Below are 72,089 nucleotides of genomic sequence, written 5' to 3'. Positions count from 1 at the left end.
TGATATGCTTTATATATGCCAGGGGCCTCGTTTTACCCATAATACGGGAATAAAGTCTGAACACCTTCATGGAAGTTCGGCACCCCAAACTTATAGCATTATATGCATCAGCTCTGAATCATGTCTTGGGTCAAATGTTGGGTTTGCCCGGCTCCCATGTTTTGCTGCCTTACATTCCGCTATATCGGCTAAGGCGACACAGGGAGAACTACTGCGATTGTGTCCCGGTTCTTCCGGACGAGCACCTCAGTAGAGAAAGCTGAAAACTGACTGTCATGATACGGCGAGAGCTGGTCAGCCGTTCTACAGGTTAAAAAATCTTTAAGGATTTCTCCCGCATAATGCCATAACCAATGCATCGTCCGATGGATCGGACTTTTTTCCGATCAGGTGCTTATATAGCCCCTCGTGCGGTCTTTCGAACACCAGGGGCTGCGCCTACCTTCCTTTTATAAAGCTCCTATGGCTAAGTGAGAGTGATAAAGCCCTATAGTCCGATTGCCTGGTTCGTTGTGCTGAACACCTCCTTCGAAGGACCCAAAACTGGGATAAAGAGTGATGAGGTTTATCCCGAACACCCCCGTACTTCCTACATGGGGGCAGAAGCCGACGACTGGCCAAATCTCAGGATTAATACATAAAACGGACGCGCGGGAGGATAAACTTTTATATAACAAGCAATAAATAATAGAAATGACCTTGTTCAACATTACAAAGCACAACATGATTGTATTCATGGAAATATAATGTCCTTGGTGCATTGCTCCGCCGCTAGGCATGATCCTTTCAGGACACTTTCATAATATAATTCGAGCTTGCGGTGCTCCTTCCCCTCTGGCGGTCCCTCGGTCATCAGCTTTTCAGCATCCATCTTCCCCCAGTGCACCTTCGCGTGGGCGAAGGCCATTCACACACCCTCTATATAGACCGACCGCTTGATGACGTCAAGTCGAGGGCAGGCACTTACAAGCCGCTTCACGAGCCCGAAGTAGCTACCTGGAATCGGCTCGGCTGGCCATAGACGGATAATCAAATCCTTCATGGCTAGTTTGGCCGCCCTATGCAGTTCGATCAACTGTTTCAGTTGGTCGGCGAAAGGCATCGGATAATTCGGTGCCAGATACTGCGACCAGAAGAGCCTATCCGCAGTGTTCCCTTCTTCGGCTCGGCAGAATTGGGCGGCATCCGATATACTGCGGGGTAGTTCCGCAAATACCCCTGGAGAAATCCGAACTCAAAATTAGAAACATGATTTTCTCCTCAAATACTAGCTTTACGTGGAAAAAAGCCTTACCCGCTGCGATCATCCTCGCCTCTTGGATCTCCTACAGAGTGCCTTGGGTTTCCCCCTGGGCATCGCGCGCAGCCTGATGAGCCCTGCCAAGTTCAGATTCTTTCTCCATTAAACTCTGCTCCAAGGTCTCGCATTTCTTCACGGACTCTTGAAGCTCCCGCTTAGCTTCAATAACCCTGGCCTTATGCTTCTCACGAAGAGCCTACTCTACGGCTGCCTTTTCCTCGGCCTCGCCAACAGCCTTCCTCAGAGCCTCGACTTCGGTCATCACCCCTGGCGCAAATAATGAAACATATTTTATCATGCTGAGAATTCGTTCGCACTGAACGCGAATAAGGCTGGCGCATACCTTGTTTATCTTCCAACTGCCTTTTCAACTGGCCAAGTTCTTCTTCGGCCCGCTCCAGAATTTGATTCAGTCCGGAGACCTCCGCAACATGAGAGGCAGCAGCCACTGCAGACGCCTGCTTATAAAAGAAGAGAGATAGATGTCATCAAGTGAGTCTTCCTACGAACATAAAATTGATCCTCTGTCCGGTCCTTTCTTGCACCGAACAGTGTATCAGGGGCTACTATCCATACTATGACACTCTTCGAAACCTTATAAAACATACCTCAAAGCCTCTTATAAGGCTGATACAGGCTTCATTCAGTCCACTCTCAGCAGAATGAATCTCCTTAATCACCGCACCCATTAGGGCACGGCGTTCATCGACGATAGAGGCGCTCTTCAGCGCCGCCAACAAAACATCCGGCACCTCTGGCTGGACAGAGATTGCCGGTGGAACAGGTACGCCCCCTTCAGCCGAGGGAGGCCGCCTGCTTAATTCTGGAGTCGTATTGGTCTCCAGAAATGCGTCTGGCTAGGAGCCGAATTCAAGATGGCTCCTGCCGTCGACTCCCATGGGAATCTTCTCCCCCATGGGACCCTGCGAAAGCTCTTTGGCTCCTCGCATGAAGACATCTGGAAGGTGCTTTTTAAGTCCGGAGAATCATGGCCGGACTCTGCAAGCTCGGTAAGTTTTTATGCGTTTTACCCGCATAACCCAAGGGAAATGCTTAATGTTTCTTCCTCAACTCCCCTAGAGCTGGACGAAAAAGGCAGGGAGGATCCACTGTCCGGCCTCGTTGCCCGAAGAACCGGCTGGCCCACTTCTGACGAAGATGATGGCCCTGGCGCCGTACAAGGTGCCGAAGAAGAAGACAGAGAAGGAGGCCAAAAAGACCCGGGGCGGCCTTCGTCGCCGCGGCAGTTCGTGCACAATACCCAAAGGCTCCAACATCCATTTTGCCTTCGAAGAGGACGAGGAGGAGGAGGAAGACGAATCCCCAGCAGGGGAAGAAAGAAGAGGGTGGCCTCCATACACTTGGAGGCTGAATCGCCTAAAAGTGGAAAAGCTCCTCTTTCGGAAGAGTCCACTGCCGCCACCGACAGCAGCCCAGCGTGGGATCCCAGGGCCCAGCCCCTGGTGAATACGTGAGTATAAAATCCGAACGTGTTTATGCATCCAGATGTCTAGACTCATTTCGCCGGTGTTGACAAGGCAGGATTTGGCGAACTAACATCACCTGGACTACACTGACAAGTTCGATGTTGTCTTCCATATCTTTAACTCGCGTCTGTAGCATAGACAGTTTGTCGGACGAAGACCAGTTCAGGCACTTCTTGGGCCAGGACGTAAGCCGTAGAGGGGCTCCGGATCGGAACTCTGGAGCAACAGCCCATTCTGTGTTGCGTGGCTCAGTGATGTAAAACCACTACTATTGCCATTCTTTGACGGAATCATTAAAAGTACCTGTTAGCCATGTAACGTTGGGAATCTTGCTCACCATAGTGCCCTCGCACTCAGCGTGCTCGCCACTCACCACCTTGGGCTTCACATTGAAGATCTTCAGCCACAAGCCGAAGTGTGGAGATGCGGAGAAAAGCCTCGCACACGACGATGAATGTCGAGATGTTGAAGAAGGAATTGGGGGATAGATCATGAAAATCGATCCCGTAGTAATACATGATGCCTCGAACAAATGGGTGGAGGGGAAACCCTAGCCCGCATACAAAATGAGGGAGGAATACAACCCTCTCTTGGGGTTCCGGAGTAGGAACGATCTATCCCGCCGTCAGGAGACGGTGGCCGATCTTTTTGGCCAGGTACCCGGCCTCCCAAAGCTTTTTGATATGCTTCTCCTGGATGGTAGAGGCCATCCACTTGCCTCCTGCTCCGGATCCGGACATTTTCGGAAGGCCTTTGTGGGCGGAGAAGACGAACGCTCGGGTGCTGGAGCTTGGGCGAAGGGGAATGGATCGGGAAGAAGAAGGCGTGGGTGCTAAAGGGAGTCCTTACCCCCTTATAAAGGCAGCCGAGATCATGCGCCTCCCCACTTGCCTGGTAAGCTCGCTTATTCCCCAAGCGCCGTGATTAATGGCGCGGTTGGGTTACCCACACTCGTATTGATGAGAATCACGTGATAAGGGGACACGATCTCTGCTTTGACACAAGACGTGCCAAGAAAACCGCCTCGCAATATGTGCAGTAGCTGGTTGAGAAAAACGGTTCGAATAATGACCGGGCCATGGCATGATGTCACGTTATGAAAAGTTGTCAGCAGATTAGATTTGTGGAAATATCATACTCTCTACGGTGGTATCTGGAATTTGTTTTGCAGAGCAGGACACGATCCTTGTGTTCAAAATCTTCTATGGAGTATTCGGAGAAGGAACCCGCCTTGCAATGCCGAAGACAATCTGTGTGTCAGACTCATCATCATTGAAGCCTGGTTTAGGGGCTATTGAGGGAGTCCTGGATTAGGGGGTCCTCGGACGGTCGGACTATATCCTTTGGCCGGACTGTTGGATTATGAAGATACAAGATTGAAGACTTCGTCCCGTGTCCGGGTGGGACTCTCCTTTACGTGGAAGGCAAGCTTGGCAATTCGGATATGTAGATCTCCTCCCTTGTAACCGACTCTGTGTAACCCTAGCCCCCTCCAGTGTCTATATAAACCGGAGGGTTTAGTCCGTAGGACAACAACAATCATAATCATAGGCTAGCTTCTAAGGTTTAGCCTCTACGATCTCGTGGTAGATCAACTCTTGTAATACTCATATCATCAAGATCAATCAAGCAGGACATAGGGTATTACCTCCATTTAGAGGGCCCAAACCTGGGTAAACATTGTGTCCCCTGCCTCCTGTTACCATCCGCCTTGGACGCACAGCTCGGGACCCCCTACCCGAGATCCGCCGGTTTTGACACCGACAGTGACCCCTGCCCCCGTATATAAAGGAGCAAGGGGGGAGGTCGGCCAGGCTTGGTGGCGCGCCAAGGAGGGGAGGAGTCCTACTCCTAGTAGGAGTAGGACTCCACCTTTCCTAGTCCAACTAGGAGGATGAAGGGGGGAAGGAAGGAGAGGGAGAGAGGGAGGGAAAGAGGGGGCGCCCTCCTCCCCTTGTCCAATTTGGACTCCCAAGGGGGGGTGATGGGGTCATGTACCTAGGGTAGGGTCACAGACCTGATCTAAGTACCCTGCCCAAGGACACCCTTAGAAGAGGTCACCTTCCAGTCAACCAACGAGGGATTCACTCGACTGACTTGAAGGACTCGACCACGAAGACTCACTCGACTACCAGGAGGTCAAAAGGCACTCTGCACTGCAACGGCCTGTAGTTAAGTAGACTTTATGATAGTTAAGACACTTTATGTGGGACGTTACCAGTAACGCCCCGAACTAAATACACCTTAAACCCTTCATTACGTGGGCTGGCTGGGGTCCTGGCGCACTCTATATAAGCCACCCCCCTCCACAGGCAGAAGGGTTCGGCACCCTGTAACTCATATACATATAATCCACTCGACCGCCTCTGGGCTCCGAGACGTAGGGCTTTTACTTCTTCCGAGAAGGGCCTGAACTCGTACATCCCTTGTGTTTACAACCTCTCCATAGCTAGGACCTTGCCTCTCTCTACCTACCCCCCACTCTACTGTCAGACTTAGAACCACGACAGTTGGCGCCCACCTTGGGGCAGGTGTTTTTAGCAATTTTGTGGAGAAGTTGCGATTCTTCCGAGTACTTGCATCATGGTGGCTGCTGGAGTTTTGGTCGAGGGTCGAGAGATCCGTCTCGGCGCTCTCACCTTCATCGCCGACGACTCCGCCTGGCTCCAGGAGGCTCCACTCGACGTTGATGCGCTCCCCGTCCGCGGTGCGACGCATTTTCGCGCATGTGTCCACGGTGTTCTGCTGCGGCAACCGTCGACCCCGTATCGGTCGACATCCCCATCGACCACCCTCCCGGTCTCCCGCCAGCGCAAGCGCTCGGGCCGGTCAAGGATTCAGCGGTGGGTGAGGCACGCGGTGGCTCGCCAGACGGCCACCACCCAAGTTGCGGCAATCGAGCTCGACGAATCTCTCTACGGCCTGTTCGATCTGTCGACTGGCTCCGTAGAGACCGCATCCGAGTGCGATAGCAGTGATCCAGCGGCGGAAATCATGATGGTCGATGGGCCCTGCAGTCCCCCTGGCTTCGCCCGTGATGGTGGAGCAGGCGACGGAGGCGACCCCGCACGAGACCACGAGGAGTACCAGCCCGAGCCACTCGACTCTCTGCAAAGAGAAGAACTTCGCCGCAGGAACGTGGATGTCCTGCGTACTCCCATCGCAGGAGAAACCCCCGAGGCTCACGCCTTGGAGGAGGCACGTTTGGCCAATTTGGCCGAACGCACTCGACTGGAGAATCTTCAGCGAGCACTCGACGAGCGCGCGCGGCAACGAGTTCCCGACACCAGTCGACATCAACTCTTCCCGCCGACTCAGGTATATCGAACCCCAATCCAGAATTTAGCAGCTGCGACCCGTATAGCAGAGTCCATCCAGCCCTCTCAGTCGGAAGCTGGCAGAGGCTTGATGCAGATCAGGGATCTGCTCCGGGCAGCAGGAGATCAGAATTCGGCAGTGTCGCAGTCGCACAACAGAATTCACAGTCGATCCGTCGTTGCGAATACGGTTCAGTCGGCTCACAGTCCCAGATCGCCTCCACGGCGTGAAGGGCGCGAGAATCGGCGAGACCAATATGGTGACCGACTCGACCGAGATGATAGGCGTCGAGTGCCCAATTCCCCTCCGAGGGGTGGGTCTTTCGCTCCTCGGCAGCAAGATGACAGACGTCAGCTCAGTACGGGGCGAAGAGTTCCAGTCGACCCCAGAGAACCAGGCTCCGATGCGCGATCCATTATCGTGCAAGGTTTGGTCGACCGGAACAGAGCCCATCGAGGTGGACTCGACAGAGATGCGCCCACAAGCAGTCGAGTGCATGTTTCTGGTCCTGAATGTTTCAGCAGAGCTATCAGAGCTGCAGTTATCCCTCCCAATTTCAGGTTGGCAACAGGAGTCAGCAAGTTCACTGGTGAGTCTAAGCCTGAAACTTGGCTTGAGGACTACCGAGTGGCGGTTCAGATTGGTGGTGGGAACGACGAGGTGGCCATGAAGCATTTGCCCCTCATGCTGGAAGGTTCTGCCAGGGCATGGTTGACTCAATTACCTCCTAGCAGCATTTACACTTGGGAAGATCTGTCCCGAGTGTTCATCAGAACGTTTGAAGGAACTTGCAAGCGACCGGCTGGACTGACGGAGTTGCAAGTCTGTGTGCAGAAGACCAATGAAACTCTCAGAGAGTATATTCAGAGATGGATCACTTTGCACCATACTGTGGAGAATGTGTCTGATCATCAGGCAGTCTGCGCCTTTAAAGATGGCGTCAAGAACAGAGAATTGAGTTTGAAGTTTGGTCGAACCGGTGACATGACCTTGAGTCGGATGATGGAGATTGCTACCAAGTACGCCAACGGCGAAGAAGAAGACCGACTCCGAAGCGGCAAGCACAAGCCGAGTCAGTCGGAAAAGGGAAACACCAGTCGGAAACAGAAGCGGAAGGCTGAACCGGCAGCTCCTGGAGAGGCTCTGGCCGTGACTCAGGGAAAGTTTAAAGGGAAACCAAAAGGATCCTGGAACCCTAAGAAGGTAAAGTATAAAGAAGGGAACGACGTGATGGATATGCCGTGTCACATCCACACAAAGAAAGACGGAGAGGGGAATATCATCTACCCGAAGCACACCACTCGCCAATGTCGACTCCTGATCCAACAGTTTCAAGGAAAACAGTCCAATAACAAGGAGAAGGAGTCGGACAAGGCCGAAGACAAGGAGGACAGTGAGGAAGGATATCCGCATATCAACTCTACTCTGATGATCTTTGCAGATGTGGAGAGCAAGAGTCGATTGAAAGTTATTAACCATGAGGTGAACATGGTTGCCCCAGCAAAAGCAAATTATCTGAAATGGTCCCAAACACCCATCACCTTCGACCAATCTAATCACCCGACTCATATTGCCACCCCTGGGAGACAAGCTTTGGTGGTCGATCCAGTTGTTGAAGGCACTCGACTGACGAAAGTGCTTATGGACGGTGGTAGTGGGCTGAATTTGCTGTATGCAGACACACTGAAAGGAATGGGCATTCCGATTTCCCGACTGAGCACCAGTAACATGAGCTTTCATGGAGTTATACCAGGAAAGAAAGCCGAGTCACTCGGCCAAATAGCTCTGGACGTGGTGTTTGGTGATTCGAAACATTTTCGCAAAGAGAAGTTGACGTTCGAGGTCGTGGATTTTCAGAGTGCATATCATGCCATTTTGGGGAGACCAGCTTATGCACGGTTCATGGCTCGACCATGTTATGTGTACCTCAAATTGAAGATGCCCGGCCCCAAAGGAGTGATCACTGTCACCGGTGATCGGAAAAAGGCAGAAGAGTGCTTCCAGAAAGGCTCAAAGATTGCTGATTCCCAGGTGACAGCGGTCGAGTTCGAAGAATACAAGCAAAACGCAGATCCGAGTGACTTGCTGCGATCCAAGAAACCCGCCATAGAGTCTGCATTTCAGTCGTCCGGTGAGACGAAGCCTGTTCACATTCACCCGACCGACCCCGATGCAGCTCCGACCCACATCTACACAACACTCGACCCGAAATAGGAAGAAGCGCTCATCCAGTTCCTCCGTGAGAACTGGGACATTTTTGCATGGAAGCCCGCTGACATGCCAGGTGTTCCCAGGGGACTGGCTGAGCATCGCCTAAGAGTCGACTCATCTGCAAAACCAGTTAAAGAGCATCTTCGGCGGTCCGCCGTTCAGAAGAGAAAAGCCATTGGTGAGGAAGTGGCTCGACTGTTGGCGGCAGGATTTATCCGAGAGATATACCACTCCGAGTGGCTCGCTAATGTCGTCATGGTTCCTAAGAAAGACAAATCACTCCGAATGTGCATTGATTTCAAGCACATCAACCGAGCCTGCCCGAAAGATCATTTTCCTCTCCCTCGCATAGATCAAATTGTTGACTCGACCGCGGGATGCGAGAGACTGTCTTTTCTAGACGCCTACTCCGGGTACCACCAGATCCGTCTGTACGGACCCGACGAGGTAAAAACAGCTTCACTCCATTCGGGTGCTTCTGCTATATCACCATGCCATTCGGCCTCAAGAATGCCGGAGCCACATTTATGCGAATGATTCAGAAGTGTCTACTCACTCAAATCAGTCGGAATGTGGAAGTGTACATGGATGATATCGTCGTCAAGTCACAAAAAGGTTCAGACCTGCTCGCTGACCTCGCCGAAACATTTGCCAACCTCCGAAGGTATGATATCAAGCTCAATCCATCAAAGTGCACATTTGGAGTTCCTGGTGGCAAGTTACTCGGTTTTCTCGTTTCCGAACGAGGAATCGGCGCTAATCCAGAGAAGATCGGCACTATTCTCCGAATGAAACGCCCTGTGCGAGTGCACGATGTCCAGAAGCTTACTGGATGCTTGGCCGCATTAAGTTGATTCATCTCACGACTCGATGAAAAGGCATTGCCTCTTTACCGACTGATGAAGAAGGCAGACAAGTTCGAGTGGACTCCAGAAGCTGATGCAGCGTTTGCCGAGCTAAAAGCTCTGCTCTCCACCCAGCCGGTGCTTGCTGCTCCAATCAGCAAAGAGCCTCTGTTGCTCTATATCGCAGCCACAGGACAAGTCGTCAGTACTGTGCTTACGGTCGAGCGGGAAGAAGAAGGAAAAACTCTCAAAGTTCAGCGCCCAGTGTATTATTTGTCTGAAGTCTTGACTCCATCCAAGCAGAGATATCCTCATTATCAGAAGCTTGTGTATGGAATATACATGACCACAAAGAAGGTTGCTCATTATTTCTCCGATCACTCCATCACAGTCGTCAGCGACGCTCCACTATCAGAGATTTTGCACAACAGAGATGCAACTGGTCGAGTGGCTAAATGGGCGATTGAACTTCTTCCCCTTGATATCAAGTTTGAGGCAAAGAAAGCCATTAAGTCCCAGGCAATAGCAGATTTCCTCGCCGAGTGGATTGAACAGCAGCAGCCGACTGAAGTTCACTCGGAGCATTGGACCATGTTCTTTGATGGCTCTAAGATGTTGAATGGTTCCGGTGCTGGGGTTGTCCTGGTTTCCCCCAGAGGAGATAAGCTCAGATATGTGCTCCAGATTCACTTTGATTCCTCCAACAATGAGGCAGAATATGAGGCCCTCTTATATGGGTTGCGCATGGCCATTTTACTCGGCGTCCGTCGCCTGATGGTCTATGGCAACTCGGATTTAGTGGTCAACCAAGTGATGAAGGAGTGGGATGTGAGAAGCCCAGCCATGACTGGATACTGCAGTGCAGTGAGGAAGCTGGAAAAGAAGTTCGAGGGGTTGGAGCTCCATCATATACCCCGACTGAAAAATCAAGCAGCTGATGATCTAGCAAAGATAGGTTCCAAGAGAGAAGCCATTCCGAGTGGTGTGTTCTTGGAGCATATACACACTCCGTCAGTCAAAGAAGATCCTTTCACCGAAGAAGCTCCACAGCCCAAGAGTGCCACAGATCCGACTGAGGTTGAAGTCCCAGCAGTAGTCGACTTGGTTATGGAGATCTTGGTGGTCATTCCCGATTGGACAGTTCCATTTATCGCATATATCCTGAGAAAAGAGCTCCCGGAGGATGAGGAAGAGGCTCGACAGATCGTCCGTCGATCGAAGGCCTTTACCGTAATCAAAGGACAGTTATACAGAGAAAGCGCGACTGGAGTTGGTCAGAAGTGCATAACACCAGAAGAAGGTCGAATCATCCTTAATGATATTCACTCGGGGACCTGCGGTCATCATGCGTCCTCTCGGACTATCGTGGACAAAGCATACCGAGCCGGATTTTACTGGCCAAAGGCGAATGAGATGGCAAAGGAGATAGTAGATAAGTGCGAGGGATGTCAGTTTTACTCGAATATGTCGCACAAGCCTGCATCAGCCCTGAAGACCATTCCACTCGTCTGGCCTTTCGCAGTATGGGGGTTGGACATGGTCGGTCCTTTGAGAACAGGGCGAAGTGTCTTCACGCATGTGCTGGTGGCAGTCGACAAGTTCACCAAGTGGATTGAGGCTAAACCAATCAAGAACCTTGACGCCAGTACTGCTGTTAGCTTCATCAGGGAACTAATATTCAGATATGGAGTCCCTCACAGCATCATTATGGATAATGGGTCGAACTTTGACTCGGAGGAATTCAGAGATTTCTGTAACTCTCAAGGCACACGAGTCGACTACGCTTCAGTCGCCCATCCGCAGTCGAATGGACAAGCGGAGCGAGCCAATGGCCTGATTCTCAAGGGATTGAAACCCCGACTGATGCATGATCTCAAGCATGCAGCTGGAGCTTGGGTCGACGAACTTCCCTCAGTGCTTTGGGGACTGCGGACCACACCTAATCGGTCGACCGGAAGAACTCCATTCTTCTTGGTCTACGGAGCTGAAGCAGTCTTGCCGAGCGATCTTCTCCACAACGCTCCTCGAGTTGAAATCTACAACGAAGCAGAAGCTGAACAAGCGCGGCAGGATGCAGTCGACCTTTTAGAGGAAGAAAGGGAGATGGCTCTGATCCGGTCGACCATCTACCAACAAGATTTGCGTCGTTTCCACGCCAGAAATGTGAGAGGTCGAGCCTTCCAAGAAGGAGATTTAGTTCTCCGAGTGGATCAGAAGAAACAACACAAGCTTGCTCCTTCTTGGGAAGGGCCCTTCATCGTCACCAAAGTTCTTCACAACGGGGCGTACCGTCTTTACAACGTCGAGCATAATATCGACGAGCCCCGAGCTTGGAACGCGGAACTACTCCGCCCATTTTACACTTAAGTTTTATCACTCGGATGAGTTGCAATAAAGTACTTATGTAGTTCATGGACCTCAAAATAATAGTGTTATAGTTCCTCCATAATTTTTGTCACTTTTTATTTTGTCCAATAAAATCCCCCCTTAGTGGGTGACTTAGCCGCGAATCCGTTCCGCCTAAGTTTGTAAAAAATCCTACCGAGTGGTGAGCCAGACTCCCACTCGGAGGCTTAGCTGCGAATCCGTTTCGCCTAAGTTATCAAAATCCCACCGAGTGAAGAGCAAACCTCCCACTCGTGGGCTTAGCTGCAGCCCAGTGCTCGCCTAAGATATAAAAATCCTACCGGGCGAAGAGCAAACCTCCCACTCGGAGGCTTAGCTGCAGTCCAAGTACTCGCCTAAGTTATGAAAATCCTACCGAGTGGTAAGCCAGACTTCCTCTCGGGGGCTTAGCTGCAGTCCAAGTACTCGCCTAAGTTACCGAAATCCTACCGAGTGAAGAGCAAACCTCCCACTCGGAGGCTTAGCTGCAGTCCAAGTACTCGCCTAAGTTATGAAAATCCTACCGGGTGGTAAGCCAGACTTCCACTCGGAGGCTTAGCTGCAGTCCAAGTACTCGCCTAAGTTACCGAAATCCCACCGAGTGAAGAGCAAATCTCTCACTCGGGGGCTTAGCTGCAGCCCAGTGCTCGCCTAAGTTATGAAAATCCTACCGAGTGAAGAGCAAACCTCTCACTCGGGGGCTTAGCTGCAGCCCAGTGCTCGCCTAAGTTATGAAAATCCTACCGAGTGAAGAGCAAACCTCTCACTCGGGGGCTTAGCTGCAGCCCAGTGCTCGCCTAAGTTATGAAAATCCTACCGAGTGAAGAGCAAACCTCTCACTCGGGGGCTTAGCTGCAGCCCAGTGCTCGCCTAAGATATAAAAATCCTACCGAGTGAAGAGCAAACCTCTCACTCGGGGGCTTAGCTGCAGCCCAGTGCTCGCCTAAGTTATGAAAATCCTACCGAGTGAAGAGCAAACCTCTCACTCGGGGGCTTAGCTACAGCCCAGTGCTCGCCTAAGTTATGAAAATCCTACCGAGTGAAGAGCAAGCCTCTCACTCGGGGGCTTAGCTGCAGCCCAGTGCTCGCCTAAGATATAAAAATCCTACCGAGTGAAGAGCAAACCTCTCACTCGGGGGCTTAGCTGCAGCCCAGTGCTCGCCTAAGTTATCGAAATCCTACCGAGTGAAGGGCAAACCTCTCACTCGGGGGCTTAGCTGCAGCCCAGTGCTCGCCTAAGTTATGAAAATCCTTCCGAGTGATAAGCCAGACTTCCACTCGGAGGCTTAGCTGCAGCCTAGCGCTCACCTAAGTGGATTAAGGAATAAGTTGATTGCAGTAAGCGCCCTGCTTTGAACCTGCAAAAGACATTTCGAGCCAAGAGCAATCATATTCAAACGACAAATTCAAGTTCGGATCGATACCTAAAGGAACCGGAAGTGCTCAGGCGCTAAGCCCGTTAAGGTTTATCGGTTACAATTCCACTCGGCATACCGAGGCAAATTTAAAGCGTCGAGCTTAGAAGAAGTTTTTTACCCCTCCTGTGGAGGGCTGGAAGGTGCAACAAACTCATCAAGATCAATCCCATCTGCGATTCGAGTGGCAACCGCAAGGAAAGTTTCCATAAAGGACCTGAAGTCGTGTTTCTTGGTGTTGGCCACCCGGAGGGCCGCCAGCTTGTCTTCTCGCGCATCTTTGCAGTGAACTCGGGCCAGACACAGAGCAACATCTGCACCGCACCGAGCCGAGGATTTTTTCCACTCCTGCACTCGACCAGGGATCGTGTTCAAGCGAGCCATCAGCGACTCGAGGTCATTCTGAAGTGTCTCCCCGGGCCAGAGCGTCGAGTCGATGCGAGATGTGGCGACCTTCAGCCTTGCAAGATAGTCCACGACAGCTGCAACACGGGACTCCAGTCGGAAAACATTCATGGCAACTTCGTCGTTCACCGGAGAATTGACGGGGTCGAGGTTTGGTTCCAGCCGGCTAGTTTCTTCTTCAAAGTTTTGACAAAATTCTGCAAGGACGATCACCGAGTCAAGGCGATGGTCGAATGGAAAAACCACGATTGGAAATGATTACCGAGCATAGAGGTTTACCTTCAAGCATAAGGAACAGCTTCTTGGCAAGACCACTCAGGAAGGACTCCAGATCATTTTTCTTCCCAGTCAACTTACTGACTTGGTCGGTCAGGGCAGCTTTATCAGTTTTCAGTCGACTGACTTCCTTGTTGGCGATCCCAAGAGCAGCTTTCAGATTGGTATTGTCTTGTTCAAGCTTGGTGACTGAAGCTAACTTCTCGTCAGCAAGCTTGATCTTCTCAGCTAATTCAAGGTCTTTTTTCTGTTGGGCCTCCCTTACCTTACCTGCAAGTTACAGCAAGATCAGATTTTGAAACAAACGAAGGGAAAAAGCAGTCGTCAAGGTCTCACCAAACATACCTTCGGTCTCCTCCTTTGCCTTCGTCAGATTCTCCTGAACCAGCTTCAAATTCAGCTCGAGCTGAATGTGCTTGTTTTCCAGCTCAGAGTAGCGAGCCACAAGATCACAGGAGTTCTGCGAAGAACCAATCGACTAAATGTCAAATATAATTCACTTCCGAGTGAAAAAGGAAAAATCACACGTTTCTAAGACTACAGTCGAATACAAGCATTCGACCGTAGTCTCGGGGACTACACCCAGTGGGTGCACTCAGCGTGCCCCCACTAATCCTATCGAAGATAGAGTCGACCAGTCGACCTCAAAAAAAAAATAAAAAAAAATAAAAAAATGATGTATTCTTTAAAAGACTGTAATCGACTGCAAGCAGTCGACCACAGTCTCGGGGACTACACCCAGTGGGTGCACTCAGCGTGCCCCCACTAATCCTATTGAAGACAGAGTCGACCAGTCGACCGGCTTTCGAAATCCATTCGCCATAGTCGAATGACGGAAAGACTGAAATTATAAAGCCTAAGGCCGACTGCCAGCAGTCGACCTTAGCCTTGGGGACTACACCCAGCGGGTGCACTCAGCGTGCCCCCGCTAACACGGAGTCTAAATCGACACATCCAGTGGGTGACTACCGTAGATGTTGGAAAGAAAAGTTTTTGATAGCATATCCTAACAGAACAGACGATGGTCGACTGACCTGAACATTGCTTTGAAGGGCAGAACTGGCGTCGTAAGCTACCTGGCTCGCATCCCGGATGGTCCTTAACTGCTCCATCATGATCCCTGCCTGGCGTATCGCCTCCTTCGCGGCGCCATCTTGGTCCTCTGGGACGTGGTGCATCGTGAAGAGGGAGGGCTGCTGAGCACTCGTCAGTGGATCTGCGAAGGACACAGTGTGTCGAGTGGTGTTCTCCTCCTCCGCAACCAGAGTCTCAGGCGCCGTCACATCCTGGGGCACCCTGCTGGCAGACGTTTTCCTACTCCTTCTATGCTTCAGCGGTTCCTCATATTCATCATCATCTGGGAGAGTGATAACAACATTGGGTGGAACTACAGAGAAGAATCAGGATTATAGATCATAAGTCAGTCGACTAAAAACGGCGTTAAGAGTATAGTACCTGGTTTTGAGGTTGCTGCGTCCTCCATCTCATGGTCATCAGCCCGGGCTGAGGTCTCGGAAGTAGCAGCACTGCAACTCCAAAGAATCAGTCGACTAACCCCAGCGCCAGCCAGAGATAAAGTTCGTACAAAATAAGAAGACTTAAGCAGCACGATTACCCTGATATGGTGGGGATGGACACCTTCATCTTCGGCAGGAGTTTGGTCGGCTTTGACGGAGCCACCCTGGGCTGCTTCGACGCCTTTTCAGTCGGCGCCGGAGAGGTGGTCCGAGGGCGCTTGGTCGACTGAGCAACGGTCGCAACCCCCTTGCCACGTTCAGTCGCAGGGTCGTGGACAAGCTTCGACCGCCTTTCCGAGCGCGGTGGTACGACCTCCTCCTCCTCTTCTTCCTCGTCTTCAGCATCATCTTCATCACCGTCATCATCGTCATCGTCATCATCGTCCTCGGCAGCGTCCGAGTCCCACTCCTCCTCCTGGCTCTCGCCCCCACTCGCTTCACCCTCCTCAGTCGGAGCCTGTGCTCCATTGGGCATCGAGTACAGCTCGGTGAGGGCCTAATAGACATCAAGACAAAGATCAATCGACCGATTGGCAGAATAAACAGAAATGAATATGACAAGAACACAGTGGGGAGCAGAGCAGGCATACCTTGTTTGGATCACTGTGGTGGTCGAGTGGAGGAATCCTTCTGGCTCCGCGTGGGTTATCCTTGTTTCCGGTAACGGCGGCCATCCACCTTTCCAGAGTGACATCGTCGACTGCTTCTGGATGGACCCGAGTCTCGTCCTCAGTCCCACAGTACAACCACATGCAATGACTTCGGAACTGAAGGGGCTGGATACGACGCCTAAGGAAAACCTCCAGGAGATCCATGCCCGTCACTCCCTCCCGAACCAACTGTACTACGCGCTCCATCAACATCTTCATGTCAGCTTTCTCCTCCGGAATCAGCTTCAGGGAGGAGGGCTTGTTCACTAGGTCCATGGTAAATGGAGGGAGCCCACTCGACTGCCCCGGTGTCGACTCGTCCTGGCAGTAGAACCAGGTCGACTGCCAGCCTCTGACTGACTCGGGAAATGTCATAGCTGGGAAGGTGCTCTTGTTTCTCACCTGGATCCCCAAACCTCCACACATTTGGACCACTCGGGTTCTTTCGTCGCCTGGACTCGCCTTCTTCACAGTTTGAGAGCGACATGTGAATATGTGCTTGAACAAGCCCCAGTGCGGTCGACAGCCCAGAAAACTCTCGCACATGGACACAAACGCGGCAAGATAGGCGATAGAATTCGGGGTGAAGTGGTGGAGTTGCGCTCCAAAAAAGTTCAAGAAACCACGGAAGAAAACGCTCGGCGGCAAAGAGAATCCGCGGTCGACATGGGTAGCCAGAAGCACGCACTCACCCTCTTCCGGCTGGGGCTGCCATTCTTTCCCCGGAAGCCTCGCAGCTCCATGGGGGATCAGGCCCTCGTTGGCCATGTCGAGGAGGTCCTTCTCCGTGATGGTCGACTGGATCCAATCTCCCTGGACCCAGCCTTTCGGCAGGCGGGATCTGGACGAAGACCCACCGCGGCTGGTGGATCTCCCCTTCACCTTCCCCGTCGCCGACGCCTTCTTCGCGCGCTCCAGCGCCGCCGTCTTCTCCTTGACCATGGCTTCCGGCGGGGCGCGTGAGGAGAAGTGGTGCGGGGGCAAGAGCGAGCGCGTTGGGCGGAGACGAAGGAGGCAGAGAGAGAGAATGCTGAAGCACTGTTCAAAAAAACCCCGCCGGGCGCATTTACAAGATCCCTTCCGAGTGGATGACAGGTGGACCCGGCAGATCTAATCATATACTGGAACTGTTACACGGGCGAGATACGTGGCGAAGAAAGTGGCGCGAGAATCGAGGCGTCTATGTCCCGTCCCATCCGAACGCCGCAGTCCGCTCCGCTTCGCGCGTTTCCCCAAATTTCGCATCCCGCGGAATCCGCTAACGGCAGATCAGTCTGTCAGGCGCGGGATTTCCTGCGATCCGTCGCTTGGAAATCGACGAAGCCCGAAAGATCACTCGACGAAAGAAAAGAATGGATCGAGTCGACTGAAGGCGAGTTGCTCACTATCAACGAAGAGATTCTCTGGATTCAGGACAACGCACGACCAGTGTGCAAAGGTCAATCAGAAACAGCATCAACTCCTCCGTCACTCAAAGCCTCAATCCATTCGGGGGCTAATGATGGGGTCATGTACCTAGGGTAGGGTCACAGGCCTGATCTAAGTACCCTGCCCAAGGACACCCTTAGAAGAGGTCACCTTCCAGTCGACCAACGAGGGATTCACTCGACTGACTTGAAGGACTCGACCACGAAGACTCACTCGACTACCAGGAGGTCAAAAGGCACTCTGCACTGCAACGGCCTGTAGTTAAGTAGACTTTATGATAGTTAAGACACTTTATGTGGGACGTTACCAGTAACGCCCCGGACTAAATACACCTTAGACCCTTCATTACGTGGGCTGGCTGGGGTCCTGGCGCACTCTATATAAGCCACCCCCCTCCACAGGCAGAAGGGTTCGGCACCCTGTAACTCATATACATATAATCCACTCGACCGCCTCTGGGCTCCGAGACGTAGGGCTTTTACTTCTTCCGAGAAGGGCCTGAACTCGTACATCCCTTGTGTTTACAACCTCTCCATAGCTAGGACCTTGCCTCTCTATACCTACCCCCCACTCTACTGTCAGACTTAGAACCACGACAGGGGGCGGCCAGCCCTAAGGCCCCCTCCTCTCTCTCACACACACAAGGCCCATGTTGGCCCATTAGATCCCCCGGGGGTTCCGATAACCCCCCGGCACTCTGACAATTATTCGGTGACCCCAGGAACTCATCCGGTGTCCGAATATAGTAATCCATATTTCAATCCTTATGTCTCGACCATTTCGATACTCCTCGTCATGTCCGTGATCACATACGGGACTCCGAACTATCTTCAGTACATCAAAACACATAAACTCTAATACCGACCGTCACCGAACTTTAAGCGTGCGGACCCTACGGGTTCGAGAACTATGTAGACATGACCGAGACACATCTCTGGTCAATAACCAATAGCGGAACTTGGATGTTCATATTGGCTCCCACATATTCTACGAAGATCTTTATCGGTCAAACTGCATAATGATATACGTTGTTCCCTTTGTCATCGGTATGTTACTTGCCCGAGATTCGATCATCGGTATCTCAATACCTAGTTCAATCTCATTACCGGCAAGTCACTTTACTCGTTCCGTAATGCATCATCCCATAACTAACTCATTAGTCACATTGCTTGCAAGGCTTATAGTGATGTGCATTACCGAGAGGGCCCAGAGATACCTCTCCGATACTCGGAGTGACAAATCCTAATCTCGATCCATGCCAACTCAACAAACACCATCGGAGACACCTGTAGAGCATCTTTATAGTCACCCAGTTATGTTGTGACGTTTGATAGTACACTAAGTGTTCCTCTGGTATTCGGGAGTTGCATGATCTCATAGTCATAGGAACATGTATAAGTTATGGAGAAAGCAATAGCAACAAACAAAATGATCATTGTGCTAAGCTAACGGATGGGTCAAGTCAATCACATCATTCTCTAATGATGTGATCCTGTTAATCAAATGACAACTCATGTCCATGGTTAGGAAACATAACCATCATTGATTCAACGAGCTAGTCAAGTAGAGGCATACTAGTGACACTTTGTTTGTCTATGTATTCACACATGTACTAACTTTTCGGTTAATACAATTCTAGCATGAATAACAAACATTTATCATGATATAAGGAAATATAAATAACAACTTTATTATTGCCTCTAGGGCATATTTCCTTCATGAACTAGGTATGAAGATACCGACGATCGAATCTCGGGCAAGTAACATACCGATGACAAAGGGAATAACTATGTTGTCATTGTGGCTTGACCAATAAAGATCTTCATAGAATATGTAGGAACCAATATGAGCATCCAGGCTCTGCTGTTGGTTATTGACCGGAGATGTGTCTCGGCCATGTCTACATAGTTCTCGAAGCCGTAGGGTCCGCACGCCTAATGTTCGATGACGATTTGTATTATGAGTTATGTGTTTTGGTGACCGAAGTTTGTTCGGAGCCCCGGATGAGATCATGGACATGACGAGGAGTCTCGAAATGGTCGAGAGGTAAAGATTGACATATTGGATGATGGTATTCAGACATCGGAATGGTTCCGGATCGTTTCAGGTATTTTTGGAATACCGGGAAGTTACCGGAACCCCCCCCCCCCGGGGGGGGGGAGTAATGGGCCTACATGGGCCATAGGGGAGAGAGAGGGGATCTCGCAAGTATGGCACCCCCATGGGAGTCCGAATTGGACAAGGGGGAGGGGGTGCGGCCCCCTTTCCTTCTCCCTCTCCTTCCCTTTCCCCTCCAAAATAAAGGAAAGGGGGCCGACTAGGATTGGGAGTCCTAGTCGGTTTCCCCCCACTTGGGTGCGCCCCTAGGGCCGGCCTCCTCCCCTCCTCCTTTATATACGGGGGAAGGGGCACCCCAAAACACAACAGTTGTTTCTTAGCCGTGTGCGGTGCCCCCCTCCACAGTTTACTCCTCCGGTCATATTGTCGTAGTGCTTAGGCGAAGCCCTGCACGGGTCACATCACCATCACCGTCACCATGCTATCATGCTGACGAAACTCTCCCTTGACACTTTGCTAGATCAAGAGTTCGAGGTACTTCATCGAGTTGAACATGTGCTGAACTCGGAGGTGTCGTACGTTTGGCACTTGATCGGTTGGATCGCGAAGATGTTCGACTACATCAACCGTGTTAACCTAACGCTTCCGCTTTCAGTCTACAAGGGTACGTGGACACACTCTCCCCCTCTCGTTTCTATGTATATCCTAGATAAATCTTGTGCGATCGTAGGATTTTTTTTTGAAATTGCATGCTACGTTCCCCAATAGTGGCATCCGAGCTAGGTCTATGCTTAGATGATATGCATGAGTAGAACACAAAGAGTTGTGGGTGATCAAAGTCATACTGCTTACCACCAACGTCTTATTTTGATTCGGCGGTATTGTTGGATGAAGTGGCCCAGACCAACCTTACATGACCACGTTCATGAGATCGGTTCCACCAACAGACATGCAACTTGTTTTTCATAAAGGTGGCTGGCGGGTGTCTGTTTCTCCAACTTTAGTTGAATCGAATTTGACTACATCCGGTCCTTGTTGAAGGTTAAAACAACACACTTGACGAAAAATCATTGTGGTTTTGATGCGTAGGTAAGAACGGTTCTTACTAGAAGCCCGTAGCAGCCACGTAAAACTTGCAATAACAAAGTAGAGGACGTCTAAATTGTTTTTGCAGGGCTTGTTGTGATGTGATATGGTCAAGACATGATGTTATATACGTTATTGTATGAGATGATCATGTTTTGTAAAAGTTATTGGCAACTGGCAGGAGCCTTATCGTTGTCGTTTTATTGTATGAAATGCAATCGCCATGTAATTGCTTTACTTTACCACTATGTGTTAGTGATAGTCGTAGTAGCAATAGTTGGCGAGATGACAACGACGCTATGATGGAGATCAAGGTGTCAAGCCGGTGACGATGGAAATCATGATGGTGATTCGGAGATAGAGATCAAAGGCACAAGATGATGATGGCCATATCATGTCACATATTTTGATTGCATGTGATGTTTATCCTTTATGGATCTTATTTTGCTTAGTTCGGCGATAGCATTATAAGATGACCCCTCACTAAATTTCAAGGTATAAGTGCTCTCCCTGAGTATGCACCGTTGCTATAGTTCGTCGTGCCGAGACACCACGTGATTATCGGGTGTGATAAGCCTACGTTCACATACATGGCCTAGCATGTACAGACATGGCCTCGGAACACGGAGACCGAAAGGTCGAATGTGAATCATATATTATATATGATCAACATAGAGATGTTCACCATTGAAAACTACTCCATCTCACGTGATGACCGGACATGGTTTAGTTGATATGGATCACGTGATCGTTTAGATGACTCAGGGGATGTCTATCTAAGTGGGAGTTCTTAAGTAATATGATTAATTGAACTTAAATTTATCATGAACTTAGTCCTAATAGTTTTTGCATATCTATGTTGTAGATCAATGGCTCGTGCTACCGTTCCCTTGAATTTTAATGCGTTCCTAGAGAAAGCTAAGTTAAAAGATGATGGTAGCAACTACACGGACTGGGTCCGTAACTTGAGGATTATCCTCATTGTTGCACAGAAGAATTATGTCCTTGATGCACCGCTAGGTGTGAGGCATGCTGTAGGAGCAACTCTGGACGTTATGAACGTCTGGCAAGCTAAATCTGATGACTACTCGATAGTTCAGTATGCCATGCTTTACGGCTTAGAATCGGGACTTCAAAGACGTTTTGAACGTCATGGACCACATGAGATGTTCTAGGAGTTGAAGTTAATATTTCAAGCAAATGCCCGAGTTGAGATATATGAAGTCTCCAACAAGTTCTATATCTGCAAAATGGAGGAGAACAGTTCTGTCAGTGAACACATACTCAGAATGTCTAGGTACCATAACCACTTGACTCAGCTGGGAGTTAATCTTCCGGATGATAGTGTCATTGACAAAGTTCTTCAATCACTGCCACCAAGCTATAAAGGCTTCGTGATTAACTATAATATGCAAGGGATGGAAAAGACTATTCCCGAGCTCTTCGTAATGCTCAAAGCTGCGGAGGTAGAAATCAAGAAGGAGCATCAAGTGTTGATGGTTAACAAGACCACTAGTTTCAAGAAAAAGGGCAAAGGAAAGAAGGGGAACTTCAAGAAGAATAGCAAGCAAGTTGCTACTCCCCGGAAGAAGCCCAAGTCTAGACCTAAGCCTAAAACTGAGTGCTTCTACTGCAAAGGGACTGGTCACTAGAAGCGGAACTGCCCCAAGTATTGGACGGATAAGAAGGATGACAAAGTGAAATGTATATTTGATATACATGTTATTGATGTGTACCTTACTAATGCTCGTAGTAGCACCTGGTTATTTTATACTGGTTCTGTTGCTCATATTTGCAACTCGAAACAGGGGCTACAGATTAAACGAAGATTGGCTAAGGACGAGGTGACGATACGCGTCAGAAATGGTTCCAAGGTTGATATGATCGCCGTCACCACGCTACCTCTACATCTACCTTCGGGATTAGTTTTAGACTTGAATAATTGTTATTTGGTGCCAGCGTTGAGCATGAACATTGTATATGGCTCTTGGTTGATGCGAGACGGTTATTCATTTAAATCAGAGAATAATGGTTATTCTATTTATATGAGTAATATCTTTTATGGTCATGCACCCTTGATGAGTGGTCTATTCTTGTTGAATCTCGACCGTGGTGATACACATATTCATAATATTGATGCCAAAAGATGCAAAGTTAATAATGATAGTACAACTTAATTGTGGCACTGCTGTTTAGGTCATATTGGCGTAAAGCGCATGAAGAAACAACATGTTGATGGGCTTTTGGAATCACTTGATGCTTGCGAACCATGTCTCATGGGCAAGATGACTAAGACTCCGTTCTCCGGAACAATGGAGTGAACCACTGACTTATTGGAAATAATACATACTGATGTATGCGGTCCGATGAGTGATGAGGCTCACGACTGGTATCGTTATTTTCTGACCTTCATAGATGATTTGAGTGGATATGGGTATATCTACTTGATGAAACATAAGTCTGAAACATTTTAAAATTTCAAAGAACTTCAGAGTGAAGTGGAAAATCATCGTAACAAGAAAATAACATTTCTACGATCTGATCGCGGAGGCGAATATTTGAGTTACGAGTTTGGTCTTCATTTAAAACAATGTGGAATAGTTTCGCAACTCACGCCACCTGGAACACCACAGCGTAACGGTGTGTCCGAACGTCGTAACCGTACTTTATTAGATATGGTGCGATCTATGATGTCTCTTACCGATTTACCACTATCGTTTTGGGGTTATGCATTAGAGACAGTTGCATTCGCGTTAAATAGGGCACCATCTAAATCCGTTGAGACGACACCATATGAAGTTTGGTTTGGCAAGAAACCGAAGCTGTCGTTTCTTAAAGTTTGGGGTTGCGATGCTTATGTGAAAAAGCTTTAGCCTGATAAGCTCGAACCCAAATCGAAGAAGTGCGTCTTCATAGGATACCCAAAAGGAACTGTTAGGTACACCTTCTATCATAGATCCGAAGGCAAAATATTTGTTTCTAAGAATGGATCCTTTCAAGAGAAGGAGTTTCTCTCGAAAGAAGTGAGTGGGAGGAAAGTAGAACTTGATGAGGTAGTTGTACCTTCTCTTGAATTGGAAAGTAGTTCATCACAGAAATCCATTCCAGTGATGCCTAAACCAATTAGTGAGGAAGCTAATGATGATGATCATGAACTTCAGATCAAGTTACTACCAAACTTCGTAGGTCAAGCAGAGTGCGTTCCGCATCAGAGTGGTACGGTAATCCTATTCTAGAAGTCATGTTACTAGACCATGACGAACCTACGAACTATGAGGAAGCGGTGATGAGCCTAGATTCCACAAAATGGCTTGAGGCCATGAAATCTGAGATGGGATCCATGTATGAGAACAAAGTATGGACTTTGGTTGACTTGCCCGATGATCGGCAAGCCATAGAAAATAAATGGATCTTCAAAAAGAAGTCTGGCACTGATGGTAATGTTACTGTCTACAAAGCTCGACTTATTGCAAAAGGTTTTCGACAAGTTCAAGGAGTTGACTACGATGAGACCTTCTCACCCATAGCGATGCTTAAGTCTGTCCGAATCATGTTAGCAATTGCCGCATTTTATGATTATGAAATTTGGCAAATGGGCGTCCAAATTGCATTCCTTAATGGATATCTTAAAGAAGAGTTGTATATGATGCAATCAGAAGGTTTTGTCGATCCTAAAGGTGCTAACAAAGTGTGCAAGCTCCAGTGATCCATTTATGGACTAGTGCAAGCCTCTCGGAGTTGGAATATACGCTTTGATAGTGTGATCAAAGCATATGGTTTTATACAGACTTTGGAGAAGCATGTATTTACAAGAAAGTGAGTGGGAGCTCTGTAGCATTTCTAATATTATATGTGGATGACATATTGTTGATTGGAAATAATACAGAATTTCTGGATAGCATAAAAGGATACTTGAATAATAATTTTTCAATGCAAGAGCTCGGTGAAGCTGCTTATATATTGGGCATCAAGATCTATAGAGATAGATCAAGACGCTTAATTGGACTTTCACAAAGCACATACCTTGATAAAGTTTTGAAGAAGTTCAAAATTGACCAGTCAAAGAAAGGGTTCTTGCATGTGTTACAAGGTGTTAAGTTGAGTCAGACTCAATGCCCGACCATTGCAGAAGATAGAGAGAAAATGAAAATCATTCCCTATGCCTCAGCCATAGGTTCTATCATGTATGAAATGCTGTGTACTAGACCAGATGTGTGCCTTGCTATAAGTTTAGCAGGGAGGTACCAAAGTAATCTAGGATTGGATCACTGGACAATGGTCAAGAACATCCTGAAAGACCTGAAAAGGAGTAAGGATATGTTTCTCATTTATGGAGGTGACAAAGAGCTTGTTGTAAATGGTTACGTCGACGCTAGCTTTGACACTGATCCGGATGACTCTAAGTCGCAAACCGGATACATATTTATATTGAATGGTGGAGCTGTCAGTTGGTGCAGTTCCAAGCAGAGCGTCGTGGCGGGATCTATGTGTGAAACGGAGTACATAGCTGCTTCCGAAGCAGCAAATGAAGGAGTCTGGATGAAGGAGTTCATATCCGATCTAGGTGTAATACCCCGTGCATTGGGTCCAATGAAAATCTTTTGTGACAATACTGGAGCAATCGCCTTAGCGAGGGAATCCAGATTTCACAAGAGAACCAAACTAATCAAGAGACGCTTCAACTCCATCCACGATCAAGTCAAGGAGGGAGACATAGAGATTTGCAAAATACATACGGATCTGAATGTTGCAAACCCATTGACTAAGCCTCTTCCACGAGCAAAACATGATCAGCACCAAGACTCCATGTGTGTTAGAATCATTATAGTGTAATCTAGATTATTGACTCTACTACAAGTGGGAGACTGGAGGAAATATGCCCTAGAGGCAATAATAAAGTTGTTATTTATATTTCCATATATCATGATAAATGTTTATTATTCATGCTAGAATTGTATTAACCAAAAACTTGGTACATGTGTGAATACATTGACAAAACAGAGTGTCCCTAGTATGCCTCTACTTGACTAGCTAGTTAATCAAAGATGGTTAAGTTTCCTGACCATAGACATGTGTTGTCATTTGATGAACGGGATCACATCATTAGGATAATGATGTGATGGACAAGACCCATCCGTTAGCTTAGCATAATGATCGTTAAGTTTTATTGCTATTGCTTTCTTCATGACTTGTACATATTCCTTTGACTATGAGATTATGCAACTCCCGAATACCGAAGGAACACCTTGTGCGCTAAAAACGTCACAACGTAACTGGGTAATTATAAAGATTCTCTACAGGTGTCTTCGAAGGTATTTGTTGGGTTGGCATAGATCGAGATTAGGATTTGTCACTCCGAATATCGGATAGGTATCTCTGGGCCCTCTCGGTAATGCACACCACAATAAGCCTTGCAAGCAATGTGACTAATGAGTTAGTTGCGGGATGATGCATTATGGAACGAGTAAAGATACTTTCCGGTAACAAGATTGAACTAGGTATGAAGATACCGACGATCGAATCTCAGGCAAGTAACATACCGATGACAAAGGGAATAACGTATGTTGTCATTGCGGTTTGACCGATAAAGATCTTTGGAGAATATGTAGGAACCAATATGAGCATCCAGGTTCCACTATTGGTTATTGATGGGAGATGTGTCTCGGCCATGTCTACATAGTTCTTGAACCCGTAGGGTCCGCACGCTTAATGTTCGATGACGATTTGTATTATGAGTTATGTGTTTTGGTGACCAAAGTTTGTTCGGAGCCCCGGATGAGATCGCGGACATGATGAGGAGTCTTGAAATGGTCAACAGGTAAAGGTTGACATATTGGACGATGGTATTTGGACACCGGAATGGTTCCGAATCATTTTGGGTATTTTTCGGAGTACCGGGAGGTTACCGGACCCCCCCCCCCCCCGGAAGTAATGGGCCTACATGGGTCATAGGGGGGAGAGAGGGGAGCCCGCAAGGGTGGCGCCCCCCATGGGAGTCTGAATTGGACAAGGGGGAGGGGGCGCGGCCCCCTTTCCTTCTCCCTCTCCCTCTCCCTCTCCTTCCCTTTTCCCCCTCCGAAAGAAAGGAAAGGGGGCCGAATAGGATTGGGAGTCCTAGTTAGTTTCCCCCCACTTGGGCGTGCCCCTAGGGCTAGCCTCCTCCCCTCCTCCTTTATATACAGAGGCAGGGGGAACCCCAAAGCACAATAGTTGTTTCTTAGCCGTGTGCGGTGCCCCCCTCCACAGTTTACTCCTCCGGTCATATTGTCGTAGTGCTTAGGCGAAGCCCTGCGCAGATCACATCACCATCAACGTCACCATGCCGTCGTGCTGACGAAACTCTCCCTCGACACTTTGCTGGATCAAGAGTTCCAGGGACGTCATCGAGCTGAACGTGTGCTGAACTCGGAGGTGTCGTACGTTCGGTACTTGATCGCTTGGATCACGAAGACGTTCGACTACATCAACCGCGTTAACCTAACGCTTCCGCTTTCGGTCTACGAGGGTACATGGACACATTCTCCCCCTCTTGTTGTTATGTATCTCCTACATAGATCTTGTGTGATCATAGGATTTTTTTTTGAAATTGCATGCTATGTTCCCCAACACTCATATCATGTGGTGAATAAAAATATAGCCTCAAGTAAAGTTACCAATGAATGAAGACGAAAGAGGGGATGCCCTGGAAGCTTAGTTGATTGGGTATTCCTTGAATATTACCTTGGGGTGCCTTGAGCATCCCCAAGATTAGGCTCTTGCCACTCCTTATTCCGTGGTCCATTGAAACTTTACCCAAAACATGAAAACTTCACAACACCAAACTTAACAAAAAAACTCGTGAGCTCCGTTAGTATAATAAAGCAAATCATCACTTAGGTACTGTCAAGACAAGATTCACATTTTTTCTCACATTATTCCTATTTTACCCTATCATTTCTACAATTTATATTCAGCAATAAGCCATAGAAACTAGAAAACAAGCAAACTGTGCATCGAAAACAGAATCTGTCAAACGGGACAGTCTATAGTAATCTGTAACTCTCAAATACTTATGTAACTCCAAAAATTCTTAAAAATTAGGACAACCTGAGAAATATTTTTATTAATATACTGCAAAAAGAATCAGTATTTTATCACACTTCTGTTAAAAATGAGAATTGTTTTCCTGAGCGCAAAAGTTTCTGTTTTTCAGCAAGATTAAATCAACTATCACCGTAAGCCATCCCAAAGGTCTTACTTGTCACTTTATTGAAACAAAAGCTATAGAACATAATTACTACAGTAGCCTAATCATGTGAACACATAAAAACAGTAGGGGTAAATATTGGGTTATCTCCCAACAAGCGCTTTTCTTTAATGCCTTTCTAGCTAGGCATGATGATTTCAAAGATGCTCACATAGAAGATAAGAATTGAAACATAAAGAGAGCATCATGAAGCATATGACTAGCACATTTAAGCCTAACCCACTTTCTATGCATAGGGATTTTCTGAACAAACAATTTATTGGAACAAGAATCAACTTGCATAGGAAGATAAAGAAAGCAAAACTTCAAGATTTTCAACATGTAGAGAGAAAACTTGATATTATTGAGATACGTAGAAGCATAAGTTCCTCTCTCATAATAATTTTCAGTAGCATCATGAATGAATTCAACAATATAACCATCGCATAAAGCATTCTCTTCATGATTTATAAGCATAGAAATTTTACTACTCTCCACATAAGCAAAATTCTTCTCATTCATATTAGTGGAAGCAAACTCAACAAAATAACTATCATGTGAGGCATAATCCAATTGAAAATTAAAATCATGATGACAAGCTTCATGGTTATCATTACTCTTTATAGCATACATGTCATCACAATAATCATCATAGATAGCAACTTTGTCCTCATAATCAATTGGAACCTCTTCCGAAATAGTGGATTCATCACTAAATAAAGTCATGACCTCTCCAATTCCACTTTCATAAGTATCACAATAAGATTTAACACCCTCCAAAATAGTGGGATCATTACTTCCTAAAGTTGACACTCTTCCAAACCCACTTTCATCAATATAATCATCATAAATAGGAGGCATGATATCATCATAATAAATTTGCTCATCAAAACTTGGGGGACTAAAAATATCATCTTCATCAAACATAGCGTCCCCAAGCTTGTAGCTTTGCATATCATTAGCATCATGGATATTCAAATAATTCATACTAACAAGATTGCAATCATGCTCATCATTCAAATATTTCATGCCAAACATTTTAATGCATTCTTCTTCAAACAATTTGGCACAGTTATCGGAATCCTTATTTTCACATAAGACATTAAAAAGACGAAGCATATGAGGCAACCTCAATTCCATTTTTAATTTTCTTTTATAGACTAAACTAGTGATAAAATAAGAAACTAAAAGATTTGATTGCAAGATCTAAAGATATACCTTCAAGCACTAACCTCCCCAGCAACGTTGCCAGAAAAGAGCTTGATGTCTGCTACACAACCCTCTTCTTGTAAACTCGTGTTGGGCCTCCAAGCGTGGAGTTCTGTAGGACAGTAGCAAATTTCCCTCAAGTGGATGACCTAAGGTTCATCAATCCGTGGGAGGCATAGGATGAAGATGGTCTCTCTCAAACAACCCTGCAACCAAATAACAAAGAGTCTCTTGTGTCCCCAACACACCCAATACAATGGTAAATTGTATAGGTGCACTAGTTCGGCGAAGAGATGGTGATAAAAGTGTAATATGGATGGTAGATATAGGTTTTTGTAATATGAAAATATAAAAACAGCAAGGTAACTAGTAGTAAAAGTGAGCGAAAACGGTATTGCAATGCTTGGAAACAAGGCCTAGGGTTCAAACTTTCACTAGTGTAAGGTCTCTTAACAATGATAACATAATTAGATCATATGGCAATCCCTCAACATGCAACAAAGAGTCACTCCAAAGTCACTAATAGCGGAGAATAAATGAAGAGATTATTGTAGGGTACGAATCCACCTCAAAGTTATTCTTTCTGACCGATCTACTGGGCTATTCCTATAAGTGTCACAAACAGCCCTAGAGTTCATACTAAAATAACACCTTAAGTATTTGTGGGTTTGATTATACGATATGCATCACACAATCTCAGATTCATCTATTCAAACCAACACAAAGAACTTCAAAGAGTGCCCCAAAGTTTCTACCGAAGAGTCAAGACGAAAACGTGTGCCAACCCCTATGCATAAGTTCACAAGGTAACAGAACACGCAAGTTGATCACCAAAACATACATCAAGTAGATCACGTGAATATCCCATTGTCACCACAGATAAGCACATGCAAGACATACATCAAGTGTTCTCAAATCCTTCAAGACTCAATCCAAAAAGATAACTTTAAAGGGAAAACTCAATCCATTACAAGAAGGTAGAGGGGGAGAAACATCATAAAATCCAACTATAATAGCAAAGCTCGTGGTACATCAAGATCGTGCCAAATCAATAACATGAGAGAGAGAGAGATCAAACACATAGCTATTGGTACATACCATCAGCCCCGAGGGTGAACTACTCCCTCCTCGTCATGGAGAGCGCCGAGATGATGAAGATGGCCACCGGTGATGGTTTCCCCCTCCGGCAGGGTGCCAGAACGGGCTCCCGATTGGTTTTTGGTGGCTACAGAGGCTTGCGGCGGCGAAACTCCCAATCTAGATTTGTTTTCGAGGGTTTCTGTATTTATAGGATTTTTTGGCGTCAGTTTCACGTCAGGGGGGTCCATGAGGAGCCCACAAGGACGGAGGGCGTGCCCTCGACCCTTGTGGAGGCCTCGTGGCTCTTTTGGCCCAACTCCTTTGCTTCGGGGGCTTCTTCTGGTCCTTAAAAATCACCTTAAATTTTCAGCTCATTTGGACTCCGTTTGATATTCCTTTTCTGCGAAACTCAAAAACAAAAAAAAACAGAAATTGGCACTGGGCTCTAGGTAGTTTAGTCCCAAAAATCATATAAAATAGCATACAAATGCATAATAAACATCCAAGATAGATAATATAATAGCATGGAACAATCAAAAATTATAGATACGTTGGAGACATATCAGTTGTGCCCACCTCGGTGGCCTCCCGCATCGCCTCTTTGCTCTATAAATACCCCAATATTCCAGAAACCCTAAGGGAATCGACGAAAAATCAATTCCAGCCGCCGCAAGTTCCAGAAACACCAGATCCAATCTAGACACCATCACGAAGGGGTTCATCATCCTCATTGGTGCCTCTCCGATGATGCGTGAGTAGTCTTTTGTAGACCTTCGGGTCCATAGTTAGTAGCTAGATGGCCTTATCTCGCTCTTTTGATTCTCAATACAATGGTCTCTTAGAGATCCATATGATGTAACTCTTTTTGCGGTGTGTTTGTTGGGATCCAATGAAATTTGAGTTTATGATCAGATCTATGTTTTTATCCATGAGAGTTATTTGAGTCTTTTGATCTCTTATATGCATGATTACTTATAGCCTCGTATTTCTTCTCCGATATATGGGTTTTGTTTGGCCAACTTGATCTATTTATCTTGCAATGGGAAGAGGTGCTTTGTGATGGGTTCGATCTTACAGTGCTTGATCCCAGTGACAGAAGGGGAACCGACATGTATGTATTGTTGCTATTAAGGATAGCAAGATGGGGTCTATTTCTACATAAATAGATCTTGTCTACATCATGTCATCATTCTTATTGCATTACTTTGTTTCTCCATGAACTTAATACACTAGATGCATGCTGGATAGCGGTCGATGTGTGGAGTAATAGTAGTAGATGCAGACAGGAGTCGGTCTACTAATCTTGGACGTGATACATATATAATGATCATTGCCTGGATATCGTCATGATTATTTGAAGTTCTATCAATTGTCCAACAGTAATTTGTTTACCCACCATTTGCTTTCTTTCTCGAGAGAAGCCACTAGTGAAACCTACAGCCCCCGAGTCTTTTCTTTATTATATTTGCCTCCGTGATATATTTTTATTTGCTTTTATTTTCAGATCTATTAATCCAAAAATACAAAAATACCTTGTTGTAATTCTTATTTATTTATTTTGTCTCGCATTCCTGTGAGATCTATTTATCCAATCTACTACGATTTTACCTATCTTTTTACCCGTGAGGGATTGACAACCCCTCTCTTACGTCGGGTTGCAAGTATTTGTTCTTTGTGTGCAGGAGCTATTTACGTGGTGTTGCGTGGTTCTCCTACTGGTTCGATAACCTTGGTCTCATCACTGAGGGAAATACCTACCGTTGCTATGTTGTATCATCCCCTCCTCTTTGGGGAAATACCGACTTAGTTCAAGCAAACATCAGACCTTACAAGAGTTTAGACGTCTGACGCTTTAAGAAAGAAAAGAATTCGGAATAGAATGATTTTGAGTATAAATTTCTTGGTCAAAAACCTTCACCCAATTTTGAATTTGTCAAGTCAAGAGCTTTATGTAAGAGTAGAAGCCCCAAAAGGTGAATTAGGGATTTATCCAGTAGGAGATGATAGCCTTTTCCCCTGGAGATGGAAAATCCATCCACTCGTTTTTTAAATTTGCAAATTCTTCTTCAACTAGTTAAAAAGATGAAATTGGCTGATATCATGACGATATTAGGTAGTATATATACCATCATGGGGGGAGTTTATCGTTGAAATCATAAAAGACAGGGTAGAGGTAGAAACTATCAGTTCTTTTTTGAAATTAGAATTATTAAAAGAAGTCTATGGACCGATATCAATTCTACCCATTTTGACCTTCCTTTTGGGAATAAGAACAAAGGTACTCGTAATTGTGTGGTTAGAAAGAGACATAGCTGTGTTGATACAACAATGTATTGGTCCTGAATATGTTGGCCACCAACATGCTCAAGCTATAGCAGATGGGACTAAGCTACTTTTTAAAGAAGATGCACTGCCATCCCAAGGAGATATTTATTTATCTAGCATTGGACCCTCTATAGTTGTCATATCAGTTTATTAATTTTTTTATTATCCCTTCGGGATATCATCTTGTTTTAGCTGGTCTTAGTATTGGTTTTTTTTATGGATTGCCACGGCAACACGCACAAGCCTAGCTACCACCGTATGCAAAACCCTTCATTTATTAAATGAAGTTCATAATTAGGCTTGAGTCTCGACCCTAAAGAAAAATAAAGAAACCCAATAAGAACAAACAATAAAAGCAAAAAATAAAACCAAAGAAAAGCAATGCAAAAGAATGAAAACAAAGAGCGGAGAAAGAAACAAAGAAAATCGATGAAAATCAAGAAAGAAACAAAGAAAAACTAAAAGAAAAAAACAGTAAAACCGAGAAAGAAACAAAGGGGAAAACAAAAAAACCCAGTAAAAAGGGGATAAAACGTAGAAACTCGATGAAAAAATGAAGGTAAAATAAAAAAAGAGAAGAAAACTGATGAAAGAACAAAAAATCAAGATAATAAACGAAAAATAGAAAACCAGAGAAAATCTTTTTTAAGGAACCATAGAAAACTATACAACACAATTGTTTTTTAGACAAACTCGCAACAGTTTTATTACGTCGTCACAATTTTTACAGGGATGAGTGTAAGGTTGCCGGGTTGACCTAATCAAACATGATGACCAACCCTAAATTGAGTACATGCTTTGCGAGGTTGTGAGCCTCAACCTTAAAGGTTCTAAACTCATGCTTAAGAACAGAGGAAATAAAACAAATGTATCCAACACAGCTACGAGCGAGCGGGCGAGCGAACCAGCACTGAGAACGGGCCGGCCCAGTACAGTACAGCAGACACAAAGGCGAGTCGGAAGCTACGCTCGCTACGAGCGAGATATATAGCTCTCGCGGTACATCCCGCTCGTTCTTCTCACCTTCTCAAAACCAAATCCCGCTCCTCCGCCGCACCCCCACCGCCCAGTCTCCGCCCCTACGCTCCCCCTCCCCGCGCCCCAACCCTAAAGATCCGCCATTTCAAAAACGAAAGCCCCTAAGATCCGCCCGTGCGCTCCTCCTCCCCTCGCCCCAAACCCAAGATCCACCGCCGCTCCGCTCCTCCTCCCCGCGCCCCCCACCGCCATGGCCACGCGCGACCGCGCTGCCCGCTCGGCGACGGCCCGCCTCAAGGAGAACGACACCCAGTCCCAGTCGCAGTATGGCAAGCGCCAGCGCACGGCCGCGGGCCCGGCGCCGCGCCCGCCGCTCTCCACGGCCGCCCAGAACGCCGCCGCGCCTCCCCCCGCGGAGGCCCCCATCGAGTTCGCCGGGAGGGAGGACGTCGACGCCCTCCTCAACGAGAAGATTAAGGGCAAGAACAAGATGGATTACAAGGTATGGATTTTTTCGCAACAGACAACAGAAATACTACTAGTGGATTCTCCCGCTTTGGTGGAATGACCTTGCCTCCTGTTTACTGTTTTCATGTAGCCATCTCCTCTCGGTCTAAATCTCAAAAGAAAAAAAAAGAAAAATCTCCTCTCGGTCTGACCCTTTTTGGTGGGTAGGCCGAGACAAAAAAATTCTGGATTTTAGCTTGCAAGAACAATTTAGAACAGTTCCGGGCTCTCTAATCTGCGCTCAGGTTGTAGTTTGTCCCGCCCCTAACATGTCACGCCTCTGCTGTGTGATGAATACATAAGTGAAATTCCAAGATTTTGGTAAACTATATGTTCTGGTCCTGCCTCTAACATGTCTTTCTGATGAGTCACTATTTCCTGCTATTCTGAACTGATGATTATGGTCCTTGGCAGTGTTCTAAACAGCATCAATTGTTTGATTGCTTCCCCAGGGAAAGAGTGAGCAGATGATTGAGTACATCAAGAAGCTGCGTGCTTGTATCAAATGGTTGCTCGAGAGGGAGGACGCAAACCTCGCTGAAATCGGAAAACTCAATGGCCTAATCGATGCTGCAGACAAACATCATGCTGAAATTGGTAACACTTCTTCATCTGACAGTGTGAAAACTTTTGCAATTGTTGACCGTACTGACTGAATTGGTGTGTTGCCATCCAGTGTCTCAGTTGGAGTGCAAAATCCAAGAATCCGTGGCAATGAAAGAGGAGCTTCAGAAACAATATGCCTCTTTAGGAGAGAGCCTAAAGAAAGTGGAAGCTGAACAAATGGTGTTGTACCTTGTGCATTTCGCTAATTTATCTTTTATGGACCAAGGAGCAATCTGTAATCACAAATTTGTAAAGTGCAGGAGTGCCTTCGATCTTATGGAGATGAAAAGGAGGCTAGGATTGCTGCAGAATCTTCAAGGAACGAGCTTTCAGAAGAACTCAACAGAGTTAAGTTGGACCAGAAGCGTCTTAATGATCAGGTATTATTGTTGTTCAATATTTTCTCTAATAAATTGTTTATTTACCATTGTTCATGTTTTAACAATATTTCTATTACATTTAGATCAAGATGCTTCAAGATACAAATAAGAGGCTTCAGGAATACAACACTAGCTTGCAGCAATATAATTGCAACCTCCAAGCTGATGCAACAAAGAATGCTGAAACAATAGACAAGCTGCAAAAAGAGAAGAATACTATGGTTGAAACAATGAATGGTTTGAAAGATCATTCTAACTCAGTAAAGTTGCAGCTTGATATGGCAAAGGTAATATTTTAGTTTTCATCTTTTAATTGCATTCTTTATGCCTTCAACTTTCTTATTACATTTATAAGTTACATACTCATAGCTAAGCCTTTTACTCTGCAGTCTTCACAGAGTGAAGCTTTGAAACAAAAAAATAACTTATTGAATGAGGTTGAAGCTCTCAGAGCTGAATTACACCAAGTAAGGGATGACCGTGATCATAAATCATCTGAAATAAATTCGTTGTTGAGTGACTTGGGTGTGTACAAGGAACTGACAGGAAAGTCTTCGTCAGAATTAGAGAATGTCATGATACGATGTGATGCACTTGAGGTATGATTATACACACTCAATTATAATGCTAACCATTTCAATTAGGTTGGCTTATTTTTTTTCAATCATGCAGGAAACTTGTTCAAACCAAACTGAGAAGATTAAAACACTGCAAATTCAACTTGCATCGGCTAATGAAAAGTTGAAGGTGTGTATTTTTATAGAAGATGTTTGTTTCAGCTTGTAGAATCTATAGTTTCTGACTTGCCATTTATGATTAGCCTCAAAATAAGCATTTATAGCTACAAGCTGCAAGCTGTGGTTCATTTGTATCACTATTATGTCCATTATAATATTTGTAACAGTTTTGCATGCCTGTTATCATTTAGATTGAATTACCATACTTTCAATATATGAAATGCACGTCTGTGTAATGGTTGTAATTGTTTACTATCCAGAGATCTAATTTGACAACTATGGAGACAATGAGTGAGTATGAAAGCCAAAAGAGAATGCTGGAGGACCTACAATTACGTCTTACAGAAGCTGAGCAAAAAATTGTGGATGGGGAGAAGTTGCGGAAAAAACTACATAACACCATACTCGTAATGATTTATTCTCCTAAAGACTCGTACTAATCCCATACAATATGTTTGTTTATAAGATCAATGTGTTGCAGGAGCTTAAAGGAAATATTCGTGTTTTCTGCCGAGTCCGACCTTTATTGTCAAATGAATCTGGAGCTGTTTCTTATCCAAATAATGGAGAAAATATAGGTCGTGGTGTCGAGTTGATACATAACAGTATGTTACATTTACTTTTACTGCTTAGTATATGTTTGTGTATGATACTTGCTAACTTCTGTAAACTAACTTTTTTCATTTTTTGTTCAGCACAATCGTATTCATTTGCGTTTGACAAAGTGTTTGATCACTCGGCATCCCAGGAAGATGTGTTTACTGAAATTTCTCAGTTGGTTCAAAGTGCACTTGATGGTTATAAGGTACTTTTAGTGGTGGTATAACTAATATTGTATTTTCAGAACTGAATAATAATAAATTCAATTAGGCAGAAAATTAAGAAAAATTAACTGTTCCAAAAGTACACTGTTAATCACTGTGCACTTCATCTAATTGTTTTAGCCAAGTACTTGTCTGTTTTTATTTCTTGTATTGAATAATGGAAAAAATAGTTTTTGTTTTCAAATTAGGAACTTATTATGGAACTTACTGATCTCAAATCATGTAGGTATGCATATTTGCTTATGGGCAAACTGGTTCCGGCAAGACACACACTATGATGGGAAATCCTGAGTTCAATGATCAAAAAGGGTTAATACCTAGATCGCTTGAACAAATTTTTCAAACTAGTCAATGCCTTATGTCACAAGGTTGGAAATATAAGATGCAGGTGTGTTACAATTGATTTGTTTACTTACTTGAACTAAAGACTTATCATGTATTCTCTATCTATAATCCTAATTTAGCTTATTTTTGTAGGCTTCAATGCTAGAAATATACAATGAGACCATACGTGACTTGTTAGCGACAAGTCGCACATCTATCCAAGATGGTGCCGCTTCAAAATATAATATCAAACATGATGTGAATGGTAATACCCAGGTGTCTGACCTCACAATCGTTGATGTACGGAGTATCAACGAAGTTTCTTCTCTGCTCAAACGAGCTGCACAAAGCAGGTTGACTCGAAGTTCTTTTGAGATTCAGTGAAACTACCATTAATCCTTATTTTTTGTTTAACAATGATAAGTTACGATAGCACAAGCAAATTTGTATTGTGGATGCAAGTTCTAAGTAAGTTAAAAACAGTATTTCCTTGATTTGAACTAAAACTTTTCCGAACATACATTTTGTACTCTTGTAATCAATGCTTAGTACCATGTTTTTTGTCATGCTACTCAGACTAACTCTCCAAAAGAGTGTTCAATTTGGTTGCAATGTCTCAATATTTTTGGTACTTGCATGTATATGTGCTGAATCAACTAGTATTTGTTTTTTCGTTCTTGTTTGCAGATCAGTAGGAAAAACACAAATGAATGAAGAATCATCTAGAAGTCACTGTGTTTTCACACTACGGATTTTTGGTGTAAATGAGGTATGCAATCTTTTACTGATAAGTTCAATTCATGCATAACCTTTTCTCAATGTTTGCGTTATTATATTCTGTGCAGGGAACAGATCAACAAGTGCAAGGTGTTCTCAATTTAATTGATCTTGCAGGCAGTGAACGGCTTAACAAAAGTGGTGCCACTGGGGATAGACTCAAGGAAACCCAGGTAGTTTGCTATCCCTTTGTTTTGTGAAGTGTACATTTGTAACATCCATAGCACTTGTATGGTATTAACTTTAACTCTTTAGGCTATTAACAAGAGCTTGTCGTGCTTGAGTGATGTTATCTTCTCCATTGCTAAGAAAGAGGAACACATTCCATTCAGGAACTCCAAACTGACGTATCTACTCCAGGTAACTTCACAGTACCAAAACTAGGGTGTACAGTCTCACTATAATTCAGTGCCATTTTACAACCTACAACTGTTTTCCTTGTACACAGCCATGCTTGGGTGGAGACTCTAAAACGCTAATGTTTGTGAACTTGTCCCCGGAAGTGTCTTCTACAAGCGAGTCTATTTGCTCTCTTCGTTTTGCTGCTCGGGTGAACTCTTGTGAGATCGGCGTCCCTCGTCGTCAGACTCAAATGCGCAGCTTGTCACAAGGATGAGTCTATGCAGTCAATTCACTGGCAAGTCCCATCCCATCCATGGGCCATCAGTAATGTAGGTGTGTTGTTTGTTTGTTGATAATTGAGGGATGCAATCCATCATTTGCACCGCATTTAGAGGTTGTATATTCTCATTTGCTTTGTTGTTTGTTCTTGATGATTATATTAACAGTCAGGTGTGGCGTGCTGACCTATCCATTTCAGTTATCTAATCTGTATCGGCTTTGATACTCTACTCTAGCGTAGACTGATGGTACTACTAGTAGTTGAGCTCTGTAGGTGTATTGGCATTCAGCCTTTTATCGCTTGGCTTGTATTAATAACTAATTGCTGGGAAGATGCATTCCATTGACCTGCTTGTGTGCTATCTCCACCAATTCTTCATTCACGACTAGAATCGTGTCATTTCTCAGTATCACCAAATGCACATTACATAACGCACTGAGGCTATCCTGGATAGAGTCTGAGGCAGAATTTACAGTTCATGACAGAACTGTTTGTCCTGGATACTGGTTAGGCCATTCTTGTCATGACTTCCTGCAGTATGAGCTTTGTGTCAGCATAACAGGATCCTATGTCAGCGTCATCCTTGGTGGTGACAGCCGCCTGCAACTTCTCGAAGCTGTCGAAGAGGCGGTTGGCTAGGCCGAGAAGCGGCGGCTTGGCGTCGAGGTCGGCGGCGGTGATGAGCTTGTCGAAGTCGTAGTATATGAAGGTGGCCTTGAGGCGGAGGTACTTGTTGACATAGTTGGAGGCCTCCTTGCCGAGCAGGTCCTCCAGCGCCAGCAGGTCAAATGCGGAGCTGCGCACCCGGTAGGCGTGCGCCGCGAAGCTTGGCCCGATGTCTGCCATGTAGATGCCGTTCTTCACAAAGGATCGCGTCCCTGTCTCGCCATTGTTGATCTCCTCTGCACCACATTCATCCGCGCTGGTTTCAGTTCAGCAGTTGAGGCCTCTCTCTCTCTAGGAATGAAATGCATCATGAGGATGAGGTGATATAGTATGTATGGGAAGTGTAGCGGTAGTACTGTTGCGGATCTTGGGCACCGGCAGAGGGAACTCGGTGAGCCACCAGCCGTTGTTGGCCGGCTCCGGCTCCTCGTCGGCGTCAGCAGCGGTGGCGCGGGCGGGCGCTGTGTGGAGCACAGCGGCGGTGGCAAGGCCGAGGCCTAGACTGAGGCAGGCTGATCGCCGGCCCGACGGCTCGGAGGCGTGGCATGTCACCACTCTTGGCCTCGGCCTTGGTGACGCGCCGCCGCTAGTTGCGGCGGCAGTGGCATGGAAGCTTGAGAGGTAGGTGCCCGCCATTTGCGCCATGGGACTGGATAGCACGGCCGGCAGATGGAAGACGATTGGTGTGCGTTACACCAGGATGAGAAAGTCCTCTGAAATTATTATATTTCCCTTAAAAAAACTGTGGTGAAATTGTTTGGCATTATATTTTGTGTTTTTCGTTGATTTGTGTTGGACGCGCTGGAGAGGATCATGTCAAATGGTGCTGATGTGCTTAGTGGAGTTAATTGCACAGAAGTATCACAATTCGGGCATCACATGCAGATTGGTATCATGATTGTTAATTTTTGCGTGTCAGTACCAACATTGGTGTAAGTTTTTGCAAATTAGGCTAAAACGCGTATTTATACGTATTGACGCCCGATCCGACAGCTCGGGCCCACCCGTCAGGTGCCACGCTGGCCAATCGGCGCGTGCCCGCGCGTGCGCGTGTGCTGACTAGGACGAGCCGGTGCGCTGCTGCTCTCCAACCTGGTCCGATCGCACCAGCTCCAGCCCGGCCGCACCATTCCCCTCCCCTCCTCCTCGCTCGTTTCCTCCGTCGCCGCCGCCTGCGTCCCGACTGCCGGCCGCCGCACCGCCCCGCCGACGCCATGGTTTTGGAGGACGAAAGCAGCGACGACCATTCTAGCCTCCCGTACATGCAGTCTTCCTCCACAGACTGTCTCAACGAGGTCAGTACAGGGTTAGGGTTAGGGTTTCAGATTTGGGATTTCTTGATTTGGTTAATATCGCTAGGTTTTGATTTGGCCATTGTCTTTGTGCGAGCTTCTGCAGGTCCCTTTCAGCATTGAAGATCCAGATTACAAGGGGCTTGAGCTGGATGTGATGTCTCCATGTGAGAAGCACGGCATGGCATCTGAGAGGCTTGTTGCCTTTGAAGGAACAGACACAGGCAGGAGGTTTTTAGCATGTGCACAGCCGGTATGGATTGTAGGATTGTAGGCATACTGATTTTTTTCTTACTTGGTCAGTGCCATATTGAACTCTGTTTGCTGGAGTACTTTGCTTGCTGTCAACATTTTGGTTCATAGTGGTTAGAGTAGCTTATTTAGGTCAAGCATGAGTATATTTTGCTGGAGTACAATGGCATAGTAATTTATGTTAATAGTGGTAGTAGAGTAGCTTACAAATGTTTGAACACTCCTTGATATGAACAGTACAGTAACTAAACTAGTCAGTCAGCTACTCAAGTGGCTTCTCCTCTTGTTAAATGTAGTGGTCTGGTGCTAACATAGTAATTTATGTTAATAGTGGTAGTAGAGTAGCTTACAAATATTTGAACACTCCTTGATATGAACAGTACAGTAACTAAACTAGTCAGTCAGCTACTCAAGTGGCTGCTCCTCTTGTTAAATGTAGTGGTCTGATGCTAAATTTAGACATTCTTTTTGGCAATTGCAGTGATTTTGTGTAATTACTTGATGTATGAACTGTTTTGTTGTTGTTGTTGTTGTTGTTTTTGCAGGAAGGTAGCAATTGTGGCTTTGATGAATGGGTTGATCACCAGTGGCCCCCAACAATGCAGAATGCATTGTTGAAGCTATGGGCAATGGTTGAAGATGCCAAAAGTGCTAGGGTGAATGACAATCTTGAAAGTTCTTTCACTATCCACCATCTGACAGAAGAGAAGAACAACCTGGAGGCCAACTATGACAAGCTAGTCCAAGATGTGCATCAGCTTATGAGCTTCCAGGAGGATAGGGTGGTGGATTTCAGACATCTGCAGTCTGCCATTACATATCAACATGAATGCAGAAGTGAGCTGGTGGCTGATATGAATGCACAGATGGCAAAGAAAGATGCAGAGTTTGAGAAGTTTAAGCAGAATTATGATGTGCTACTGAACCTGACAAGAGCTCAAGCTACAGTCATCCAGAACCTGAAGTTGAAGCATATTACTGATAAGCAATTGCTTACTGAAGCTAAGATGAACTTGGAGTTGAAGAATGCAGAGCTCACAAAGTCTGAGGAGAAGCTGAAGGAGAAGATCAAGGGGATCCAGGCCATCTTAGAGAAGTGAAGAAAATGAATATGAGAGTAGTAGGCAATGCTGACCTTTTGGGCATGATGGTTGTGTAGTGTATGGCTCTACTAAATGTGAACTTCTCTAAGATGAACTATGGCTGTGTATGTATGTAGTAGATATGCTTTTCATCCTTTTGTGAGAAAAGGATGAACTATGCATCAAAACTCCACTATGTATTGTGAACAATGGTTGTGTACTTTATAATATGTTGAACTGTAGTAAGTATTGTGTGTTATGTGTGTTATGTTTGCTGGATCAGATATTCTGTGTTATGTTTGCTAGACTTCAGATTATGATTTCTCATGCACTAGGTTTTGATGATTATGTTAGCATTGGAAGACTATTTGATGGTTATGTTAGCACTGGATTATTAGATGGTTATGTTATATCATGCATTGGAAGCCTATGTTTAGGTGGCTCTGTCGACCCCGAGTCACCGTAAACCCTAATGGTTAGGTTTAGGTGGCTCCGTCGACCCCGAGTCACCATAAACCCTAATGGTTAGGCTTAGGTGGCTTCGTCGACCCCGAGTCATCATAAACCCTAATGGTTAGGCTTAGGTGGCTTCCTCGACCCCGAGTCACCGTAAACCCTAATGGTTAGGCTTAGGTGGCTTCGTCGACCCCGAGTCATCATAAACCCTAATGGTTAGGCTTAGGTGGCTTCCTCGACCCCGAGTCATCGTAAACCCTAATGGTTAGGCTTAGGTGGCTTCCTCGACCCCGAGTCACCGTAAACCCTAATGGTTAGGCTTAGGTGGCTTCCTCGACCCCAAGTCACCATAAACCCTAATGGTTAGGCTTAGGTGGCTCCGTCGACCCCGAGTCACCGTAAACCCTAATGGTTAGGCTTAGGTGGCTCCGTCGACCCCGAGTCACCGTAAACCCTAATGGTTAGGCTTAGGTGGCTCCGTCGACCCCGAGTCACCGTAAACCCTAATGGTTAGGCTTAGGTGGCTCCGTGGATGAACCCTAGTTTCGTTCCCCACTCTGAGATCTGGTGCTGTCAATTTAATAGTAGAAGAGGTATCTGTCCCACATGTCAGAATCCCCAAATGTGGTACTGCATGTTATGTGATGCCCCAATATTGGTACTGACATGCAACAGATAGCAGCAGTATTGGTACTAATTTGTCACAAGTAACTGCAATTGTGGTACTGCTTTGCAAATACTGGTAGTTCAGAAAACCACCTAAAGTTCAACATTCAGAAAACCACCTAAAGGTGAACATTCAGATAACCACGTAAAGTTCAACATTCAGATAATCACCTAAAGTTCAACCACATATCCAGTAGCAAGTTATACATATCCAGTACTCCACCTCAAGTTCAACATTACAAGCATCAAGTTCAACATTACTAGAGTACTCCACCAGTACTCCACCTCAAGCATCAAGTTCAACCAAAATAACACCACAGTATTTCACATTACATGGCTCGTCCTCCTCCCATGCTAGCATTGAAGTAGGACATCCATCCAGTGTGTGTGCCATCAGTAGGAATGTCAGCATATTGCCTGGGAGCACCTCTTCCAGCTCTTCCTCTGCCTCTGCCAGCTCCTCTTCCAGATGGTGGTGGTGTAGTAGAAGTAGCACCAGCTCCTCTGCCAGCTCCCCTTCCTCTTCCAGATGGTGGTGTTGTAGTAGAAATAGCACCAGCTTCTCTGCCAGCTCCTCTTCTTCCAGATGATGGTGGTGTAGGAGCAGAAGCAGCAGGTCTTGGTTGTCTTGCTGTTGGTGGAGTAGAAGGACCAGCAGCTCTTGGCTGTGAGGTACTTGGAGTAGCCTTGCAAAGAAAAGGAAACAATTAATAATGCTAGAAAGAAATGTACAAGAAAGAAAACATTAGTATATTTCAAGGTGAAAAATTATTACCACATGCTTATTCTTCCTCAAAGCTAGCTCAGGCTTCAACTGTTTAAGACAGTTTGTGTACCTATGCCCTTGGAGACCACAATTGCCACATGTTATGGTCCCCATTCTTAAAGTTTCTTTTGGCTTTGGTACTTCAAATTTGCCCTTGGTCCTCTTTTCTTTCCTTCTTCCTCTCTTGATTTTGAATGCAGGTGGTTCTATGTCTGGACCAGGGGTCCTTGTCCAATCATGCTCACCAGGCACAGGAAAGATCATTGGTTCATAAGCTGCAGCATAAAAATCTTTCTTGAAGAATTTGCTGACATAATCCTCTGGTTTCCTTTTAGCCTTGTTTATTGCAGAGATGGCATGGTTGCAAGGTATGCCACTAAGGTCCCACTTCCTGCATCCACATGTCTGAAGTTCCAGGTTGACAACATGTGTTTGCTGCCCACTTGTAACTTGCCATAAGTTGACCCCTACCTGTATTGGCTTGCAGTATCTGGCCCTCTCCTTCTCAGCCTCTAGCTTCTCACTGTAATGAGGTGTTATCTCCCATCTTGCTTCCTTAACACTCTCTCTCTTCATGTGCCACCTCACCATCTGCTTATCTTTTATCCCATCACACATTGTCCTTATAGGTTTTCTCCTAACATCTAGAATGTACTTGTTGAACACCTCAGACAAGTTGTTCACTACCAAGTCAGTCTTGCAGTTTGTGTCAAATGCATGCCTTGCCCATGTCTTTTTTGGTATTGCAGTAAGCCACTCCCAAGCTTCCTCACTTTCAGCTCTAAGATCATTCATTGCAATATTAAATTTGTGTTCATTGTAGGCATAGCTAGCATTATCCATGCACTTCTTAAGATCTTCACCCCTAAACCCAGCATTTTGGAAATTTGCATATATATATATGTCTAAGGTAGAACCTTTGGTTGCAATTTGGAAACACAACATTCACTGCATACAGTAACCCCTGACACAAACAATATAACAAGTCTAAGCTACATCCTAAAGAAATATGCACCAATGAATTAAATATGCATTCTAATCTACTATAAACACTTGTGCAAAACATAATGAAACTCTAAGCTAATGTAAACACTTCTGCAAAACACATACCTTTTGTCTATCTGAGATTATAGTATAAGGTCCAAACTTGCCCACTTCTCCCCCTAGGCAAATTTTCAGTTGGTGTAGAAACCAACACCAACTAGCTTTGTCCTCTTGTCCAACTATGCCAAATGCCAGTGGATATATGTTGTTGTTGCCATCTCTACCAGTGGCAGCAAGGAGTTGAGCACCTGTAGTGAGCTTAATGAAGCACCCATCAACACCTGCATAATCAACATTTCCAAACATTAAATACATTCAAGTGAGAAACAAAATGTAGTACTCTACAATATGTAAATGGTGCACAAGGTTTAGGAACTAACCAATGAATGGCCTACACCCATTGAGAAACCCCTCCCTTGCTCCATTCATGCAAAAGAACATGGCATGGAATCTTGGGCCTGGGTGGGGTATTCTTGCAGTTGGTGTTGGAGTAACAGTAGTGACTATTACTCTGCTCCCAGGGTTTGTGTCCATGACAGTCTGAGCATAGTCTTTAAGCCTAGGATATTGCTTCTTGTGATCTCCTAACACAGCTTCAATAGCTATGTTCTTTGCCCTATATGCCATGCACTTGGGCACATCTACACCATATTTTTCATTGCATGCATCAATTATAGTCTGAATACCAGTAGTTATATCAGATCTAAAGAGATGCTCATATTTCTGTGCTAGCCACTTAGCACTAACCCTGGTGGTCTCTGTGGTACTAGGGCAAGTGTGTTCTAGTCTCATCTTCTTAATTACAAAGGTTTTCTCCCCTTTTATAACTGCTGCCACCATTAAGAAGTGGCATTGTTTATCTGTACACTCAACAATTATCCTCTGATCTGAATTCCTGTGATACCTGAAATTCCTGGCCTGGGTGATGTGCAAATTCAACAAAGCATCTCTGAATTGATGCTGATCCCTAAAACACAACTTCATACACAGTTGCTCATGTGGTTGCTCCAATTTCTCATTATACCACTTCCTAGCAGGCCTTTTCTTTGCCCTACTCTTCCTTTTATTTGGTAGGACAAAAGAGAGTGGCTCAAAACCATCATCATCACTCTCCCTCAACAACCCCTTCTCTTCTTCATCTGATGATGGTCTGAAATCAGGTTCAACCTCTGGTAGCTCACTACAATGTGACCTAGTGGTTGGGCCTCTTCTAACTAGCAGCTTCTGCTTCTTCTTTACAGGTTCAACTATAGTTTCTTCTTCTTGTTCAAAAGTCCTATCTTGTTCTACCTCAAATGGGTCCTCAACTTCAGTGTCACCCTCATAATGAAGCATTTCTTCCTCTTCTGATTGATCATCATCTGATTCTTCCTCTTGTGCTTCTAGCTCTCTCTCTGTCTCTTTCCCTCTTCCACCTCTACATCTTCATCACCAACCATGTAATTAGGGTCACTTCCAATTTGACCATCCTCATCAGAGGCATCACTGTCCTCATAAGCCTCAAATCCTTGATATCCCTCTTCTTCTTCTTCCAAAACTGCTTTCAACTTGTCTGTTGCATTTTTGCTTTCTTGTGTGCAAACACCAACAGGACCAGCAGGGTGATGTGTGCTACATTGACTGTCAAAGACTACTCCTTCCTTATCAACAGCTAAGATAGGAGGCTCACTCAAATCATAAACAAGAGGCTCTTGGTACACCACAGTGGACAAGTCTGGCTTTTCAAAATGCTGCCTCTCAAAATCAGTATCAGGGGTGGACAAGCCCTGACTAGCAAATTAAGCACCAATTTGTCCTGGATCTTCCTCTTTATCATCTATAATTCTGCATGACTGTCTACCAAATCCAACCCTTTCTCTCCTAAAGATGGATTTTCAATGTGAAACAAACAATCATATGCATTAAATCCTTGGGTTTCCATCACTGCAACCAAATTCAGATAAGTAATATCTGAACCACACAGCTTCATCTCCAATGGCTCTCTTGCATCAAAATGGATCCTTACTTCCCAAATGTCTTCATCCAAACTACAGAACAAATTAAATTTCATGTATTCATTATAATTACTCTTAATTTGCAGAGCAACAGTACAGTACAGTGCAATTTAAAGTAACCTGTAAGTCTATTATTTACTAATTGAGCACAATAGCAAAATTTGGAGAGCAACAGTACAGTACAAAACAATTTAAAGTAACAGTACCAGACAGTACAGAACAATTTGGAGAGCCACAATAATCCCAAATTTTTACTGTCATTGAACTAATTTGAGAGTGCAATACACTATGTTACTAGGTTAGTTTAATTGTCCTATACTAGTCACTTCAATTGGATAAAACCTAATCCCCAACTGGATAAAGCAGAAGATGAACAAACCCTAAAAATGCCCAATTGGATAAATCAGAGGAGGAAGAGGACAAGGGTACTTACAGCACGCCGCCAAGTCCATGCGTCAACTCATGGCTGCTGCTAGGGTTCGCCACCCACTGATGCGCCAACTGCAACCGCTGCTCCATGGTGAGTAACATCGACTCCTCGTCGTCGGTCGAGTACGCGGAGCTGGAGTCGTCGCCGCCATCCCAGTCGACGCCAGCCGTTCCGCTAGGAGGCCAGAACGGCATCTCACCGCCGCCGTGGACGCCCTCGCTGCCGCCTAGCGGAATCACCGACGCCATGGACTAGGGTTCGAGCGAGGAGGAGGAGGGGAGGGGAATGGTGCGGCCGAGCTGGAGCTGGTGCGACCGGACCAGGTTGGAGAGCAGCAGCGCACCGGCTCGTCCTAGTCAGCACGCGGGCACGTGCGGGCACGCGCCGATTGGCCAGCATGGCACCTGACGGGTGGGACCGAGCTGTCGGATCGGGCGTCAATACGTATAAATACGCGTTTTAGCCTCATTTGCAAAAACTTACACCAATGTTGATACTGACACGCAAAAATTAACAATCATGGTACCAATCTGCATGTGATGCCCGAATTGTGGTACTTCTGTGCAATTAACTCTGCTTAGTGCAACTCTAACCGATCCCTTAAGAGTCTAGAGGAGTAAAATTTTGGTTTTACTTCTCTAACCGGCATCTAATTAATCTTCTAAACCGGTTAGAAGAGTAGAAGTTTTACCCCTCTGTCTATCTTTTTTATTTAGAAAAGGAGGATGACCCCCGGCCTCTGCATCTGGGCGATGTATACGGCCACTTTATTAATTATTTTCACAAGACCTTACAAAGTAATACAACAGTAAGACTAAAGCCGCCTTCTCAGCACCTCTATCCAGCTGATGAAGGGGCACAGATAGCCTGGACCTAATACCAAACAGACATCGCAGCCAAACCCATCTAAGACCTGAGAACCCATCCAGGACGCCTGCCGGGCATGGGTCTCATCGGTCCGGCGTGCACTCAGATGCCGCCGCCAACTGCCACCGCTCCATCTTCAGAACTGTACTGCTGCATCAACCTTGCTCGGTCTAGCTATCGTCGACGCCACCACGGCGCCAAATAACACCTCCTCTCTGCGCGCAAACAGCTAAGCACGTCGCGGTCGCCACTGATACACCTCAGCGCCATGCTGCCAGGTATCACCAGCCGACACAACTTGAAGTCCTTGGAAGATCTGTCGTGCGTAGCACCTGCCGACCAGGCATGACAAAGCGTAGCACCTGTCAGTCAGGCATGACTTGACATCACCACCGAAGCTCCATGCAAGATGAAGCCGCTCCACCTCCTGCCTCTGACATCCAGCGCTGCTCCGCAAACGATGCTCCCAAGAGAGAAATGACACCGCAGTGCCGCCATCGTTCGATCTGGAACACCAGATCCTAGGGTTTTCCCCGGAGCAGCACGAGTGGGTCGACAATAGTTACACGACGATGCCTTCATCAAGGTAATGGCGAGAATGCCGCCATCGCCTGCCGTCGGCTCGGTTTTCACCGGCAACCATGTCTCCCCTACTCGCATCCGGGACAAGATGATGGATCTCGAGATCCGATCACCAAGCCTCTGGCCGGCCATCTCGGGAAGAAGATGGCCACCACGTCCACCAGTGTCACCACGCCGGGCACGCGTCGCCGCCGGCACCCCCATGGTGCCTAGAGGGCGACAAGCCCCGACGAATCCCATGCCTCGCCAGCCGCCATGGCCCAGACCCCGGCACCACTAGATCCAGATCGGATCGGGGTCTAGGGCCCCAAGCCGCAACCGCCGTGGAGGCAGCACCACTGGACGGTGCCTAGCCCTCTAGCCCGCCGCCGAGTCATCGCCGGAGCTCCGCCGCGCCACGCCGCCAAGCTGCCGCCGGGATAACTCGCGCCTCCGCCAGAGAAGCCGCAGCCGCCGCGCGTTGGAGAGGCCTCAAGCCGCAACTGCACCACCGCCAGGCAGGGGCGCCGCCACCCAACTCGCCCTCCGCCGCGCCGTTGGGCCCCGCCAGCCCAGCGCCGTCTCGCGCCGCGCCGTCCCGCGCCGGACGCCAACCGCGAGGAGAGGGGCAAGATCCCCGCCGCCACCAACGCTGGCTGGTCTTTGCCCGGCGGCGTTGTGCGGTGGCGGCGGGGGGAGAGATCGACGAGGGAGGACGAGGGGCGGCGGCTAGGGTTTCCCCCGAGGACGCTCACGGGAGCGGCTCGGGGGTCGGGTGTCTATCTGACTCCTAAATTTACTCGTCCTAGAAATGGCCAAGTAAAAGTTCTCTTCAGGCAAATGCCTCCTTGTAGCCGGCCGGCGACTCACGTGAAGCTCCCTTGTCGACGGCGGCGACAACATCTTCGACTCCGACATGGACTCCTGGGTGACGTGTGCGTACCAAGGTGGTGGCGGAGGAGGCGATCCAGGTGGGAAGGACGCGTGCTCGATGTGCTGCGCGATATGCCCGTGGCCCCAACGTACTTGCAGGCCCGTGCAAGCTCCAGCGCCATCCGGAGCAGCGCGCACCCGCTTCGGGGAGCGGCGAGGCCAGGCCACCCCAATGGAGAAAGTCGTCGAGCGCATTCTCGGCCTCGAGGGCGACATCACGGGTTTGGCTTGATCGAATTTGGTAAGGCGGGGGCGGCCGTGTCGTTGCGGTGTCCATGTAGGAGTTGGAGTAGGAGGAGTGAAAGAGGCCACAACGGCGACGACATGGTCACCATCGTCGCTCGCACATAGCAAGTGTTTGATGGAATGCATAAGCTAATTGTAAGTATTGCTCCACTAAACAATATAGAAGATCAGTTAGATCCGGTCAAAAAATAGTTGAATAAAAATACTTCAGTAAGCTTTACTCGGCTGATACCATGATTTTTTAGGGACCGCCTAGAGCTGCTCTTACTCCACAAGGCACCCATTCTTTCCTTTCAATACTCTTATTTTTTTTCCTAAAAAGAAGTACTGTCCACCCATTTTCTCCACGGGTTCGTTTTCTAAAAAATAAATAAATCTACATGTACTCCATCCCCTGAAAAAGGAAAATGCTAGTAGGTGAGTGCTCATGGCAGTAGGAGAAAGTGGAATGCTTAGCGAGAGAATGGCACTGCCGTGAACCCAAGTTTTCACCTCATTTACTGCCGTGCTTGTTCCAAAGGAGACGGACGGATGGACGACGGATCATGGATGGGGGTGGTTCCTTGAGAGGTGCACCCACCCTGGAGGTGTCAACCATAGGCCATATAGCCAAGGCACCATCTCCAACCGATCTGCTCCACTGTTTCACCGCTGGGTAAAATCTGGACCGTTCTCTTGTTCGATCGGGCGGTGTCCGTTGTCTGAGCTAAACGAGCTCTCCAATACATAGAGCAGAGGACCTCAGCTGCTGCTGTTTAGTAGTGCCAGCACACATTCCACTACAGATTACAGTGCCAGCCACCCGGAGAGGGGGGGGAGAAGCAGCCATGCGGTGGTGCTACGTGGGGAAGGCGACCAAGATCTTCTTCGCCGTCGTGGCCGGGCTCGCCGTCGTCGGTCTCATCGTTGCCGTCGGCGCCGTCATCCACCGCGCCAAGTCCCATCGCAACTCCGGCGCCGCCTGCACCACCGCCGCCGGCGGGTGTCAGCCAGTCCCGCCCGGGACCGTCAGCCAACAGCCATCCATGCCTTCCACCGCGGTCACCGCCCCGCCGCCGCCGCCGAATCCCACCTTTCCTGCCCCGGAAACCCCCTTCCCGCCGCCTCAACCCCCTCTGCAGCCGCCGCCAGCACCAATTGCGTCGCCCTCGCCGGCCACATTTGCGTCCCCGCCGCCTCCGGACGTGCTGGTGCCGCCACCACCAGCAATCGCGCCACTGGCGCCGGAATTCGCGTCACAGCCGCCTCCGGCTGCGCTGGTGCCGCCGCCACCGGCGCCGGAATCTGCGTCACAGCCGCCTCCGGCTGCGTTGGTGCCGCCGCCGGCATCCGCGTCACAGCCGCCGCCGGTCGCGCTGGTGCCGCCACCGCCGGCCCCGGATGCGCCGAGCCCGACGGCGTCCTGACGCATGTCGCCGGTTATTGACTATTGATGACTCGATCTCAGAGCAGGTTCAGGTTGTAGCGCACATTCAGGTTCAGGACATGGAACTAGTCTGCTGTCTTTTCTTTTCAATTGCCGGATTAAATCCTTCATCACCCCCCTATCGCACATCGAGATTTCACCGATTCAAGTCGCATCTTGTTATATTTGTAATTCTGATTCTTGTTTACTCTATGCTGACAGTCTCGTGCTCCTCCGTACAAATCATTTAAGACAAAATCTTAGAATAGCGTTTCTTGATGGAATCAGGGCTCTTGTATTTGGGTGCCAATTGAATTGGCCGCCTTGGAGTTGGTCACCGAGACAAGGACTGGTCTATGATGACTCACGTTGACCATTTCTCATGTTGGGCATCACTGTTAGAAGTCATTGCATTACAAGAGGACGGTCGGTCAGATATTGCTATGAGAGAAAATTAGTGCATTCAACAAACATCTGATCCTTCTCCACTCTACTCTCTTGCTGTCCAACAGAAAAAAATATATTACCTCCGTCTCAAATTACTTGTCTTGACAAGACAAGTAATTAAAAGACTAAGGTATTGCCCATTTGCACTGCAGTTGTTTTGCAATTTGCACATAACATCATTGGACCCTGCCAGGTTCTTTTTATCCAGAGGCCTGCATCTGACTCCCTTCACCTTGCACTACGAATAAATAAGCAGCCAGCGCACACATGTTAGGATGGAATCATTTGTCCATAGAGATACACTACGTTGCACCTATACGGTGATACGGGATACAACAATTTCTAGAAACAGCAATATGCGATACGGCGAGTATATATACATAATTAATAAAATGGCATGTAATAAAGATAGAACATACTAATATAATGCGTGAGATGAGAACAAAATGATGCCCATTGGTTGCCTCATGCATCTTTTCATGTCGTGAATGGTCATCGATGTCCTCGATCCTCGTCCATTAGCTTGCTGTCATGCCATCTCCCGCAGATTACATGGTGATTTGAGTATTTCCCTCTGTACCAGTAGACAGTAGCAGGAACATCAGCAAGCACCAAGCACATACGGCAAGCGCGCGCGCACACACACATGCCAGCAAGCAGCCAAGCACATACGTCAAACACAAACACAACAAGAATCAATTACCTCATTCTTGCCATAGCGGCGGAGAAGAGGTCACTTGGCGAGTTGACAGTGCGGCGGCGACGAGTCAGTCCTGGCGACGGCATCGGCGGCGTGCTCGTCGCCCTGGATCCAATCGTGAAGTCGAACAGAGAGCGAGAGAGCACTTAGGTTAGACTTATACGTGGGCCTTTAATGAGCTCGAGGCTGCGCGGCCGTGTCCTGCCCGTATCCCGAGCGTGTCCCCAGCGTATCGTCATTTTTTTCCTTTTCTTTTTGATCGGAAATCCTGATACGCCTGGGATATGAGTATCGCGGCTGTATCGTGCGTATCGCCGTATCAGCGACGTGCGGTACGCGGACACGCCAACTTTCAAGGAATCGGTGCTTTATAGGAGATACATTGTCTCTTTTCTAATGGTTTGTTTGTTTGTTTGTTCAGGTGGTTCTTCTGCATAGCTGCACTCACACGCTCTCATGTTTGACATGTACAACACGGGTTCCCGACGAGCAAACACCACCATCCCCTTTCTCCATATCCAGAACAAATTCATTCACGGGCTTGCGCCTCAGAAATGAAAAAAAGAAAAGAAAAAGAAAACCTTGCTTTTTTTTCATCCCTCGCCATCGCCGCATCAATTGCCATGGACGGGGTCGCCACTCCAACAACACTACTCGTAGCACACCGGCTGGCAACTGTTGCGGCTCCCCACCCCATGGTTGCAGCAGCAGCTGCGCCACCCCGCTGCCCTTGCCAACGACGCTCGCTGCCGGCTGCATGCACTCGTTGGCGCCGTCGTCTCCTAGTCGCCACTTTCACTCGTCGCTGTCGTAACAAAACAACTCGCCGGTGGAAGCTTTGCGGGTTGCTGGTTGCAACAAAATCAGGACTCCGCCCATCATTGCCGCAAAATCACCAAAATCGATTGCACCAAAAAAACTTGCAGGTTCCGGCTCGAGTTCTGGCCAGTTGTAGCAAAACCAGCTGCTGGTTCCAGCTCCGGCCTCAGTCGGTTGCAACAAACAAAAGTGATGGTTCCAGCTTCAGCTCTGGGCGTTCCAGCAAAATCATCACAGCGCGTCGCACGACCAGCCATGGTAGCTTTGGTGGCCTCGGTTTCAGTACTAGGCGGCGTGGTTGTAGCACGGGGGAAGGAGGAGGGTGGGAGACTGGGACGCGCGGCCCCGTGCACACTGCAGATGGCCAGCGTAGATGAAGAAAAGATATGATAGAACAATCGGGGCAGTTTGTGTGGGTGCTAACAGAAACATGTGCGCGAGCGAGCCGACCGGCCGAAATTCTAGCCCGTTTGCCAGAGGGAAATGGTTCCCTATCTCCTAGCTATATCTTTTTTAATAATGATGATGTGCTAGCTGTATGAAATGTTGGAAATATGAGCAATTTACTGAATAATTTTATTAACAAAAATACTCCCTCCGGTCCTTTTTAGTTCGCATATTAGATTTGTCTGAAGTCAAGGCTCGTAAAGTTGGACTAACTTTATAGAAAAAAATACCAACATTCACAATGTGAAATCAATATTAGTAGATGCGTCATGACTTAAAATTTCATGTTGTATAACTTCATCATGGTAGATGTTGATATTTTTTCATATAAATATGGTCAAACTTTGTAAAGTTTGACTTCAAACAATTCTTATATGCAGAGTAAAAGAACCGGAGGGAATACTAGATAACGCATGACTAATATAACAGAGATAAAGTAAGTCATGCAAACTGATAGGGAGAAGGTAAATATCATCAGCATATATAAACTAAAACGGAACACATCTAGAATAGACACTAGAGCAAGAAGTTGTGGTAGAACCTCTAACATAAAGAGTATGAGAACGTACGGAACGGGAGCAGGAGCACCGGTCTTGGGGTCGGTGTCCTCGCCATCCATGTCCTCGACGAGGTTGTCGTCGTCGGAGTTCGGGGCGTCCATGACGAAGAAGTCAGTAGTCGCGCTGAGCGCTCGCCAAAAACCTTATCACCCTTCTCCCGTGCAGGACTCAAAGAGGTGGAGTTTCAGAGGCCTACTGTCCCGACCTGCGGTGCACGCCGCAAGCCGGGATGGGGAAGATCGTAGCAGCAATGCTCAGAAACTTTGTGGCGAGAGGAAGAGGATCTTCTGGTGTGCATATCTGGAGAGGAGCGACCTCCCTTTTATAGGCACAGGAGAGAGAGGCGAGAGGGCGGCGACGGAAGGTGAAACGAAGAGACGGGGATGAAGCGAACAACCAGCAACCGAAGGGCTGCACCATTCGCATTCAAACTCCACCTTGCAAAAATATTTTCAGCCTGCGTGTGACTTTTCGTATACCCGTCGTGCGTGGCAAAAATTTAGACATCGGCTCGGCTCGGCTCGTGGTGGCGAGGCGAGGCGGGCGGCGGAGGAGGAGCACGCGTGGATGTCCCTCTTATTCTCATACTCATAAAAGTAGGGAAAGAACCTCCCTTGTAAGGAGGTCCAACTCCCACTAAACTAGCAATGTGGGACTAAATTTTAGTAGTATCCCTTGCCTTGCACGAAATGGCTAAGTGGGCCTATAGGATTTATTAGGAATTTCTGAAATAGTTATTGGGTTGTCCCAAAATAGACTAAATTCCAGCAATCCCTCACCAGATCCCAGAGGCACACAAGAATTGCCTTTGATTCCAAAACACTGTTTTATATTTCGGTATTGCAGTGGAGAATGTTAAGTTGAAATTCCGCCTAGAACTTTATGCTACACTAGTAAGCAACTTGAACAATAGACTGGACCTTGAACTACAAGTTTTCTACGAATCTAGCTTCACACAAAGCCTTGACCGATACTGGGCTACCATGGGTCTTCCCCGCGGGTGGAGCTTATGCATCATACTCCAGGGCCTTTCATGAGTTTACTAGAGAGAACCCTACTCTCATAGATTGCGACGTTTAACAATCAGACTCATATAGGTGTGTTCTCCAAAAGATGTTCTGCAGGACAACATCTCTGCTTAAAAGAGCCACTTAGAATACATTAAGATATACATCACCTGCCATGCAGATTAGGAGAGTATTGCATCTTCATGGAGTGGTATTGTTAATAGTAAGGATACTCTCCTCTCAGTTGACCAACAACTTGTCTTCCACATCTAATTCACGGGATCTCCGATCACAAAGAATAGGTTACCACTGTGAACAACTCATATTGTGGGTCTCATACCCATCTCACACGATGCATTATCTATCACATTACATGATAGACCCTTAGTAAAAGGATCTGCCAGATTTTTAGATGTTCGGATATAATCAAATGCAATAACTCCGAAGTTTCTCATTTTCCTGACAGACTTTAACCTTCTCTAAACGTGTCTTGATGACTTCATGTTATCCTTTGAGATGCTCACTTTCGTGATCACAGTTTGATTATCGCAGTTCATAAGGATACCCGGTACAGGTTTCTCATCAATCGGCAAATCATTCAAGAGATGGCGAAGCCAATCTGCTTCGACCATAGCTGTATCTAGTGTTGTGAGTTCTGCTTCCATTGTTGGCCTCGTTAAGATGGTCTGCTTGCAAGACTTCCAAGAAACAGCGCCACCTCCATGAGTGAATACATATCCGCTCGTGGCCTTTATCTCATCAGCATCTGAGATCAGGTTTGAGTCACTATACCCTTCAAGCACCTTTGGGTGCCCAGTGTAGTGAATTCCATAATTCGCAGTGCCTTTCAAATAACGCAAAACTCTCTCTAAAGCTTTCCAATGCACATCTCCTGGTTTTGAGACAAACCGGCTCAGTTTGCTGACAACAAAAGAGATGTCAGGTCTTGTAGCACTACTTAAATACATAAGCGAGCCAATAATCTGAGAATATTTCAATTGGTCTCTAGCAATTCTTCGATTCTTTTGAAGCAACACACTAGCATCATATGGTGTTGGAGAGGGTTTGCAGTCACTATAGCCAAAGCGACTCAAGATCTTTTCCACATAGTGAGATTGAAGCAATGTAATCCCACCATCATCGTCTCTCAACAACTTGATGTTCAGAATGACATCAGCCACTCCTAAATCCTTCATCTCAAAGCAACGAGATAGGAAATCCTTGACCTCCTTAATAACCTTCAGATTTGTTCCGAAAATCAATATGTCATCAACATACAAGCAAAGGATAACTCCCTCGCCCCCACGATGGCGATAATAGACACATTTATCAGCTTCGTTTACAACAAAGCATGCAGCTGTTAAAGTTCTTTCAAACTTCTCATGCCACTGCTTGGGTGCTTGCTTAAGTCCATACAAAGACTTCGACAACTTGCACAATTTTCCTTCCTGACCATCTACTACAAACCCATCTGGTTGTTCCATATAAATTTCCTCTTCCAACTCTCCATTTAGGAAAGCAGTCTTAACATCCATTTGATGAACGCGAAGACCATGTGAGGCAGCTAGTGAAAGTAGTACTCGAATAGTGGCCAGTCGCGCCACAGGTGAGTAAGTATCAAAGAAGTCTTCACCTTCCTTTTGGGTATAACCCTTAGCCATGAGTCGTGCCTTGTACTTTTCGATAGTACCATCAGGCCTAAGCTTTTTCTTTAATACCCATTTGCACCCTTTAGGTTTGCACCCATAAGGACGATCAGTTATCTCCCAAGTTTCATTTGCCAAGATGGAATCCATCTCACTACGGACCGCTTCCTTCCAGTAGTCAGCATCTTCAGATGCATAGCCCTCTGAAATAGAATTGGAAGTGTCATCTATGATATACACAAGAAAATCATCACCAAAGGACTTTGCAGTCCTCTGTCTCTTGCTCCTAGTAGGAACTTCATTGTTCTCCTCCACAAGATTTTCAAAGTGTTCCATCGAAATGGCAAGTTTAGTAATTGTAACCGGTTCCTGATTCGATGAACTAGGCATCTCCTGATTAGATGAGGTAGCTATTGAAGGAAATATGCCCTAGAGGCAATAATAAAGTTATTATTTATTTCCTTATTTCATGATAAATGTTTATTATTCATGCTAGAATTGTATTAACCGGAAACATAATACATGTGTGAATACATAGACAAACAGAGTGTCACTAGTATTGCCTCTACTTGACTAGCTCATTGATCAAAGATGGTTAAGTTTCCTAACCATAGACACGAGTTGTCATTTGATTAACGGGATCACATCATTAGGAGAATGATGTGATTGACTTGACCCATTCCGTTAGCTTAGCACTTGATCGTTTAGTTTGTTGCTATTGCTTTCTTCATGACTTATACATGTTCCTATGACTATGAGATTATGCAACTCCCGTTTACCAGAGGAACACTTTGTGTGCCACCAAACGTCACAACATAACTGGGTGATTATAAAGGTGCTCTACAGGTGTCTCTGAAGGTACTTGTTGGGTTGGCGTATTTCAAGATTAGGATTTGTCACTCTGATTTTCGGAGAGGTATCTCTGGGCCCAATCGGTAATGCACATCACTATAAGCCTTGCAAGCATTACAACTAATGAGTTAGTTGCGGGATGATGTATTATAGAACGAGTAAAGAGACTTGCCGGTAACGAGATTGAAATAGGTATTGAGATACCGCCGATCGAAACTCGGGCAAGTAACATACCGATGACAAAGGGAACAACGTATGTTGTTATGCGGTCTCACCGATAAAGATCTTTGTAAATATGTAGGAGCCAATATGGGCATCCATGTCCCGCTATTGGTTATTGACCAGAGAGGTGATACGTCTCCGTCATATCTACTTTTCCAAACACTTTTGCCCTTGTTTTGGACTCTAACTTGTATGATTTGAATGGAACTAACCCGGACTGACGCTGTTTTCAGCAGAATTGCCATGGTGTTGTTTTATGTGCAGAAAACAAATATTCTCGGAATGACCTGAAACTCCACGGAACATCTTAGAAAAAATTGAAGGAAATATGCCCTAGAGGCAATAATAAAGTTATTATTTATTTCCTTATATCATGATAAATGTTTATTATTCATGCTAGAATTGTATTAACCGGAAACATAATACATGTGTGAATACATAGACAAACAGAGTGTCACTAGTATGCCTCTACTTGACTAGCTCGTTGATCAAAGATGGTTAAGTTTCCTAACCATAGACATGAGTTGTCATTTGATTAACGGGATCACATCATTAGGAGAATGATGTGATTGACTTGACCCATTCCATTAGCTTAGCACTTGATCGTTTAGTTTGTTGCTATTGCTTTCTTCATGACTTATACATGTTCCTATGACTATGAGATTATGCAACTCCCGTTTACTGGAGGAACACTTTGTGTGCCACCAAACGTCACAACATAACTGGGTGATTATAAAGGTGCTCTACAGGTGTCTCTGAAGGTACTTGTTGGGTTGGCGTATTTCGAGATTAGGATTTGTCACTCTGATTGTCGGAGAGGTATCTCTGGGCCCACTCGGTAATGCACATCACTATAAGCCTTGCAAGCATTACAACTAATGAGTTAGTTGCGGGATGATGTATTACGAACGAGTAAAGAGACTTACCGGTAACGAGATTGAAATAGGTATTGAGATACCGCCGATCGAATCTCAGGCAAGTAACATACCGATGACAAAGGGAACAAAGTATGTTGTTATGCGGTCTCACCGATAAAGATCTTCGTAGAATATGTAGAAGCCAATATGGGCATCCATGTCCCGCTATTGATTATTGACCAGAGAGGTGATACGTCTCCGTCGTATCTACTTTTCCAAACACTTTTGCCCTTGTTTTGGACTCTAACTTGTATGATTTGAATGGAACTAACCCGGACTGACACTGTTTTCAGCAGAATTGCCATGGTGTTGTTTTATGTGCTGAAAACAAATATTCTCGGAATGACCTGAAACTCCACAGAACATCTTAGAAAAAAATGAAGGAAATATGCCCTAGAGGCAATAATAAAGTTATTATTTATTTCCTTATATCATGATAAATGTTTATTATTCATGCTAGAATTGTATTAACCGGAATCATAATATATGTGCGAATACATAGACAAACAGAGTGTCACTAGTATGCCTCTACTTGACTAGCTCGTTGATCAAAGATGGTTAAGTTTCCTAACCATAGACATGAGTTGTCATTTGATTAACGGGATCACATCATTAGGAGAATGATGTGATTGACTTGACCCATTTCGTTAGCTTAGCACTTGATCATTTAGTTTGTTGCTATTGTTTTCTTCATGACTTATACATGTTCCTATGACTATGAGATTATGCAACTCCCGTTTACCGGAGGAACACTTTCTGTGCTACCAAACGTCACAACGTAACTGGGTGATTATAAAGGTGCTCGACAGGCGTCTCCAAAGGTATTTGTTGGGTTGGCGTATTTCGAGATTAGGATTTGTCACTCTGATTATCGGAGAGGTATCTCTGGGCCCTCTCGGTAATACACATCACTCAATCCTTGCAAGCATTGCAACTAATAAGTTAGTTGCGGGATGATGTATTACGGAATGAGTAAAGAGACTTGCCGGTAACGAGATTGAACTAGGTATTGAGATACCGACGATCAAATCTCAGGCAAGTAACATACCGATGACAAAGGGAACAACGTATATTGTTATGCGGTCTGACCGATAAAGATCTTCATAGAATATGTAGGAGCCAATATGAGCATCCAGGTTCTGCTATTGGTTATTGACCGGAGACGTGTCTCGGTCATGTCTACATAGTTCTCGAACTCGTAGGGTCCGCACGCTTAAAGTTCGGTGATGATCGTAATTAGGGTTTTTGTGTTTTGATGAACCGAAGGTTGTTCGGTGTCCCGGATGTGATCACGGACATGATGAGGAGTCTCGAAATGGTCGCGACATAAAGATTGATATATTGGAAGCCTATATTTGGATATCGAAAACATTCCGGGTGAAATCAGGATTTTACCGGAGTACCGGGGGGTTTACCGGAACCCCCCGAGGGTTATTGGGCCTACATGGGACCTAAGGGAGAAGAGGAGGGCCGGCCAGGGCAGGCCGCGCGCCCCCTCCCCCCTTAGTCCGAATAGGACAAGGGAGGGGGGGGGCGCCCCCCTTTCCTCTTTCTCCCTTCCCCCTTCCTTTTCCAACAAGGCAAGAGGGGGGAGTCCTACTCCCGGAGTAGGACTCCCTCCTCTTGCCTTGTTGGAAAAGGAAGGGGGAAGGGAGAAAGAGGAAAGGGGGGCGCCGCCCTTGGGCTGGCCGCACCTCCCCCTCTCCCTCCTTTATATACAGGGGCAAGGGGGCACCCCATGACACACAAGTTGATCTTTATGATCGTTCCTTAGCCGTGTGCGGTGCCCCCTTCCACCATATTCCACCTCGGTCATATCGTAGCGGTGCTTAGGCGAAGCCCTGCGTCGGTAGAACATCATCACTGTCATCACGCCGTCGTGCTGACGAAACTCTCCCTCAGCACTTTGTTGGATCGGAGCTCGAGGGAGGTCACCGAGTTGAACGTGTGCAGAACTTGGAGGTTCCATACGTTCGGCACTTGGATCGGTCGGATCGGGAAGACGTACGACTACTTCCTCTACGTTGTGTCAATGCTTCCGTTGCCGGTCTACGAGGGTACGTAGACAAACACTCTCCTCTCGTTGCTATGCATCACCATGATCTTGCGTGTGCATAGGAATTTTTTTGAAATTACTACGTTCCTCAACAGTGGCATTCGAGCCTAGGTTTTATGCGTTGATGTTGTGCACGAGTAGAAGACAAGTGAGTTGTGGGCGATATAAGTCATACTGCTTACCAGCATGTCATACTTTGGTTCGGCGGTATTGTTGGATGAAGCGGCCCGGACCGACATTACGCGTACGCTTACGCGAGACTGGTTCTACCGACGTGCTTTGCACACAGGTGGCTGTCGGGTGTCAGTTTCTCCAACTTTAGTTGAACCAAGTGTGGCTACGCCCGGTCCTTGCGAAGGTTAAAACAGCACCAACTTGACAAACTATCATTGTGGTTTTGATGCGTAGGTAAGAACGGTTCTTGCTAAGCCCGTAGCAGCCACGTAAAACTTGCAACAACAAAGTAGAGGACGTCTAACTTGTCATGTTGTGATGTGATATGGTCAAGACATGATGCTAAATTTTATTGTATGAGATGATCATGTTTTGCAGCCGAGTTATCGGCAACTGGCAGGAGCCGTATGGTTGTCGCTTTATTGTATGCAATACGATCGCACTGTAATGCTTTACTTTATCACTAAGCGGTAGCGATAGTCGCGGAAGCATAAGATTGGCGAGAAGACAACGATGCTACGATGGAGATCAAGGTGTCGCGCCGGTGACGATGGTGATCATGACGGTACTTCGGAGATGGAGATCACAAGTACAAGATGATGATGGCCATATGATATCACTTATATAGATTGCATGTGATGTTTATCTTTTATGCATCTTATCTTGCTTTGATTGACGGTAGCATTATAAGATGATCCCTCACTAAATTATCAAAGTATAAGTGTTCTCCCTGAGTATGCACCGTTGCGAAAGTTCTTCGTGCTGAGACACCACGTGATGATCGGGTGTGATAGGCTCTACGTTCAAATACAACGGGTGCAAAACAGTTACACACGCGGAGTACTCGGGTTAAACTTGATGAGCCTAGCATATAACAGATATGGCCTCGGAACACGGAGACCGAAAGGTCGAGCGTGGATCATATAGTAGATATGATCAACATAGTGATGTTCACCATTGAAACTACTCCATCTCACGTGATGATCGGACATGGTTTAGTCGATATGGATCACGTGATCACTTAGAGGATTAGAGGGATGTCTATCTAAGTGGGAGTTCTTAAGTAATATGATTAATTGAACTTCAATTTATCATGAATTTAGTCCTGGTAGTATTAGCATATCTATGTTGTAGATCAATAGCTCGCGACGATTGCTCCCCGTTTAATTTTTATATATTCCTAGAGAAAACTGTGTTGAAAAATGTTAGTAGCAATGACGCAGATTGGATCTGTGATCTGAGGATTAACCTTATTGCTGCATAGAAGTATTATGTCCTTGATGCACCGCTAAGTGATAGACCTATTGCAGGAGCAGATGCAGACGTTATGAACGTTTGACAAAAGCTCGGTATGATGACTACTTGATAGTTTAGTGCACCATGCTTTACGGCTTAGAACCGGGACTTCAAAATGTTTTGAACGCCACAGAGCATATAAGATGTTCTAAGAGTTGAAATTGGTATTTCATACTTATGCCCGTGTCGAGAGGTATGAGACGTCTGACAGTACTTTGCCTACAAGATGGAGGAGAATTGCTCAGCTAGTGAGCATGTGCTCAGAATGTCTGAGTACTACAATCACTTGAATCAAGTGGGAGTTAATCTTCCAGATAAGATAGTGATTGACAGAGTTCTCTAGTCACTATCACCAAGTTGCTAGAACTTCGTGATGAACTATAATATGCAAGGGATAATGGAGACGATTCCCAAGCTCTTCGTGATGCTGAAATCGACGAAGGTAGAAATCAAGAAAAGCATCAAGTGTTGATGGTTGACAAAGACCACTAGTTTCAAAAAGGGCAAAGGGAAGAAAGGGAACTTCAAGAAGAACGACAAGCAAGTTGCTGCTTAAGTAAAGAAGCCCAAGTCTGGACCTAAGCCTGAGACTGAGTGCTTCTACTACAAAGGGACTGGTCACTAGAAGCGGAACTGCCCCAAGTATTTGGCGGATAAGAAGGATGGCGAGGTGAACAAAGGTATATTGGATATACATGTTATTGATGTGTACTTTACTAGTGTTTATAGAAACCCCTCAGTATTTGATACTAGTTCAGTTGCTAAGAATAGTAACTCGAAACGGGAGTTGAGGAATGAACAGAGACTAGTTAAGGGTGAAGTGACGATGTGTATTGGAAATGGTTCCAAGATTGATACGATCATCATCGCACACTCCCTATACTTTCGGGATTAGTGTTAAACCTAAAATAAATGTTATTTAGTGTTTGCGTTGAGCATGAATATGATTGGATCATGTTTATTGCAATACGGTTATTCATGTAAGTTAGAGAATAATTGTTGTTCTGTTTACATGAATAAAACCTTCTATGGTCATACACCTAATGAAAATAGTTTGTTGGATCTCAATCGTGGTGATACACATTTTCATAATATTGAAGCCAAAAGATGCAAAGTTAATAATGATAGTGCAAACTATTTATGGCACTGCCGTTTAGGTCATATTGGTGTAAAGCGCATGAAGAAAATCCATGCTGATGGGCTTTTGGAATCACTTGATTATGAATCAGTTGATGCTTGCGAACCATGCCTCATGGGAAAGATGACTAAGACTTCGTTCTCCGGAACAATGGAGCGAGCAACAGATTTGTTGGAAATCATACATACTGATGTATGTGGTCCGATGAATATTGAGGCTCATGGTAGGTATCATTATTTTCTGATCTTTACAGATGATTTGAGCAGATATGAGTATATCTACTTGATGAAACACAAGTCTGAAACATTTGAAAAGTTCAAAGAATTTAAGAGTAAAGTGGAGAATCATCATAACAAAAATGAAAATTTTCTATGATATGATCGCAGAAGTAAAATATTTGAGTTACGAGTTTGGCCTTCAGTTAAAACAATGTGAAATATTTTCACTACTCATGCCACCTGGAACACCACGGCGTAATGGTGTATCTGAACGTCATAACCGTACTTTATTTGATATAGTGCAATCTATGATGTCTTTTACTGATTTACCACTATTAATTTGGGGTTATGCATTAGAGACAGCTGCATTCACGTTAAATATGGCACCATCTAAATCTGTTGAGATGATACAGTATGAACTATGGTTTGGCAAGAAACCTAAGCTATCGTTTCTTAAAATTTGAGGTTGCAATGCTTATGTGAAAAAGTTTCAACCTGATAAGCTCAAACCCAAATCAGAGAAGTATGTCTTCATAGGATACCCAAAAGAAAAATGTTGGGTACACCTTCTATCACAGATCCGAAGGCAAGATATTCATTGCTGAGAATGGATCCTTTCTAGAGAAGGAGTTTCTCTCGAAAGAAGTGAGTGGGAGGAAAGTAGAAGTTGATGAGGTAACTGTACCTGCTCCCTTATTGGAAAGTAGTTCATCACAGAAATCTGTTCTTGTGACTACTACACCAATTAGTGAGGAAGCTAATGATGATGATCATGTAACTTCAGATCAAGTTACTATCGAACCTTGTAGGTAAACCAGAGTGAGATCCACACCAGAGTGGTACGGTAATCCTGTTCTGGAGGTCATGTTACTTGGCCATGATGAACCTACGAACTATGAGGAAGCAATGATGATCCCAGATTCCACAAAATGGCTTGAGGCCATGAAATCTGAGATAAGATCCATGTATGAGAACAAAGTATGGACTTTGATTGACTTGCCCAATGATTGGCGATCCATTGAGATTAAATGGATCTTCAAGAGGAAGATAGACGCTTATAGTAGTGTTACTATCTACAAATCTAGAATTGTCGCAAAAAGGTTTTCGACAAGTTCAAGGTGTTGACTACAATGAGAGTTTCTCACTCGTATCTATGCTTAAGTCCGTCCGAATCATGTTAGCAATTGCCACATTTTATGAAATCTGGCAAATGGATAAACAAAATTACATTCCTTAATGGATTTATTAAAGAAGAGTTGTATATGATGCAACAAGAAAGTTTTGTCAATCCTAAAGGTGCTAACAAAATATGCAAGCTCCAGCGATCCATCTATGAACTGGTGCAAGCGTCTCGGAGTTGGAATATACGCTTTGATAAGTTGATCAAATCATATAGTTTTATACAGACTTGCGGTGAAGCCTGTATTTACAAGAAAGTGAGTGGGAGCACTACAACATTTCTGATAAGTATATGTGAATGACATATTGTTGATCGGAGATAATGTAGAATTATTCTGCAAAGCATAAAGGAGTGTTTTAAAGGAGTTTTTCAAAGAAAGATCTCAGTGAAGCTTCTTACATATTGAGCATCAAGATCTATAGAGATAGATCAAGACGCTTGATAAGTTTTTCAATGAGTACATACCTTGACGAGATTTTGAAGTAGTTCAAAATGGAACAGTCAAAGAAAGAGTTCTTTCCTGTGTTACAAGGTGTGAAATTGAGTAAGACTCAAAGCCCGACCACAGCAGAAGATAGAAAGAGAATGAAAGTTATTCCCTATGCCTTGGCCATAGGTTCTATAAAATATGCCATCTGTGTACCAGACCTATTGTATACCCTGCCCTGAGTTTGGCAAGGGAGTACAATAGTGATCTAGGAGTAGATCACTAGACATTGGTCAAAATTATCCTTAGTGGAATAAGGATATGTTTCTCTATTATGGAGGTGACAAAAGGTTCGTCGTAAAGGGTTACGTCGATGCAAGTTTTGACACTGATCCAGATGACTCAAAGACTCAATCTGGATACATATTGAAAGTGGGAGCAATAAGCTAGAGTAGCTCCGTGCAGAGCATTGCTGACATAGAAATTTGCAAAATACTTACGGATCTGAATGTGGCAGACCCGTTGACTAAACTTCTCTCACAATCAAAACATGATCATACCTTAGTACTCTTTGGGTGTTAATCACATATCGATGTGAACTAGATTATTTACTCTAGTAAACCCTTTGGGTGTTGATCACATGACGATGTGAACTATGGGTGTTAATCACATGGTGATGTGAACTATTGATGTTAAATCACATGGCGATGTGAACTAGATTATTGACTCTAGTGCAAGTGGGAGACTGAAGGAAATATGCCCTAGAGGCAATAATAAAGTTATTATTTATTTCCTGATATCATGATAAATGTTTATTATTCATGCTAGAATTGTATTAACCGGAAACATAATACATGTGTGAATACATAGACAAACAGAGTGTCACTAGTATGCCTCTACTTGACTAGCTCGTCGATCAAAGATGGTTAAGTTTCCTAACCATAGACATGAGTTGTCATTTGATTAACGGGATCACATCATTAGGAGAATGATGTGATTGACTTGACCCAATCCGTTAGCTTAGCACTTGATCGTTTAGTTTGTTGCTATTGTTTTCTTCATGACTTATACATGTTCCTATGACTATGAGATTATGCAACTCCCGTTTACCGGAGGAACACTTTGTGTGCTACCAAACGTCACAACGTAACTGGGTGATTATAAAGGTGCTCGACAGGTGTCTCCAAAGGTATTTGTTGGGTTGGCGTATTTCGAGATTAGGATTTGTCACTCCGATTGTCGGAGAGGTATCTCTGGGCCCTCTCAGTAATACACATCACTCAAGCCTTGCAAGCATTGCAACTAATAAGTTAGTTGCGGGATGATGTATTACGGAACGAGTAAAGAGACTTGCCGGTAACGATATTGAACTAGGTATTGAGATACCAACGATCAAATCTCGGGCAAGTAACATACCGATGACAAAGGGAACAACGTATATTGTTATGCGGTCTGACCGATAAAGATCTTCGTAGAATATGTAGGAGCCAATATGAGCATCCAGGTTCCGCTATTGGTTATTGACCGGAGACGTGTCTCGGTCATGTCTACATAGTTCTCGAACCCATAGGGTCCGCATGCTTAAAGTTCGGTGACGATCGTAATTAGGGTTTTTGTGTTTTGATGAACCGAAGGTTGTTCGGTGTCCTGGATGTGATCACGGACATGACGAGGAGTCTTGAAATGGTCGAGACATAAAGATTGATATATTGGAAGCCTATATTTGGATATCGGAAATGTTCCGGGTGAAATCAGGATTTTACCGGAGTACCGGGGGGTTACCGGAACCCCCCGGGGGTTATTGGGCCTGCATGGGACCTAAGGGAGAAGAGGAGGGCCGTCCAGGGCAGGCCGCGCGCCCCCTCCCCCCTTAGTCCGAATAGGACAAGGAAGGGGGGGGCGGCGCCCCCCTTTCCTCTTTCTCCCTTCCCCCTTCCTTTTCCAACAACGCAAGAGGGGGGAGTCCTACTCCCGGTGGGAGTAGGACTCCTCCAGGCGCACCCCTTGGGCCGGACGCACCTCCCCCTCTCCCTCCTTTATATACGGGGGCAAGGGGGCACCCCATGACACACAAGTTGATCTTCATGATCGTTCCTTAGCCGTGTGCGTTGCCCCCTTCCACCATATTCCACCTCGGCCATATCGTAGCGGTGCTTAGGCGAAGCCCTGCGTTGGTAGAACATCATCACCGTCATCACGCCGTCGTGCTGACGAAACTCTCCCTCAACACTTTGCTGGATTGGTGCTCGAGGGACATCACCGAGTTGAACGTGTGCAGAACTCGGAGGTGCCGTACGTACGGTACTTGGATCGGTCGGATCGAGAAGACGTACGACTACTTCCTATACGTTGTGTCAACGCTTCCGTTGCCGGTCTACGAGGGTACATAGACAAACACTCACCTCTCTCGTTGCTATGCATCACCATGATCTTGCGTGTGCTTAGGAATTTTTTTGAAATTACTACGTTCCCCAACAAAAATAATAAAAAATCCTCACCAAAGATGACGACCAGGGGGCCCACACCCTTCTCACGAGGGTGGGGGGAGCGCCCCCCTAAGGCGCGGCCCCCTACCTCATGGCCCCCCTGGATGCCCTCCGACGCCAACTCCAACTCTATATATTTGCTTTCGGAGAGAAAAAAATCAGAGAGAAGAAATCATCACGTTTTACGATACGGAGCCGCCGCCAAGCCCTAAAACCTCTTGGGAGGGCTGATCTAGAGTCCGTTCGGGGCTCCGGAGAAGGGGATTCATCGCCGTCGTGATCATCAACCATCCTCCATCACCAATTTCATGATGCTCACCGCCGTGCTTGAGTAATTCCATCATAGGCTTGCTGGACGGTGATGGGTTGGATGATATTTATCATGTAATCGAGTTAGTTTTGTTAGGGTTTGATCCCTAGTATCCACTATGTTCTGAGATTGATGTTGCTATGACTTTGCTATGCTTAATGCTTGTCACTAGGGCCCGAGTGCCATGATTTCAGATCTGAACCTATTATGCTTTCATGAATATATGTGAGTTCTTGATCCTATCTTTCAAGTCTATAGTCACCTACTACGTGTTATGATCCGGCAACCCCGAAGTGACAATAATCGGGACCACTCCCGGTGATGACCATAGTTTGAGGAGTTCATGTATTCACTATGGGCTAACGCTTTGTTCCGGTTCTCTATTAAAAGGATGCCTTAATATCCCTTAGTTTCTAATAGGACCCCGCTGCCATGGGAGGGTAGGACAAAAGATGTCATGCAAGTTCTTTTCCATAAGCATGTATGACTATATACAGAATACATGCCTACATTACATTGTTGAATTGGAGCTAGTTCTATGTCACCCTATGTTATGACTGTTACATGATGAACCGCATCCGCATAATTATCCATCACTGATCCGGTGCCTACGAGTTTTCCATATACTGGTTCTCGCTTATTTACTTTCCCGCTGCTACTGTTACAATCACTACAAAATACCAAAAATATTACTTTTGTTGTCTTTACTTTTGTTGCCGCTACCACCACTATCATATTACTTTGCTACTAAACACTTTGCTGCAGATACTAAGTTTCCAGGTGTGGTTGAATTGACAACTCAGCTGCTAATACTTGAGAATATTCTTTGGCTCCCCTTGTGTCGAATCAATAAATTTGGGTTGAATACTCTACCCTCGAAAGCTATTGCGATCCCCTATACTTGTGGGTTATCAAGACGAATTTCAGGCGCCGTTGCCGGGGAGCATAGCTCTATTCTTTGAGTCACTTGGGATTTATATCTGCTGGACACTATGAAGAACTTGAGAGATCCAAAAACCAAGATCTATCCCTCAACTACGAGGGGAGGTAAGGAACTGCCATCTAGCTCTGCACTTGATTCACCTTCTGTTATGAGTAAGTTTGCGACACCTACACCTGCTTCTGCTATTCGTTCTGATATGTCGCATGTTATTGATGATGCCACTTCTGCTATGCATGATACTTATGATGAAACTGCTTCTATGCCTGATACTACTGTGCCCCTTGGTGAATTTCTTGATGAACAAATTTCTAGGGCAAGAGAAAAAGAAATTATTGAATCTGAATACGATGATGATAGTGATGATGAAAATATGCCTGTTATTCCTGAGGGTTATCTTTTTGATATGGAATCTTCTGCCGCTATTTTAGCTTGCAAAGATAGATATGAGCTTAAGAGGTTATTAGTTAAATGGAACAAAGAATCACTTAGAGATAAAATGAAACCCGACCCTGCTTTTTCTACTTCACCTATATGTGTTCCTGATAAGGATTATTAATTCTCTGTTGATCCTAATATAATTACTTTGGTTGAATTTGATCCGTTTTATGGCTATGAATCTGAAACTGTTGTGGCACATCTTACTAAGTTAAATGATATAGCTACCCTGTTCACTAATGATGAGAGATCGCGTTACTTCTATATACTCAAAATATTTCCATTCTCATTAAAGGGTGATGCTAAGATATTGTTTAATTATCTTGATCCTGGTTGTGTGCGTAGTCCCTAGGATATGATTTATTACTTCTCTGCTAAATATTTCCCTGCTCATAAGAAACAAGCTGCTTTGAGGGAAATATACAACTTCGTGCAAATTAAAGAAGAGAGTCTCCCACAAGCTTGGGGGAGGCTTCTCAAGTTACTTAATGCTTTGCCTGATCATCCTCTTAAGAAACCTGAAATACTTGATATCTTTTATAATGGACTAACCGATGCTTCCAGAGATTACCTGGATAGTTGTGCTGGTTCTCTTTTCAGGGAAAGAACACCAGATGAAGCTGAAATCCTATTGAATAATATGTTGACAAATGAAAATAATTGGGCACCTCCTGAGCCAGCTCCTGCTCCAATTACTGAGCCTATTCTTAAACCAACTCCGAAGAAGAGAGGTGTTCTATTCCTCAGTCCCGAAGATATGCAAGAGACAAAGAAATCTATGAAAGAGAAAGGTATTAAAGCTGAAGACGTTAAGAATTTACCTCCTATTGAAGAAATACATGGTCTTAATTCACCGCCTGTTGAAGAAACTTATGATCTCAATTCTTTATTTATTGAAGAACCTCCTGACCCCGATATCTCGACACAGGTAGTAAAGGTAAATTCTCTCTATAGATTTGATGAATGTGATATCCCTCACTATAAGTCTGCTAGGCAATGCTTTGATGAGTTTGATAACTTTGTTGTCAAACAAGAAAATTTCAATGCCTATTTTGGTAGACAATTAAAACAAAATTCCGATACGATTAAATACTTGGGTGATTATATGGCTAATATTAAAGGTGAACTTAAACTTGTTAGCAAACATGCTTCTATGGTTACCACTCAAGTAGAACAAGTACTTAAGGCTCAAAAAGAAGTGCTTGATGAAATGAATAGTAAGAAAAATGATTATGCTGTTAGAGTGGCTACTAGAACTGGTAGAATGACTCAGGAACCTTTGTATCCTGAAGGCCACCCTAGGAGAATCGAGCAAGATTCTCAAAGAAATAATATTGATGTTCCTAGTTCTTCTAAAAAGAAGAAGAATAAAAATGATAGAACCATGCAAACTTCTAGTGAACATATTGCTGAACCACCTGATAATCCAAATGATATTTCTATGTCTGACGCTGAAACACAATCTAGTAATGAACATGAACCTAATGAAAATATTAATGATGATGTTCATGATGATGCTCAACCTAGTAATGACAATGATGTAGAAGTTGAACCTGATGTTGATCTTGATAACCCACAATCAAAGAATCAACATTATGATAAAAGAGACTTTGTTGCTAGGAAACATGGTAAAGAAAGGGAACCTTGGGTTCAGAAACCCATGCCTTTTCCTCCGAAACCATCCAAGAAAAAGGTTATGAGGATTTTGAGCGCTTTGCTGAAATGATTAGGCCTATCTTTTTGCGTATGCGATTAACTGATGTGCTCAAAACAAATCCTTATGCTAAATATATGAAGGATATCATTACTAATAAAAGAAAGATATCGGAAGCTGAGATTTCCACAATGCTTGCTAATTATACTTTTAAGGGTGGAATACCAAAGAAACTTGGAGACCCCGGAGTACCTACTATACCTTGCTCCATTAAAAGAAATTATATTAAAACTGCTTTATGTGATCTTGGAGCCGATGTTAGTGTTATGCCTCTCTCTTTATATCGTAGACTTGACTTGAATAAGTTGACACCTACTGAAATATCTTTGCAAATGGCTGATAAATCAACTGCTATACCTGTCGGTATCTGTGAGGATGTGCCTATTGTGGTTGCAAACGTTACTATTTCAACGGACTTTGTTATTCTTGATATTCCCGAGGATGATAGTATGTCTATTATTCTTGGAAGACCTTTTCTTAATACTGCAGGGGCTGTTATTGATTGCAACAAAGGCAATGTCACTTTTCATGTTAATGGTAATGAGCATACGGTACACTTTCCGAGGAAACAACCTCAAGTTCATAGTATCAACTCCATTGGAAAAATTCCATCGATTATAATTGGAGGTTTTGAATTTCCTCTTCCTACTGTCAAAAAGAAATATGATATACTTATTACTGGGGATGTGCATATCCCCGTTGAGGTAACTTAGTGTTATTTGAAATTTCTCTGGTTTCATGATTATTGGAATGAGTTTGTTAACAAGACTTGATCAACCTTGTTAGTGGATTCTTTTTGATGAGCATGAGATGGATGAAACTAGAAGCACAACCTTCCGTACCCCACTTTTACTTTCTGTTATTTATATTTTATAAAGTAAAAATAGTATTTTCTGTCTGTTTCCTGACTTATCCGTGCAACATAAAAATATCCCGAAAATAAAAGTCCTCAGAATGACATGCCAATTTAATATGATTTTTTCGGGAATATTTGAGGATTTACTGTGCAAAAATTACCGTGGGAGGAGCTGCCACCTGGCCACGAGGGTGGTGGGCGCGCCCCCCCTCTAGGGCGCGCCCCCTGCCTCGTGGGCCCACGGTGGCCCACCTCCACTTATCCCAGCACCCATCTTCTTCCTCTGTCTCACACAAACCCGAAAAACCAACTCAAACACGAGTTCCAGCCACTTTTGCTGTGATTTTTGTTCTCCTTGCTCAAAGCACCTCTCGCAAAACTGCTTGGGGAGATTGTTCCTTGGTATGTGACTCCTCCATTGGTCCAATTAGTTTTTGTTCTAGTGCTTTATTCTTTGCAAATTTGTGTTGCATAGGTGACCATGTTCTTGAGCTGGCATGTCAAATTTATTTGGTTCCAAGTAGTTCTAATGCTTGATATAGGCTCTAGGCACTTATAGGAGTAGTTGCTATCAATATTATTGAGTCTGGTTTACTTTTGTTTG

General features: G+C 45.5%; 3 protein-coding genes and 1 long non-coding RNA gene across 4 annotated transcripts; 2 read left to right on the top strand and 2 right to left on the bottom strand.

The window, feature by feature from the left end:
- The first annotated feature begins 33,278 nt into the window (after window positions 1–33,278).
- LOC123189418 (kinesin-like protein KIN-14N) lies at window positions 33,279–38,204 on the top strand. Its single transcript, XM_044601830.1, has 16 exons — window positions 33,279–33,700; window positions 34,158–34,302; window positions 34,382–34,491; window positions 34,572–34,691; window positions 34,775–34,978; window positions 35,081–35,290; window positions 35,364–35,438; window positions 35,689–35,835; window positions 35,910–36,033; window positions 36,124–36,233; window positions 36,479–36,640; window positions 36,730–36,929; window positions 37,264–37,345; window positions 37,422–37,526; window positions 37,609–37,713; window positions 37,802–38,204. Exons 1-16 carry the CDS (start codon window positions 33,449–33,451, stop codon window positions 37,967–37,969), a joined length of 2,319 nt encoding a protein of 772 aa, XP_044457765.1. The 5' UTR covers window positions 33,279–33,448; the 3' UTR covers window positions 37,970–38,204.
- A 92-nt stretch (window positions 38,205–38,296) lies between these two features.
- On the bottom strand, window positions 38,297–39,325 carry LOC123189420 (photosynthetic NDH subunit of lumenal location 3, chloroplastic). The gene is made up of 2 exons (XM_044601831.1): window positions 38,998–39,325; window positions 38,297–38,877 (listed from the first exon to the last, which is right to left on the bottom strand). Exons 1-2 carry the CDS (start codon window positions 39,284–39,286, stop codon window positions 38,483–38,485), a joined length of 684 nt encoding a protein of 227 aa, XP_044457766.1. The 5' UTR covers window positions 39,287–39,325; the 3' UTR covers window positions 38,297–38,482.
- Window positions 39,326–49,916: 10,591 nt separating this feature from the next.
- Window positions 49,917–50,914, top strand: LOC123185570 (vegetative cell wall protein gp1-like). The gene has a single exon (XM_044597432.1). It carries the CDS (start codon window positions 50,058–50,060, stop codon window positions 50,634–50,636), a length of 579 nt encoding a protein of 192 aa, XP_044453367.1. The 5' UTR covers window positions 49,917–50,057; the 3' UTR covers window positions 50,637–50,914.
- Window positions 50,915–50,952: 38 nt separating this feature from the next.
- LOC123185571 (uncharacterized) lies at window positions 50,953–51,952 on the bottom strand. The gene is made up of 3 exons (XR_006493438.1): window positions 51,786–51,952; window positions 51,502–51,656; window positions 50,953–51,320 (listed from the first exon to the last, which is right to left on the bottom strand). It is a non-coding gene; the product is annotated as an uncharacterized lncRNA (long non-coding RNA).
- Between the last annotated feature and the right edge of the window lie 20,137 nt (window positions 51,953–72,089).

This window comes from Triticum aestivum, chromosome 2A (assembly GCF_018294505.1).
Source record: "Triticum aestivum cultivar Chinese Spring chromosome 2A, IWGSC CS RefSeq v2.1, whole genome shotgun sequence".
Lineage (NCBI taxonomy): Eukaryota > Viridiplantae > Streptophyta > Magnoliopsida > Poales > Poaceae > Triticum > Triticum aestivum.
The sequence above is the reverse complement of the archived record's forward strand: the minus strand, read 5'-3'. Positions and strand labels throughout refer to the sequence as shown.

Coding starts and splice junctions, on each gene's coding strand:
- LOC123185570 (XM_044597432.1), top strand. CDS start 50,058: ATGCGGTGGTGCTACGTGGGGAAGGCGACCAAGATCTTCTTCGCCGTC.
- LOC123189420 (XM_044601831.1), bottom strand. CDS start 39,286: ATGGCGCAAATGGCGGGCACCTACCTCTCAAGCTTCCATGCCACTGCC. Junction 38,878..38,997: donor GGTGCCCAAGATCCGCAACA/GTACTACCGCTA, acceptor AATGTGGTGCAG/AGGAGATCAACAATGGCGAG.
- LOC123189418 (XM_044601830.1), top strand. CDS start 33,449: ATGGCCACGCGCGACCGCGCTGCCCGCTCGGCGACGGCCCGCCTCAAG. Junction 36,034..36,123: donor TGTCGAGTTGATACATAACA/GTATGTTACATT, acceptor TTTTTTGTTCAG/CACAATCGTATTCATTTGCG. Junction 37,714..37,801: donor AACTGACGTATCTACTCCAG/GTAACTTCACAG, acceptor CCTTGTACACAG/CCATGCTTGGGTGGAGACTC.